General features: G+C 32.7%; 3 protein-coding genes and 2 pseudogenes across 3 annotated transcripts; 1 reads left to right on the forward strand and 4 right to left on the reverse strand.

The window, feature by feature from the left end:
* Positions 1–10,389: 10,389 nt before the first annotated feature.
* Positions 10,390–13,835, forward strand: LOC120115858 (annotated as a pseudogene).
* Positions 13,836–14,043: 208 nt separating this feature from the next.
* Positions 14,044–15,633, reverse strand: LOC120115804 (V-type proton ATPase subunit e1-like). The gene is made up of 4 exons (XM_039136406.1): positions 15,474–15,633; positions 15,253–15,377; positions 14,694–14,741; positions 14,044–14,308 (listed from the first exon to the last, which is right to left on the reverse strand). The coding sequence occupies exons 2-4, from the start codon at positions 15,348–15,350 to the stop codon at positions 14,242–14,244; spliced, it is 213 nt and encodes a 70-aa protein (XP_038992337.1). The 5' UTR covers positions 15,351–15,377; positions 15,474–15,633; the 3' UTR covers positions 14,044–14,241.
* A 464-nt stretch (positions 15,634–16,097) lies between these two features.
* On the reverse strand, positions 16,098–38,862 carry LOC120115987 (protein HOMOLOG OF MAMMALIAN LYST-INTERACTING PROTEIN 5-like). Its single transcript, XM_039136580.1, has 8 exons — positions 38,851–38,862; positions 37,866–37,870; positions 19,160–19,268; positions 18,967–19,067; positions 17,705–17,814; positions 17,349–17,424; positions 17,112–17,252; positions 16,098–16,991 (listed from the first exon to the last, which is right to left on the reverse strand). Exons 3-8 carry the CDS (start codon positions 19,251–19,253, stop codon positions 16,206–16,208), a joined length of 1,308 nt encoding a protein of 435 aa, XP_038992511.1. The 5' UTR covers positions 19,254–19,268; positions 37,866–37,870; positions 38,851–38,862; the 3' UTR covers positions 16,098–16,205.
* LOC120115867 lies at positions 21,310–35,214 on the reverse strand (annotated as a pseudogene).
* A 4,995-nt stretch (positions 38,863–43,857) lies between the features above and the next one.
* Positions 43,858–46,022, reverse strand: LOC120115998. Its single transcript, XM_039136586.1, has 4 exons — positions 45,588–46,022; positions 44,798–45,247; positions 44,389–44,704; positions 43,858–44,055 (listed from the first exon to the last, which is right to left on the reverse strand). Exons 1-4 carry the CDS (start codon positions 45,984–45,986, stop codon positions 43,919–43,921), a joined length of 1,302 nt encoding a protein of 433 aa, XP_038992517.1. The 5' UTR covers positions 45,987–46,022; the 3' UTR covers positions 43,858–43,918.
* Positions 46,023–72,089: the final 26,067 nt, after the last annotated feature.

The following is a 72,089-nucleotide window of genomic DNA, read 5'->3' on the forward strand; positions in this document are numbered from 1 at the left end:
AATAGGAAACCTTAAATAACACCTTATCCCCAACTACGAACTCAATGTCCTTACGCTTCAAATCCGCATAAGACATCTGCCTGTCTGAAGCTTCCTTTAGTCAGTTCTAAATAAACTGAACTTTCTCCTATATCTCTAATCAAGTCTGGGCCTACTAACTTACCCTCACTGAGCTCTGTCCAACATAGATGAGTCCTACATGTGTGCCCATACAAGGCCTCATACAGAGCCATCTGAATGCTCAACTAAAAACTATTGTTGTAGGAAAACTCCACTAACGGCAAGTGGCCATCCCAACTACCCTCTAGATCGATAATGGTACACCTGAGCATGTCCTCAATTATCTAGATAACTAACTCTGATTGGCCATCTGTCTGAGGATGGAAAATTATGTTAAAGTGTAGTTTGGTGTTTAGGGACTCATAAAGGGATTTCTAAAAGTGGGAAATAAATCGAGGGTCTCTGTATGATATGATGGAAGTCGGTACACCATGAAACCTCACTATCTCACGGATGTACAAATGAGCTAATCTCTCTAAGGTATATTCCATCTTAATTGGGAGGAAGGAAGTTGATTTGGTCAGGCGGTCTACTATGACTCAAACTGCGTCATGTCTCTGTCTGTCATTATTAACCCGGTCACAAAGTCCATGGTTACCCTCTCCTATTTTCACTGATGAAATTGAATGGGCTGAAGCAAATATGAGGGAACTTGGTGTTCTGCTTTAACCTGCTCACACACTAAATATCTTAGCAACAAACTCTGACACTTCCATTTTCATGCCCGACGAATAGAACAATCAGTGAAGCTCTTGATACATCTTATTACTGCCTGGATGTACTGTCAGGGGGGCTACAATGTTCCTTATGGAGAATCTTTTTGCGCAACTGAGCATCTGCATGTACGTATAAATGACCCCTGAAATACAATACATCTATATCTCGTAGCTCAAAGCTTATGACCTTGCCCTGACGAACCTGCTCAACCCGAGTCCTCAATCGGTCATCTGAACTCTGCAACCTCTTAGTTTCACTTACCAATTATGTCTCAACTCATAACTCAACTAACAACCCACCATCATTAGATAAACTCAACTGTTCTAGAAGGGCTCACAACTCTGCTATTGACTTTCTACTCAAGGCATTTACTACAACATTGGTCTTTCCTGGATGGTATTCCATCACACAATCGTAGTTCTTAAACAACTTGACCCATCTTCATTATTTGAGGTTCAACTCCTTTTGAGTGGGGAGGTACTTGAGGCTCTTGTGATCAGTGAAGATGTGACACTTCTCTCCAAAGAGGTAATGTACCAAATCTTCAAGGCGAACACAACTGTTGCTAACTCCAAGTCATGGGTGGGATAATTACGCTCATGAGGTTTAAGTTGTTGAGTGCGTAGGCAACAACTTCCCTCCTGCATCAGAATGCATCCAAATCTATTCAACGAAGTATCAATGAAAACTATAAATTACTTACCCAACTCCGGTTGGGTCAACACTGAGTCTTGGGTCAAGATAACCTTCAGTTGTTTGAAGATCTCATGTCGCTTCTCATTCTATATAAAAGGGACTCATTTCTTAAGCAATTTGGTTAGCGGGAGGCTATCATCAATAAGCCCTAGATGAATCGACGGTAGTAACTGGCTAAGCTAAGAAAGCTACGCACCTCTTGTAATACCCCATACCTGGTTCAGGAGACTAACTCGGGTACCTGAGCGTATATTCGATACCAATCATGTTGGATAAAACAAAATCCTAAATCATGCGAACTATAAGGAAACTTACAAATTATAATCAAATCAGTATGTGACACGTGGCAACGAAACATGTTCCATAATATGAAATCGTGTATCAAAAGAAACGAAGCACAAATATCGCAACGGATAACTAGGGGTAAAACGGTTATTTTAACACATAAGGAATTCAAGATCAAATTATCAAATTGAGTTTACCATTCCTTAATATTAATCCTTAATTGATAGCATGCAAAGTTTCGCATTGCTCGGACGTCAATCAAGTACTTAATTAAACATGCAAGTTCAAGGACTAAATTGTAAACAATAAAACTTACATATGAACAGTAAACATGCAATTAATAATTTTGTTATGAAATTAAATATATTTTAAGAATGATAAAAAAAGTCACATTCAAATTTGGGTTATCATCTATGATTGATTAACAGTTCAATTCCATAATCATTTTGAACTCACACAAACATTCAGGAACATTCTAAGACTAAAGAATAGTTCAGGCCTTTAAAGAATACAATAATACCTCTTTTTATCGGGCTCAGCAGTGAAGGGATCGATCCTTTTTTAAAAGGGGTCGGTCTTTTTTAGAGGGATCGATCCTTTTTCATGGGGATAGATCTTATGCTAAACAGTAAGTTTGGGATCAATCCTTCAAGCCAATGGATCGATCCTTCAAGCCAATGGATCGATCATTTTCCCCTAACAGATCGATTCTTTTGCTGGAAATATGCATAATCCTCAAGAACATGCATTTCAAAGTTTTCATACATCCACATAAAAGTTATTGTAAGCTAGGATCATACTTAAATACTATCAAACCACTTCATATATGTCTAAATACATGTGTAGCATGCTTCACAACATGAATCAATACAACATACAAATATTTGGCACCAAATGTCAAATATTGCTTAAGTGTTCATCTTTAGCACAAACCACCTACTGAAATTTTGCATATTGGGTCATTTCATGACACCTAGAAGTCTAACAAGTTTGGTTTACTTAATTACACTTGTTTAAACACTCTGAACACTTACTTAAGGTTCAATTCAACATTTGAGCATTCACGTGCATCATTTAACCAAGATCATGCATACAATCTCCAAAACAACGAATCAAATCATCGGCAAGTCTCCAAACACAAAATCAATCATCGCAACATAAGTGCAATTATTACAAATCAACATAACAGCAATGTCTAAGTCCTAAAACATATCCACCATTTATTTTCAAAACCACAAATGCTTCACTTGATCCTTTGCCTTCTTTGATCACTTTCAGTGCTAGCCTCTCGCCTCCGACTCGATTTTAATCCTCAAAAAAATGTTAAACAAAGAGTGTGTGCTAAAAAGCCCAGTGAATAACAATCATTTTAAGACAATACACATAGCCAAGATGAACCAAAATCATATATTCATACCTCAATTGTTTTTACCTCAACGTATATAGAATCTTAATATGTTGGATTATCATCTATAAGATATTGAATGCACACAATTTCCATAATATTCAAATGACATTTATTAACATAATTCAATAGAAACCACATACACTCATGCACGATTTCCTTCTTCGGCAAGGCACACACAATACACACATATTGTTTTCATTAAAAATAAAAGGCCTTTGTTTGAAATACAACTCACTCATTGGATAAAAGGACTCCATACAACTCCCATTTTATTTACGGACTCACATAGGTCCAAAACCACAAAATCATAGAGCAAAACTCAACGCCCAACCTTACCTCGTATCTTCTCAGAGTATAGCTCAACACAACCAAACCCCATATAACCCGATCATACACACATATAAAACACATAGAGTACTCTTTCCTAGGCATGCCTTTCATATCCAAAGGTCCCATTAAGAACAAATAGTCGATTAATCCAAGTTCAACAAGAGTGGTTGTCAATGTGCATAGTTTTTCACATATATTGATTCAAACTCGTTTTAAAACACAATCACAATTGGTTGTCATGATCAACCCACATTATGGATAGTGACAATGCTCGTTTCATCCAATCACACATTCACAATATATATAGATTTTCAGAAAATGTTTTCAAAATCCTATGCATCATTTACAACACATCACATTCATATTTTTTATACATATTATATCACACACAATATAGCTCAATCCTCATTGTCAATAGCATAATTAAATGAATCATACAATCAGAATTTAAGATCAAGTAATGAATCTAACCACACTTTCCTCAACCTTGAACACATTTATTCTTAAAGAATGAAAGTCACTTATCTTGTTGTTCGGTAGCCAAAAACACTTTCAAACGCTAACCAAGCGCTCACCTAAATAAAAAACACAAACTCTCCTCAATATCTAACACATCAAACACTCTGAAAAGAAAAATTACATATCAAAACTAATACTAAAACAGAGCATAATTGTTTTGTTTATAAAACAGAGAAAACGTCGAATTAGCAAAATCCTTACTGAAACGACTCTCCAAAACCTCCGATCCGATTTGCATCGCTTCTTCTAAAAAAACTTATCAACAACAACTAAAATAAACATTTAATCCAAATAAAATCGCACAATTTAACCTCTACAATACTTAATTCCCATATTCCTAGAAAATACTGAAATCAAACTTGTTTTCAAGAAATCGATATCCAAATCAAAAGCGATTGAAAATTTTTTTAATGTGATAATAATCATCTCAAAAACATCTCAATTTCATCAAGAAAACCTCATAAACACCTCAAGAAAATTATCTCAATAATTAACTCCGAAAATCATTTTTAACTCACAAAATCAATTTTAATATATTGATTAATCAAAATAATCATTAAAAACAAATCACTTGCCCTTAATGAAAAGAAAATCAAGGAAAGGAACATTACCTTATTGTTAAAGATTGAAAAGAGAAGAAAGATATCAACAATGGCACTCCATCATGATCATGAGTAGATATCGGCAAAGAGGAGAAAAGATAATTAAAATCAAGCTTTTAGAGAAAATATTTAGAAATCAAAGAGAAGAAAATAGGAAGAAAATGCTCAGCAAAAATAAAGAGAATGAAAGAATTTGAGAGAAGTTACAAAATAGAGAAAATAGAAATCACGTGAAATGAAAATCAAGTGATGAAAATGGTTTTTATATTAATGAATGAATCGATATGGAATTTAGTAAAAAGGGACGGTTGAAATACGGTTAATTTAGGTGGGAAAAACTCTTAACACAAGCCTTGGTAAAATAAGCTTCATAGACTTTGGATTTTTGATAATTTCCAAATTAGTCACTAAATTCATAATTTCTAATTAACTCAATTTAGTCAATAAATCAAAACTCTATTTAAACTCCAAAATTAAATTTAATAACCAAAGATCATTCAAAACCTTTTAAAAATACTTTCCAAATCTAAATCTAATTTTTTTAATATTATTTTTATTTATCAAAAATCTGAAAACAACCCGAATACTAACTCGGACTTTGGGACGTTGCACCTCTAACACATTTTTAGGTGGCTTCCACTCAACTATAGCCTGAATTTTTTGGGGATCAACCCTAATGCCATCTACTGATAAAACATGTCCCAAAAACGATACCTCTTATAGCCAAAACTTACATTTTCCTGAATTTGGCATACAACTGTATGTCTCTGATGGTCTGAAGAACAATACGGAGATGCTAGTCATGCTCCTCCTATGATCGGGAGGACACCAGAATGTTGTCAATAAACACCACTACAAACTGATCCAAGTATGGTTGGAAGACTCGGTTCATTAGGTCCATGAATGTCACTGGATTGTTTGTGAATCCAAACGGCATCACCAAGAACTCATAATGACCATATCTCATCCTGAAAGATATCTTTGCCACATCTGCATCATTGATTTTCAACAGATAGTAGCCTAATTGTATATCGATCTTTGAGAAAATAAACAGCCCTCTAAACTGGTTAAAGATGTCATTTATCTTGGGGAATGGGAAATGATTCTTAATGGTTAACTTATTCAACTGCCTGTAATCGATGCACAACCTCATCGACCCATCTTTCTTCTTAACAAATAAGAATGGCGCTCCCTAAGGAGATGGCTCGTTGACTCGGGAGCTCTCCTGGTCTACCTTGCAATCTTATTGGATTGTCTAGCCTAGCCTATCTAAAACCCTATCAACTATCTTCATCTAATGGGTTAGCTGAGCGAAGATCCTAGGAGGATTGGCGGCAAGGTGTGTCAAAATATTGCAACGAAGGCCCTCTTTGAACCTGCGTCAGTGATGCTCCTCTGTCGGGATCAAATCTGTAAAATACTTGTTAAGCCTAAGAAACTCTTGATCATACTTTATCACTGAGCAATCACATTGAATAAAGTGCAAGAATTGCTCCATCATGACATAGGTGTGAGTCTGCCCGATGTACTTCTGTTTGGACTCTGTAGGGAACTGCTCCCATGTCGGCCTCTCTGGCTACATAGCCATCTCAATAGTATCTCACCAATCTATCATATCACCCTTAAGCAGGGTGGTGACACACTCAAGGTTACCCGTTGGGTAAGATGCAATTGTCTGAGGGTGCAGAGTGTCTCTCTGAGCCACTGGTTTACTGCTATGGAATTGTCATCCTTTGAATCAAAGAACTCAGTGGTCTTATATCTGTGGAGTTGCTCTACTGGGGACTCATGGGTAATGGCCATTAGCTGAGCAGTGGGTACTGGTAGGAAAGGTGGTGCAATTAAGGAACTAGTTAATGACTTAGGGATCTGCCTAAGTACGAATATGAGGTCCTAAAAAATATTGCCTCCCCAACCGCCACATCTATTGGATCCTCCTGCTAAGAAGTATCCAGGATGAACTTGTCACTGGAATTTGAGTTAACGAGGCATGATTCTCGTGTCTTCCATCCTGACTATACGTTGGGTCTTCTGCCATGGGCTCTATTTGAAATTAGAAAGGAAATGGGGGTCATTATCATTATTCAAGTTATTATATTACTCTTGACTCCCTATAGGCATGTACATATACAGACGATGAGTGATTCTAACCCGCAGGTCCTAGGAATGACTAAATCTGGAAGATCTGATACCACTAATTGTAACATCCTAAGTGCCTCGCTAATAAATGTACTATAATACATGCATCTATTAAATGAACTGGCTAATGGCACATGTCTGAAACATGCAAATACTAATCTACTAAAATATGGCTAGCATCATGGTGTAACCAAGGGTTCTGCATCTCGGAGCTCACACACCAATCTAGCCTGACAGAATAACCTTAGGTATTTGGGTGAGATCCGAAACTGTATCGAAAACGTACACCTGGTCCCTTAGGTATATGGGGTGAGATCTGGGGCTGCATCAGAAACGTACACTCCGTCAACTTACTCCGTCCAATCTTGGGGCATCTGCGTCCAGTCAGCAGCTAAAGTGCCTTGGCACTGACTTGGATATCCATTGACTGACATATTCTACTAAATGGGAACTTGGGTGTCCTAACTATTTCCCAAGCGTCAAACAAGGTTATTTTTATGTAAACCTAGTTGTTATTGTTTCTACTGTTATGATGTTAATTAATATTCTCGCTTGAAGTCTTATTTACTGTTATTCTAAGTATATGGGGTACCTCGAGTCTGATCCCTTAAAATTTAGATTATTTATCCAAAACTATTCGTAGGGTCAGTATTGGTACTAACCCTTTGGTATCAGTACCACTTGTTGGTATCTATACCCCCTGACTGATATAGGTTGTTTGGATAAGGTAGTATCGATACTTTATGTTGAGTATCGATACTTTGGTGTTGTGGTATCGGTACTTTCCTGAGTATCGATTATAAATTTATGATTGATGTTTTGCAAAAAAAAACAGTATCGATAATCTTTCCCTAGTATCGATACTCTATGAATGAATATCGATACTTCCCCTTTAAAATTGCCTAATTTTTGTCTGAATGAATAATAGTATCGATATTGTTCTTACTTACAGGGTGCCCTGTTTTGGCACAAAAATTCCTATCTTTATACCCCAAAAGTCCCATTGAGGTCCCCAACTGATGTTTAAATGTTTTATTTGATAATTTCGGTCATAAAGAGTCTGTAAACATGTTGTAAACACCCAAATAATTAAATCTACCATGACATGCTTCAAACTTATGCAACCTACTAAACTCACCTAAATGAGCCACATGTGGTATAGTTGAGTTAGAAGCAAGTTACCTGATGATTCTAAGCTGCTACTGCTAAGGGTGTCCAAAGATCAACCCAAAGTGAGCTTCTCATTCCCCTTGGTTTAGAGTTTTCTCTAACCTCTTTCACTACATAAGAACCAAAGAACAATTTACTAACTGAATGTAGAGGCTAAGAAAGGTTTAAAAACACTTCTTAAGGCTAGAAATCACTGGAAATGGGCAAGATTCTCTTAATTTCTTAAACCCTCTTAAAACTCATTTTTGACATTCATCACCAAACCTTGCAAGAGTGGGCTTGAAATAAAGCTTGGGAAGAGGAGAATGTGGTCTTTATCTTGGTTTGATGGAATAAACTGGAAAAAACTAAAGCTTCCACCTCTGCTCAATCTCCTAAGAAGAAAGATGATAACTTTGGAAGAAGAAGATGACAAATGAGAGTTGGGGAAAATGAGGGGGGGAATACACGTGAGATCATCCATTTTTAATGGAAATCGGTTTTAATTTTGAACCATGGTCTAATTACACTCTTGGTCCTCCTGATTTTAGTTGTAAACTAAAAATGCCCTTTTTCTCCATTATTGGGCTCAATCCAAGCCCAAATTTACTTTTTTTGTGATCAAGGCTTCATACAAGCCAAGGTACTTGTCCAAAACCTATCTCAGGTTAGCACAAAACTCTTAACTCGGGATCCATGGCGTTACAGTCACGCATCATGCAGACAGAAAAAATAGTTTTTACCAACCAACTTATTCGAGTTCAATGAAACATAATTAATTTCAAAGATTTTTACATCATACATATATTCAAATGCAATACAAATACAAATGTTCTATAAATCAATCATGCAACAAAATGTTATTAAAAGTAATTGTTTGAAATATTTTTTTAAATATGTTTATTATGTGTACTTAGTAGATGATTACCATTCATAACGAGTTTATTTTATCTTTATTCTTATCTCGCCTATATTTATCCACACATGACTAAATGTGAGTGGAATGAATCTGAGGAAAATCCTTTTTTTTTTTTTGTATCTCAATTAGAGATGAGTATCTCACCTGAATTTAACATGTTCTAATATAATTTGACTCGTTGGGTTAGTTTTTTGTTTTAAAATTCGGGTTTCAAGGTCAGATCATATCATTTTTTAAGGATGTAGTAAGATCAGGTTTAAGGTGAAAAATCAAATTCAATCCTATCTAATATTATAATGATCCCTTATATACTTAGGGATAAAACTCTTATTTTATTTTTTTCAACTATGATCTTATTTAACCGAATAAAAATATTATATATTATATATATATATATGTCAGGTCGAGTGTGGTCAAATTCGAATTTTGAACTAAAAAATTAAATTTAAGATCATATAGGATTCTCTTAAATGTTGAATCAAACCAGATATGAATTTAAAGATTTAATTTTCTCAATCAATTATTGATAAAAAAAAATCTAAATTAAATTTGAATGAGTGAAAAATCTGATCTGACTTGAACCATCGTAACTCATACTAGAGGTGAGCAAAACTCGACTCGAAAAATTGAATTTTTCGAATCGTCTTGAATTGACTTCGAATTGTAATTTCATAAACTCGACTCGACTCAAAAAAAATCAAGTTCAAATCAAGTTGTAAAACGCAACTCAAATCACCCGAATAACTCGAAATTCTTAGTAATTAGTAGATTAATATTCAAATTTGAGTCGAAGTTTGAATCGAGCTCCTCGATTTTATATGTATGAAGAAAATACAAAAATATATAAATGTATTTATATGATTATAAAATACTATTTAAATTGGAATCAAATAATGTCATAATATTATGAATATTTACAATTAAATTTAACTAGAAACTCGAAAATTTGACTCGACTCGATCGACTATACTCGAATTTTTTAAACTCGCCTTGAAAAAATTTCAAGTCAACTACGAGTTACAAAATATAACTCTTCAACTCGAATAACTCTAATTTTTTTACTCGACTCAATCGAACACTCACCCTCATGCAACTATATCTTAACATCAGAGTTGTATATTCTTAGTAATTAGTAGATTAATATTCAAATTTGAGTCGAAGTTTGAATCGAGCTCCTCGATTTTATATGTATGAAGAAAATACAAAAATATATAAATGTATTTATATGATTATAAAATACTATTTAAATTGGAATCAAATAATGTCATAATATTATGAATATTTACAATTAAATTTAACTAGAAACTCGAAAATTTGACTCCTCGATCGACTATACTCGAATTTTTTAAACTCGCCTTGAAAAAATTTCAAGTCAACTACGAGTTACAAAATATAACTCTTCAACTCGAATAACTCTAATTTTTTTACTCGACTCAATCGAACACTCACCCTCATGCAACTATATCTTAACATCAAGAGTTGTATATAGGCAATTGGCTTAAAAACAGAGAGCTACACTGGGCTGAAGTAAAGCCCAACAATGAAGCACCATTATTGTAAATCCAGTTCGTCAATTTCCTTGTACTATTAGCCCTAAAAATCCCAATTCAACCCCCAAAATTTTCCCCCAAATTTGAAGTTAGAAACACAATTAATTTTGAAGTTAGGAAAAAAGGAAGAATGAGTAACGTTCCAAAAGAAGCCATTGAAGTGATAGCGCAGAGTATTGGCATTACGAATTTGTCCCCAGATGTCGCCATTGCTTTGGCTCCTGATGTTGAATATCGTGTTCGAGAAATCATGCAGGTAAATTTATTCCCCCTTTTTTTGTAGATTCAAATTCGAGTGTTTACTTTAAGAAAATTTAATATTTGTTCGTATAACCTTTTATTTTTTGGATTTTTTTTCTAATTCAAGTCATAATGCTGCAATTAAATCCATGCGCCACTCACGGCGGACGGTTTTGACAGCTGATGGCGTTGACAGTGCTCCTAATCTGCGAAACTTGGAGGTATATTTTAAGTTCTAATAATTTTTGTTCTGCTTATTGTAAATTTCTTACATATATATTTTCTTTTGTTAGTTGAGAATAGTACTAATTAATGTTACTACTTAGTATAATTTTGTAGGAATTTATGAATTTTTGAAGTGATGTCATAATTTCTAGGTCATGTGTACTAAACCAATAAAATTGAATATTTGTTCGTATAACCTTTTATTTTTTGGATTTTTTTTCTAATTCAAGTCATAATGCTGCAATTAAATCCATGTGCCACTCACGGCGGACGGTTTTGACAGCTGATGGCGTTGACAGTGCTCCTAATCTGCGAAACTTGGAGGTATATTTTAAGTTCTAATAATTTTTGTTCTGCTTATTGTAAATTTCTTACATATATATTTTCTTTTGTTAGTTGAGAATAGTACTAATTAATGTTACTTCTTAGTATAATTTTGTAGGAATTTATGAATTTTTGAAGTGATGTCATAATTTCTAGGTCATGTGTACTAAACCCATAAAATTGACCAAAAGTGGAATTTTATAAACTAAATTTTGAAAGTTCGAATCTTTAGTTCAAGTCACGCTTTAAATATTTTTGGGGCTAATTGGCTTGTGTTATTGCTTCTCTCTTGCATCAGCCAATATATGGCTTTACTTCTCGTGATGCACTACGATTCAAAAGAGCTGCTGGGCATAAGGATTTGTTCCACATTGATGACAAGGATGTGGAATTTAAAGAAGTAAGAAATAATCATTGATCTTAAAAGTTCCATCGATACTGCTTTCTATTGAAGACTTTAACTTATATTCGTGTATGTTTTGTAGGTTATTGAATCGCCTTTGTCAAAAGCACCAATTGATACATCTGTCACATCTCACTGGCTTGCAATTGAAGGCATTCAACCGGAAATTCCGGAGAATGCTTCAGTAGAAGGTACTTCTTAGTTAACATGGGCGGGATAAAAGATCCTGAATATTGAACTTCCATAACCTTTTTATCTATTTCCACAAAACCTTCGTATTAGAAATTTAGATTTGGGATTTGATATGTTCTCTGCAGAGGTATTCATGTTGAAGACTGTCATAGTATGTGTTCTTTTTCTGTTTTATTGCTTTAATCTATTACGAACTTTTCTTAATTTCTATGCAAAATTGTCATTTTCTTTCCCTGCAGCACCTTCTGATGGCAAAAAGGCTGAATTCAAAGAGGATGGAACTTCTGTTGATGTTAAATTACCTGTTAAGCATGTATTATCGAGAGAACTTCAAGTATGTTTTACATCTTCAGCAACATTTTTATGTTAAAACACTTTTTTGCTGGGAATGACATTAAGAGACTGATTTGGTTGCTATGCAGCTTTACTTTGACGAGATCGTGGAGAGTACTATGAATAGATCTCTCTCAATTCTCTTTAAACAAGCATTACTAAGCTTGGCAACTGACTCAGGATTACATCCCTTAGTTCCCTATTTCACATATTTCATTGCTGATGAAGTTGTTTTAAAGGTCTTTCATACCTTGTTAATATGTGTGTGGCAAAAGAACCTCTGGTTGGTTATCTCAAGGTTTTGTTTTCCCATGGATATCTCAGGTTGCACGGAATTTAAATAATTTCCTTCTGTTCGCTTTGATGCGTGTCACTCGGAGCCTTCTCCAGAACTAACACATACACATAGAACCTTACGTGAGTTTATTATTTCAATTCCGAACTAAAACATGTATGCTAGTGGTTTATTTTCTGCCTATCTGATTTTTCTTTAAATGTTCTTCAGTTAATCCAATTGATGCCATCTATTATCGCCTGCCTCATTGCGAAAAGATTAGGGAATAAATTCACTGACAATCACTGGGAACGTAGAAACTTCGCAGCAAAACTAGTGGCATCAATATGCAAAAGGTGAAGAATTCATTTTTGGACTTAATACATTGTATATTCATTTTTATGAACTTCAGGAGTCTGTTTAGTTTTGAACTTGGATCTCTGGTGCAATCATTTGTTTATTCATTTTTAGACTGTTTTGTATGTGCAACGAATATGGTACAAGCATGCTTGTCTTGTGAATCGCTTGTCATACCTATTTTGATGATCGTGGATACGATACTCTTTTTACTATGATCTAACTAAGACACGCTTTGCTTTTTGGTACAGGCATGCTTGTCTTGTGAATCGCTTGTCATACCTATACTGGTAAGTTTATTATCCAATTTGATATACCAGATTACGAGCATCCCAGCATGTATTTCCAGGTGATGTTATTATGCAGTAAAACTAACAATGATGTTTAAATTTTCTGCTACCAGCGTGCAGCTGGGCTGTGCATGTGTGATGGGCATAAAATGTTCCCCAGTCTGCTAGCCCCTCCAACTCGTCCCGTCTGGAAAACTAGTGGCAAAGCTGCAACGACAAGTATGGTTTCTTGAAACCATCGTTTTTACATTTAATACACAAGTCTCGTGTGGTCCTTATGTTATGTCTTATTCTGATCAATCTAGATAAACGAAAAGCAAGCACGGACAACTTAATGCAGCAACCACCTGTCAAGAAAATAGCAACCGAGAGTGCAATGGGAATGATGCCAATAAATTCCATGCAAGCTGATTTACAAGGGGCAGCTAGCAGCTTTTCTAACTCTGTAGGAGGTTCGAATATTGGCATATCATCAAGTCCCGGCCATTATCAAATGATAACATGCTAGGAAGGGAGGCTGTCGGTCGAGTTTCAAAGACATCGACTGTTCTAGCTCAGGCTTGGAAGGAAGATACAGATGCAGGGAACTTGTTGGCATTATATTTGAACATTTTGGTGAAAGCATGTTATCATTTACCCCCAAACCTGAGCTTCCATTCTTCCTTTGATTAAATTTTACCTCCGAAGGCAATGTTTTCCACAGTAATTTGTGTAAATCATCTCCATAGTTTCAGTCATTATGTTTACTTTTATAAACCTTTTTCTTTTCATATATGTATTATATGTAGTTATCACAGAATATATTCTACTTGGATTTTATTTATATTGAGAAATTTGTCTGTTTTCTTATGGATTTGGATTTAATTTATTATAAAATAAAGAAAATTATCATATTAATGAATATTTTTAACAAATATATTTATTTGAAAGGGCATAAACAATTGAATTTCAAATTCATGAATATCAATAAATATGTTAAATTAGTCGTAAAATTAACATTCAACAAAATTACTTTAAAATTATTATTTTTGATCAAAATTACATATAATGTCTGAAAGAACAACATTTAACTTGTATGAAAATTGGATACATGAGAGCAACATATATAACAAATGAGAAATTGACAACATCAAATTGCCAACACAATTCCAATTCAAAGAGCATACAAAACCAACATGAGAATACATCGAATCATCCATGTAATGAACAATGAATTCAGAAGAAATAATTCACTCTCCTTCACTTAAAATGGGCACAATGAGCGGCTTCATTTGTGCTAGATATACAATTGCCCACCTATACAAAGCAAATGAAATTTAACATCACAAACTAGAAAGAAAATGAAACGAGACATGTTTTGAAAAGGATTTAGCTTCCTCATCGAACTCGGTGAAGATGTCTGTATATATCACGGGCACAAATACTTCATGAGAAAAGAAGCGGAAACACATAGAAGATGCATGCTTATGTGGTGAATGCAGGAAATGGGTTATTCATATGAATGGTACATAGGTGTATGTTTAAGCAGTGTATTATATGAATATATATTGATAAAGACAATATTCTCAATCGATATGAAAGAGATATCGGATCAATTCAAAACTCTAAACGCATGCCAATATATACATATATAGTCGAGCAACTAGAGAAGAAAGACAAATGAGGAAGAACATAAACTTACATCATCCAACAACAAACAGTTGCTGTAATGACCAATGTTAGGTGCAACCTGCATAATAAAACAAGCAAAATACAGTTTTCCAGTGACAGCAAAGAAAAATAGAGGGAATCACAGCAGGAGATGAAAATCAAAGGGAAAAAAAAACTTCTAGTCTGTAAATGACAAACCGGGCTATACTTAATCAATACGAAAATCCAACAATATCGGGTTTACGAGATCACCAACAATCTCTTATCGGATCGACTAGAGGCAACAAGATTCATTCAAGTTCATAGTAAGCAACCATAGCACAATGAAATCAATAGTTAGTTCACATTGCTAACTTGCTATTCGATCGAAAAGACCCACTTACAGTGTACCATCTAAAAGCTTATCTCATTCATTTATATCAAACGAAATACACACTTTAAACTTCAATGGAACTAATATCAACCCAGACTGAAAAAGGCTACAGATTTTAGCATATGAATATCAAATCCACGAAAACTTAATAATAAAAGAGAATTTAAATGTAAAAATAAAATAAAAAACGGAGAGAGATTGTTAAAAGGGTACTTACAGATTAGCAGATGGGCCTCTGTTACAACAGATTCTGGTGCAAATTGATGCAATTATACCAACCACGGAAAAAATTAGGGTTGTTACCAAGAAACCCATATTCCGATCTCGATTTTAAACAATTTCCTGCGTAGAAAGAAAATTAAAGTTCGTTTAAAAAAAAATCGATTTCGTTCTCAGCAAAGCAAAAAGGAAATTCGGATCAGATATAATTACACTTACTTTCTGCTTTGTTTTTGTGATAAAATGCAAGAAAATAGGCGTTGGGATCTTACAACTTACCTTAATAATTGAAAGTAAAAAGAAATTTAACATTCCCCGGAAAAATCGTGATATCCTTAATAAAAGCTGTTTATTTTGTAAGTTACTTGAATCCGGTTCGGCAAAATTTTGGTTCGATTATTGTGGCGTCGAGTATGAGAACATTATAATCGAACGTCAAATTACTGATAAATACGTCTAATCTACGTTAAACACATTATTTTTTTATATTTTGCTCGTTCAATTATTTTTTATTATATTTTAATTTTATTTTAATTATTCATCATTAAAAAATTAATGTTGATATATATCAACATAAGGTTATCATTGAAAAAATTATAAAAAAATTACATCTACTGTTTTATTAATTTTTAACAACATATTACTAAAATGAAACTAAAATATTGTTAAAGATAACCCAAAATAATAATAATAATAATCGAGTGATCAAAAGAGAACAAAAGTGTTAGTTGAATACTGACCGTATAATTTAGCCAAAGTCTTATAACTTTCCCACTAGAAAGAATTTTGGACGAAAAATTAAAATCCGAAAAAAATCAATAAAAAACATGAAATTCGATCTGATTCTCAAATGAAAATTACAAGTCAAATAACAGTTCATAATTTCCAAACTCAATAAAAAAACTTTACAATCAAAGCCATAGGATTCAAAAGGAAGCCATTGTAACAAACTTACTGACTGGCTGATGGATTAGTCAGCAATTCAAGTGATTTTTTTAAGTGCTCTACTGCAGTCGACACGTCATCGAATGCCAAGGCGCCAACAGCGAACCGAGCCGCCTTGTGTGCCTCAGCAATTTTCTCTGGTGGTGGTTGATAATTGCTGTCATATTGGTATTTTTGAGAAGTAGTTGGTAAAGGTTCTGAGATTTTCCCGTTTCTGCCACTCGAAGAGTATTGAGCTTTTGACGGATAGTTTGTTGCCAGAGGAGCTGCGGGGGGACTATAAGGAGTCTCGGAGCCTTGATAGAAAGAAGGATAGTGAGACGGGACAGCAGGTAAACTACTTTCAGAGAAACTTGGATATGACTGAAAATTAGGGTATGAATACGAGGGAGCTTCGTGGGATTGGTAACCAACTGGAAAATGTGGTGGTTGATCTTGTTGATAGGTTTGATAGTTGTATGATTGAGGGTATGTGGGATTTTCAGATATGTTTCCAGGAAACGAGGGATGGAAGTCTCGTTGGAGTTCTTGCGGGAAGGATTGGTCGTGAGAAGGGTAATTGGCAGAAGGAAATGAATGAGGTGCTGATGAAATATTTGAATGCTGGCAGTCAATCTTATCATGGAACTGAGGTGATGGTGGAATATTACTAGAATGCTGGTTATTTGCTTCATGGAAATGAGGTGGTGGTGGAATATCACTAGAATGCAGGTTATTTGCTTCATGGAACCGAGGAAATGGATCGGAACTTTGATGAGGAATGGTAGCAGCAGGATCATGTGGCCCAAAATCCTACAGGAACAGACATAGATCAAGATTATCGAGAATTTTAGTTATCTGTCAGTTAATCTGTTTATACGATCATAGCCATGTGGCCCGACATATTAGCATTGTTCTTTCTGAGAAACATACATGTGCACCATGAGGTGTACCAGATGGAATCGACAAATCTTCATCACCATTAGGAGGGCCAGCGACGGGCTTCCTACCTTCTTTTATAGCTTTCCTAATATCTGCTGCTTTCCAAACTGCATACTTCTGTTTCTGCTCAAGCTGTAGAGGAAAACAGGAAAGTCATAACCAAAATTGCATCAAAATTAGAAGCACAAACTCTTAATCCAAGTATAACAACTACAATTAGAAACTCACATCAGGCTGAAGAGGGCCAAATTGGTTTATAATATCAAAGAAAATGCTCGCTGCGTAAAATGTCTTTGCCGCATTCCTGCACCAGCAGAAAAAAGTTACTCTAAAATCACTTGTAGCCATATCAAAACAATAAACAACAGAAAAAGGATTGAATGTTGCAACTGAAAGTACTTACTATAATTTAGAAGGTGGTGCAATATACAATTAACCAAAACAGAAAACAAACCATTTAGCTCATCGAAAAAGCTGATTTTCACATGTTATTATCCCTCCAAAATGGAAAGCCTAAGAGGCAAGTTGAAAAAAATACAATTTAATACAACAGCCACATATATAATAAAAGAATATCTACATACAAGTCTGCTCGTCCGGCCCGATCTTGTTTGTCTGCCTTTGAAAAAACATTCAAGGCAAATCCCTCTAGATGCAAATTATCTTCAGGTCCCAACTTCACTGTTTTCTTATCCTGCAATGCATCAGTAGTCAGGAGAGAGTTTTAGTTTCTATACAAAATTTATATATCATACAACTAAATGTTAGAATAATAGACAATCCTACGGTGATGATAAATACAAAGCTCTACGACTATGATTCTAATTAAACAGCATTCAATTCAAACGTACAAAAAAATACATATATTTCTTTCTTCTGAAAGATATATTAGTTACAAATGAAGAAAGAACCTTTAAACAACGTAAGGGGATTACCGACAGCATAAACATTGTATAAAGTCAATATAGCAAAGCAGATCCCAACAATCGATTTTGCACATTAAGATTAAGCCACCAGACAAATCTAAAATAGCACCTGGAGCTTCAGTACCAGTGCAAAACAGCATGATACAATCCCGCTACTGGATCAAATGTCTGACACAATTATGCTTGAGGATGTAAAAGAGGTTAGTGATTATGATAAAACTTGCATATCCTGATGGATTCATGTACAAAAGCAAAAGCTAGGATAATTTCATAAGAAAGGCAAGCCTTGCAGTTACAGATTCTTGGACGAGTCAAAGTGTCAAGTCCACAAGTTAAGACCGTGGAACCGAGGCGGTCAACCTCTTGAAAATTGATACTGATGAGAATAAGAGTACCATGTTGCAAGACAAAATTCAGATTTTCACTCCAGCCAATTCGGGAAGATTTGTGTGAGGCTTGCATCATTACCATCTTGCAAGAGGTTGATCATCAAGGTTCCATGGCCCAACTCATCCAACCTGAAACCCTCTCCAAGGATCCTCAATATCAAGCCTTGCGTTATTTGTTAAAGCACCCTAAACTAAACTCGCTCAGGTCTAAATCATTAACACAAAGCCCAGTTATATCAAACATTCGATCCACTGCTCATATCGTATCACGACAACTCTCAAAAAGCCAAAATTAGACCTGATCGATGAAAAAAAAGTTCTACGAGAAACACCAACGTTTTAAAATTGAATGTCTTCATGCAAAACCACATGAATCGATCATAAACAAGATCTGATTCAACATTATGAATTAAGTTTTCTATAAAAAAAACCTATACTAGACCCAGATTATTAAACAGTTCAAATCAAAATACCCATAAATCAAATTTCAAATTCAGCTAATCATTAAAAAATAAGAAGGAAAAGACGGACCTTTTCAAGCTGGTTCATGAGAGAAACAAGAAGAGCATTGGTGGTTTTGGTTCTCTCGTTATTGGGTATCTTCAATCCTTTTTCCATTGCATATAACCGACCTTTTTAAAAAAAAATCAAAGCATAAAAAAAAGGATCTAATCAACTTCAATAAAATGATTGAAACAAAGGGGTTAAAGATTTTGATTTTTACAGTAATAAGCAACAAGAGGCTCGTGCTTTTGAAGTTCATCGGCTCGTTGAAGGTACGGTAAGAGTAGCTTTGCAGGCTCGTTATCGCTTGCCATGCCCTATTTTCTTCTGTTTTTTTTTTCTTTTCTTTAGGGAGAGTTGCGTTGGGAGGAGTTTTTCAATATGTGAAAGAAACATGAAACTCCGTCGTTTTAAAACATTAGACTCTCCAAAGTTAGGTTTTGAAATGGTAAACTATACAATTAGTCATCAAGCTATTATCGCTTTTTTACTTTGGTCATTAAACGGTTTGATGAAATTATCATCAATCATACGTTTCTTTATTTTAATCATCAAAAACTTTAATTATTAGAATGCTTTAATACTAAATTTCTCAATTATAACATTAATATGAGAAAAGTAACAATTTGTTACTAAGGGTAAACTACACATTTAATGTCTAATTATCATTTTTGTTCCGTTTTGGTCGTCCAATTATTTTTCTTTCAAAATTATATTTAATATTCAATTTTAGTCACTCTTCATCACAAAAATTAATGATGATACTAACATGTCTTCATATTGTAATTTCGCATTATCATTGAAAAATCAAAAATATCATGTTAATAGTTTTGATAATGTTTTAATGGGGGTGACTTAGATAAAACTAAAATTTAACGTTATATATGATTTTTAAAAAATAATTAAATAATTAAAAAGGAAAAAATAATAATTAGGTACTAAATGTGTAGTTTACTCTATTATTAACTGTTATTATATAAGAAAAGTAATAGAAAAATAATATATTAATTTTTTAGAGAAGAAAAAATAAAGATTAAATTGATAAATTTTAAAGAGGAAAGATTTAATTTATTAAATTATTTAGTTTAAAGTAAAAATAAGTACCTAAACTATGCTCTTTTATTGCTTTAGGTACCTAAACTATTTTTAGTCAAATTAGGTACTTAAACTATTATTTTTAATTATTTTAAGTCATAATATTTTTAGTTAGAAAATTATTTTTCAACCAATAAGATGTTAAAACATCACATAAAATTAGGTACTTATTTTGACCAAAAAAAATATTTAAGATGCCTAAAAAAAGGATATAGTTTAAGGAATTATTTTGACTAAAAAATAGCTTATGTACTTAAGCCAAAAAAAAGATATAGTTTAAGTTTTTTTTTTATTTTAAGCCAATTATTTTTAATTAGGACTAGTTTATAGATTATATAAATTTTAGAATTTAAAATTGATATTATATCATGTTATTATTATTTTTATTAATCTAAAGTAATAACAAGTTATAATATATGTTCTAAAGAGTTTAACCATTTAACAATAAGCACTCAAATACCTTGTAATCGTTGGTCAAACTTGAGATCTCGAAAAATATCAATTATTCTTTTAAGTAATGAGGTAGCTTAGTTCATGATCATGCCATGTCATTATTTCATTTAACATTTAATGGTCAATGACCCTGATTATAGGATAAATTACATAAATAGTCCCTGATTATATAACGATATTTTATTGAGTCTATCGACTATTAAAAGTTACAAGATGAACCCCCAACTATATGACACTACTTTATTGAGTCCCTCGACTATAAAGTTACAAAATGGTCACTTGACAATTCATATGTTCCAAACTTATGCATTTTCGTTAAAAAAAAGTTGACAGTCGTCTGAGCTGGACATTAACCTACTAATTAGGATATGATAAAAATCATATGTTAATGATGCCCACTAGCACCATCATTACTTTCAAATATTGGCTCGACGACATAATATTTCAAACACCGACTCAACGACATAATTTAGACAAAGAATCGATCCATGAAATATAACTCAAATAGTGTTGGGATCAAATTTAATCATATCACATTCAATAGGTTAACATTAAATTCATATGGCTGCCATTTTTTTAACAAAAAAACGAGTTTTGAACATATGTATAGTCAGATGATCATTTGATAATTTTTAATAGTCAAAGAATTCAATTAAACATCATCCTATAATCGGAGGATCATTTTGTAACTCATAAGACTCAACAAAAACATCACCCTTTAATTGGGGACCATTTGTGTATTTTACCCTCATTTATATTTAACCCAAAATAAATTTCAATATTTTCTTCACCGAGATATACCACGAATCTTTTGGAACCTGAACTCAGTATTTGTGCAGAACTTTGAGGTTGCAAAAAATGTTTGTTCTCTTGCAAAGTTAATCAAATGCTTAAACAACCTTCCAATAGTTTCATACCTACCAAAACGTTTAACAGTCGATAATGGCTCAACAAACTGCAAATTCTGTTACGAACAATAACCCGATTCAGATTCCATCCAGTCAGGTTTGAGTATTCGTCGTCTTAATAAGTTATGTACTGGATTTCTGCATGTTCTTTGAGCCACTCGAGCACTTTCGCTCCCTCGAGCACTTCTTGTACCTAAACAGTTTCAAAACGACATCAGTTCATTGCTGCACCACGCAAAGTCGAGAAAAGCAAATGACGGAGCATGTATGGGCCAATAACTACATTTGAATGCACCCGAGGTATCCGAAATCTCTCTTGTTATTGAACAGTTAAGGGAATGTAGAGATGTTAAAAGAAGAACCGAGCCCTGACCTTTTCCTTCACATGTTCCTCGTCGTAGTTTTACTTTTAACGTTCAAATTCAGCAATTGATTTCTGTACCTCTTTCACAAGTTCATAGGATGAAAACTGCAGCGTAAACACAAACCAGAACACGTTTCAAAAAGAAATTTTGACAATATCCATTATGTCTGAAGTTTGAACATGAATTACCTGCAAATTTTCTCGTTTGAAAATATCACCTACAGCCAGATTCTGCTTTATCAACTTCGTTATGTTCTCTCTCTGGTTCTCCAAAATCTCGTTCACCGCCTTCGGACTTGACAGCGAATCCAATTGCTGTTCACTTAGCTTCATCTTTGTCTACAATGGTTAAACAACAGATCATATAGCTGGCATGACCATGCATACATGTAAAACACATGCAAAAACAAACACGAGCAGGCGGAAGACAAACATAAAACGATGCTTTATTTATAAGTACATTGTCATCAGAAACAGGCACCAGTTACCTGAATCTCTAGAAGTTTGGCTCCATAAAGCTGCATACCTTGTTCCTCGAACAAGGATTGGGGAATATCGATTTCCACCATCTGATCGAGCATCATTGTCACACCCATCAAAAAAAGTATTCTCAATTAAAATAAACTGATCTTAATGTTACTATTGATAACCTTCCAAAGCTTTGCATTATCCGTTGCTTGGTCTCTCGCAGTTTGCTCCACTTCTCGGCACCTTTGCTGTAACGACTCCTTGACCTGTAGATTCATGCAGCAGAAAGTTTCATCTAAATGCAAATGTCGGGAACTTGGGATTAGAATCAGATCAAACAAAAAATGAAAATTAACAGTTCATAATCGTAACCTGCATCAAGTCAGTGCACCCAGGAAGAAGCTTATCAGCAATAGTCATTTAGCTCTGGTGAATCCCGGTAGAATAGTTCTTTGCATTCAACCTACAAGGAAAATTTCCACAGCGTGTGTCACCCTTCATGTAACCGAAATCGGAATTTTATGGAGACTTTCTTATAAGTTTACAATAATGTTGAAACCACAAAACAAATGGAGCTCACAGTAAATTGTGCGTGCACGCCACGGAGTTTTTCTTGTTGCCATGATTCAGGAAATACAAGCGGAAAGGACTTCGTTTCACCTCGTTGAATACCAATTATGGCATCAAGGAAACCAGGAAGTACACTCAACATCATCGGTATCGAAATGAAATCCTGAAAAGGACGAGGTAAGAGCTTCAAGCTAGTAACATCAAGAATCCAACCAACTGCATGACTCAATTATTTACCTAGAGCTACTCATGATTTAGTTCGAACCGAAATATTGATAAGAAATCTTCCTTTTTGAACCAGAACCAACATTGTGATATATCCATTCTAATGTCATTTTTGACCATCACTTCCGGTAGTCATTCTCATATACTTGAAGTTCAGAACAGAATGGATACAGAACGAATACATTAAAATTCAAAATATAGGCAGTTTGGATCAATATGGTCGACCTTTACATTCTGCAGATGGAATCTTTTGAACATTAGACTCATCTTGGTCAATAGTCGTTGCAGATATATCAAGGACCACAAGATCACCAACCTGGAAATATTTAACCCCGCCATAAGCTATAAATTCCTTAACGATGATAATAGAAGACAAAAACCGACCATCTCAGTTTCATATATAAAATTCAAAAATGCGCGAAAGCAGTTGGAGCTAAAGATTAGAGAAGGAAAGTTTAATCGAAAAAGGCGATAACCATCTAGAAATGGAGAGTTTCTTAAGCTGAATAACCTGTAGTCCTCTGTCAATTACAACTTTCAGCGAACCTATGGACTTGTGGCCGCGCTTTATTTCCAGCTCGCAGGCTCATTCAGGTTTGATCTCATTGTCGATTTCAGCAACAATCTTCAGATTTTTTTATGCATTCTCGGTTACCCATTTGACTTCAGGTACCACATCTACAATGACATCGTAACTAGAAAAAAAAAATCAATGAGCATTTGTATCATTGCCGATGAAGCTTAAGTGCTCTTATTATGTTAAGCTTTCCTCTGGATCAATGTCGATAGGGGCTTACACACGTTTACAAAATTTCTCCATATCAGAAAATTTGGTTATTATGCGAACCGAATCTCTCAAGCCCATCCTAAGGATTATAAAATTTTTGGCAAACATAATTGAACATACAGTAGACATAGCACGAGGGAGTGTCCTTTTCAAAATCGATTCAACCGTGGCCATCTGTACACTTTCCTCCCCAACATAATTCAGAAGAATACTCTCTGGGATCTTTCCTGGTCGAAATCCAGGTATCTGATACATGTTTAAAAACAATAACTTTCAGCATTCAAAGTGAATCTAACAAAGGAAGGAACTAGCACAACAGCATCTCTAGCTATTGAAGCCCTACATTTAGCTATTCAACCAACTATAGAGTTAGTTCTCTGAGCGGCGATCTAATCTAAGGCAAATTTATAACGAGTTTTATGCTAAAATGTTATCCTGTTTAAACTAAAAAATTATACAATTAATAATAATTTTAACTACAACCAAGAATGTTACATTACGGCAGGTTCTAACCTAAAATGTTAATTCTCTATTCTAAAAAGTTACACAATTGGTAATAATTTCAGTTACAATCCAGAATATCTTGACCGTAGTTTTTCAAGTTGCAACCAGAATAGTTGCGCAATTTACATTATTTGTCATAATATTTTTGTTACACAAAATCAAATAACAAAGAAGACTTATTCATGAACCAAATTACCTTTACTTGCTTCATAAATTCCTTAAAAACCCTTCTGTAACAATCCTCGCCTACGGCAGCATGGAACTTCTACATTAAATCTCACCTATAAAAGTGTTCGATAAGATAAAGAAAGCAAGTCTAAAACGAGTGAGTGAAAATTAAGTAAAATAAATGACATGAAGAAACAGTGAAAACACCAAGAACTCTAAAATTATGAATTAACCACCAAAATCTTGCTCTTGAATTAGGCTCTTGAGATTCAGTGACCTTTACATCAGCCGGGAGCTTATCTTTTTTGGATTTGGAAGTCAGAAGGAGCTGACATGAAGAAACAGTGAAAACACCAAGAACTCTAAAATTATGAATTAACCACCAAAATCTTGCTCTTGAATTAGGCTCTTGAGATTCAGTGACCTTTACATCAGCCGGGAGCTTATCTTTTTTGGATTTGGAAGTCAGAAGGAGCTGATGAAGCCTTAATAAGAGATGAGACTGGCCGTTGACGCGAGTGAATTTGGCGGTAAAAAGAAATTAAGGGTTCCCTTTGGACTTGGGTATTGAATTGGAGAATTGGGTTTTTGAAGGAATGAGAAATGGTGTTTTTTGGCAGGAAAAGATGGGTTTTTTTTGTTTAAATTTTGGAGTTTTATGGATTTAACAGATAACGCCATTGTTGCTGCTTCGTGGAACCTTCGATGCTTTAGCTGTTGAAGATTAAAAATAAAAAATAAAAAAGAGTGATTTTCTGATATTTTTGAATGAGGCAAACGGTGCGTTTCATAAGCCATTTGAATTTTCCCCTTCATCATTTTTTTAAATGTCACCGTAAGAATTACGACAAAAAAATAAATACAAAAATTTGAATGCTTAGCTTATAGAAAAAGAGTTATAACCAAAATATTGATATTATTTTTCTATTTTTATCAAAAATTTTATTTAATTAAATTCTTAAAAAAATTTAATTCACTATTTTTAATAAAATTATAACAATTCTAATCAATTTAGTCCAAGTATTTTCTTATTAACTTTTGTTTTAAAAAAAAACTCAATTTGAACAGTTATTTAAATAAAATTATAAACTTATGAAATTTTAACAACAAAAAATTCATAAATTTTTATTTTCAGAATGTACCTTTTGAACTTTAATATAATATGGTTTTTACGAAAAATATATAATGTTTTAAAAAATCACGTTTTCATCTCAATGTAGAATTTATTTAATAAAAAATAATTAATTTTAAAATGAAATATAAACGAGTAAGGTGAGGGGGAAACTAGAGATGTAAAAAATTGACCCGACCTGTAAAACTGATTAAAACTGATTTATGTCAAAACTGTTTATAACTCGAGATGGTGGTGATCCAAAAGCGATTCGAGTCCGGATTGGTGTTGACTTAAACCCGAGTTAGACCTGTAAATTTACAACCTACACCTGACTGAAACCAGATTAAACATGATAATGTGATAACCGAACCCAACTTGTATCCTACCTTATATGAACCCGAACTTGATATTAACCCGATAAATAACTGATATTACCCGATACGTTATCAATTTGACATGTTATAAACTTGTAAATTATCCAACTTATTATTAAACTAAACTGATATTTACCTGACTTGTACTTGTAAGTTACCATTGATGAAGTTAAGAAATTATGGATTTTTAATATTATAATGTAACATAATACATCTTCGTGCATGATTAAATATGATAATTAAATTAATGTATTTACTTTTTATGTTCATAAATTATAGCATATAAATATATTCAAAATATTTATTAAATTAATGATTTGGAATTGATAAAGTGAATAATAAATATAAAATAAATTAGTAATTATTATCATTATATTACTAAATTTACTTTAGATTACTAAATTTACTTTCTATATTTGTTACGTTTGTAATATTAAAAAATAATTATAACTATTAAATTAATTTTATTAAATGACTCATGAATCATTTTTATGTTATAATTAATAACTTAAATATAATTCAACTTAAATATGAGATTAAAATTGTAACACCCCAACCCATATTCGACCCGAATACGAGTATGAGATGTCACATTGACTTTTAAAACCTTTATTCTTGTAAAATAACAGAACATTTGAACTTTTTTTAAGAAAATATGATAATATATTGTTGAACCATATTTGTTATAACCAATTAAAGAAAATATACGTTTTATGAACAGTAAAATACGGTATGAACAGTGAACATACCATATGAACAATGCTCAAATGTTAAAATTTTTCAGAATGTCAAAGGGGATCCGATTCCCCTGCTACAGAGAACTGATACCCTGCTACATACTACTACAGTACTTCCGTAAAATACGTATAAATTCATAAAAATCCAAGGTTTCATCATTATACATTTACCATTTACATATATACATTTAAAACATTTCCAAAACTCGATCAGAGCGTATATAATACAAATCCTTTTTATTACATGCCAACTAAATTCTTTCTAACAAAATACATGTAATTTGATCTACATTTATGATCTGATCTTCGGTAAAGAGAATTGACTTGTCTCGTTCCTCTTTACTTCTCTTTTCGCTTTCCAAACCTACATGTGAAACAATCACACGCTAAGTCGATGACTTAGTGAGGCATATAAACATATAATGGAAACCACAAAACATTTCATAAATACATACACTTAATATGATATAGTTCATATCAAATGCATGAACATTTATTACGATCATATCATATTAAAACATATATGATTTCTGTAACATATACCCACATGCACATATATCCTTATCAACATGTTTAACATTTCATATTCATTATCATTAATCCTTATAATTTAACAATCTTATACATAACATATCATGCATTAACCAAGCAATACACCATCACATAAATCCTGTGATCTATTCCATATAACAAATCACATACACATATCATATTCAGTATACTTATTAAATCTCTTTATTAGCCCATGTACACCAGTGAGAACTTAAGGTATGTGAGTACATTGAGGTTGTGCACCACTATGCTGTCACCACATCTCGTATAAATGTCCCGAAGGACCAGTCCATAGATTCTGAAGAACCTAGGTAATCAGTCTATATATCTCGAAGAACATAGGTAAACAGTCCATATGTCCCGAAGAACATAGGTAAACCCTCGACCCTTGGTATACCAACTATACCCCTAGCTTTCATATCACATAACATGGGTATTATCATTTATAACAGTTCACATTACTTAATCATATAATTTCTCTTATAAACACATATCTTTTTTTTTCAGTCACATATCACATGTACGTGTAATCATTGATCTTATAATCACATGTTTCTTCTCTTCTGTCACATACCACATGTATGTGTAAACATATATCTAATATCATATAACACGTATCACAAATGCATGTATTCACATAGATCATTTCATATGGCTTTTGTCATTTCTCATTTGTTCATGTAACCTTGCATGTCATATCAAGTAACATATAATAACATACATCCATTTCTATGTACTAATGCACGCATAGTAATCATATAACATTTTATAAGTTACTTCTTACCATAGTAACTCTATCATTGGCTCATCGCAAGCCAATGCTTGATCAATCACATAAGTACAATTTAAATTGCACTCACCTTAGCCTTGTTTTGATTCAATCCTAATCCTTTGATTATTCTGGAACTTGTTTAGGCTCAATATCTACATAAATATAACATTTCAAAACAATTATCAGAAGCCTAAACCTTAAACTTGATGTTAATAACTTAAGCCCAAAATTGCATATTTTTTTCTTTAGGGGGAATCGATACCCCCAGAGGGGAATCTGTACCCCCTACGTAATCTGGAATTTTCGTTCAAGCCCAGAAAATCACTGTTCATGCACGAAAATTCACTATATCAACTTAAATTCTTCATGTTTCATTCCCTTTTCTATTCTTAACTCAAATATACATACTTAAACTAATTTATATCCATTTATTTCATCTTAAAACTCAAAATTTCGTATTTCATATGGAATCAATAATAATACCCAAATTTTCAGTATGTTCTAATTTCAATTCTATCACTTCACATCTCTTAATTAAGCTAATGACAAGTCGAATTTAACTTCAAATTCAACTTATCAACTCTTTTATAGAAATTCTCTTAAAAACTCATTTTCTTTAATCTTTCATAACTTCTTCATCTTTTGATTATAAGATAAATTAAGCTTTCCTTAAGCTTAATTATCATCTAAGGATCAAAACCCAATCTTTAATTGAACAAATAATCAACAAAATAGAAAACTCACCTTTGTTTAGCTTCCACGCTTGGAGAAGAAGAAAGGAAAAAGAAGATGAAATGTTTTCATCTTACTCTCCCCACATTTTATCTCCTATTAAAGGAGAAAAATATATTTCCTTGTCAATTGACCATTTTGCCCTTTAATTCTTTGAATAATTAATAACAACTTTCAGGAAATATCCTCAAATAAACCATTGAATTATTTAACTATTATGCTTTAATCACTTGATCTGAAATTTTACAATTTAATCACTAACCCGTAATTTGGGATGTTACAAAAATTTTAAGCACTTTATAAATATTGAAACTAACAAAATGTATAAATGTACAAATTAAATTTATTACAACTTGATACACAACAATTACAATTAAATGAAGTAAATAAATTTATGTTAAAATTTAAGCTCTCAGCTCTTAAAGCAAAAGTTTTACAAGGCTGAAAGCCCAACTTTACTACCATAAGTTTTCTCATTTATTTTTGTTTATCTGAAAAGATCTAAATGATGCCAACATGATTAAATTATGGGCAACTTATAAGCTTTAAAAGCCGAAATACCACCAATATAATTTAACCATGGGTTACTAAGTATATAAGAATTTACAATAGTTTAGTTCACTGAAACCAACAATAACAATTTACAAGGCAACAGTCAACCAACAACAAGCATCAATGAATCATTTAGAGCAGGTTCAATTTGTAACGCCTCAAATCGAGGGTTAGTAGTTCAGGTTAACACGAGACCCATATTTTGAGCCCAAAGGACCCATTAAAATAGTTTGGACTTAGTTATTTTAGAAGTGGGCTTAAGTTGATCCCATTGATAGAATTTTGGTTGAGTTTATTAAAAGATAAAAATGAAGAGGACCAAAAGTGCAATTTTCCCTTTGTTAATTTGAAAGCAGAAAACCTCTTCCCTATTTTATGTTTTCATTTACCCATTCCTCATTAACACTCACCAAACACTCTTCCTCTTCATCTCATCTTTCTTCTCTTCTTCTTCCTCCTCTTTCTCTTCCATGTGAAAGCTTTAAGGATATCAAGCCTAGTTGGGTTTAGATAAGGTAAGAATGTTAATCTTCAATCAAAGAGCTTCAATTAAGCCTCATTTCTCAAGTTTTAGACTTAGTTTCCAAAAGGGGTTTTACAGAAGTTTAAGAGAATATATGGATTCTAGCTCGTTTTGAGTGCATTCAAGTTATAAAAGTGTTTTTAACTTCAATCCAAGAACTTAGTTGAGTTAGTAATTCCTTTTTTACCTTTGATTAGTGAAAGAAGTGGGAGAGATCTCAAGGGCAAAGGGAAAAGAGAAAATTTCTCTTGGGTGATTGGAGAACTTTTCTAGTAGCCAAGAAATCAGGTAACACATTCACAACTCCTTAATGCCATTTATGGGTCATTAAAAGTGTATTATAGCTTAAAAAATGAGATTAAAACATGTTGAGCATTTTCATAATAGATTCTATGTTTTAGAGTTTTAACATGTCTTAAAGCCTTATTTATGATCCCTTTTATCACATAAGACTTAATTAATAATTGGGAACCTCAATAGGATAATTTGAGTGAGTTTGAGTATCCATTTCATGCTTAAATAGGGCATTCTCGAGTGGGAGTATCGATACTAGAAGAACAATACCGATATTGTTCTTATGAGAGGGAAAAAATCAAGGAGTTTATGAGGGCAATATCGATACCCCTTGAAGGAGTATCAATAATGAAGTCCCAGTTTCGAGACCCAAGGGCTTGGTATCGAAATCATTTTTCCAGTGTACATTTTTTGTATTGGTACTCTATGGGGTATCAATACCAAGGGTAGAGTATCGATACTCCCCATATGAGTATCAATACTTCTCATTCTCTTTCAATAGAAATTGACACTAGGGTATCAATACCTTGAGAGCGGTATCGATACTTAAGAAAGTTGGTATCGATACCAAGGTATTTTGTTGGGTTTTAATATTCAAGAGATCTTAAGAGGAAAAGGAGGTTTCCCAAAATCTCTAATTTCTCTCAAATAAGAATTCAAGTGATAACAATAATATTGTGTAAGCACATTAGAAACGAGATAAATTAGGGTGACATGAAACTAGCCTTGTTTGAATACTAAGGGAAAAGATCATAACACTCGGGTCACTTTAGTAAAGGATACTAGTATCGAGCAATAGAATCAGTCTGGAATCCTTAGGTAGTGCGCAAGGCACGTTAAACTGACTAAGTAGGGTCAAGGCCCGACACTCGCGAGGGGTGGGTTAGTCGAGGGTGTTGTGTCCAATGTAGAGATTACAGGCCTAATCCTCGGTAAACTGGAGGGGTGAGTGAGCCCTCGCACCATGATGTCTACCTTAGAGTAGAGAGTGCAATATACGAGTATAATTACTATTGCATTGTACTAGATAGCTTGAGCATTTAATGAACACCTTTAGTATGTTTTATTTTTAGTGTGACACTGGGCTAATGAGCTCAGCATTTGGTATTTGTTTCTTATACATGTTAGTAGGAGGAGCATTCAATGAGCCTTTTTAAGCAGCCAATATCTAGACCGAGAGTGAGCAGAGTACATCTCGAAAATCTTCTATAGAAAGCATGTATTATTTGTAGACCATTTTTTGTATATTCGAATCGTAACTTTAATTGAAAAGTTGGTTTGTATATTTTGATATATTTACTTTGGGAGCTCCCGATGTAAAATTTATTTATACTTATGGATGGATTTCTTATATGAAATGGTTCTTAAATGGTCCTTTTGATAAATAAATTGAGAAAATGTTGGGAGCTCCCCGATGTAAAATTTTGCAACACATTAGCAAATAATTACTCCAAATAGAAATCAAAATGTTATTGATTCACCAACACTACCAGTATGGAAATTTTTTTTTGAGTTCTCCCTTTCCGTCTTGTCCTGGCCATAACATTCTCCATTTCTACAAGAATTCGAACAACTTTATCCTTCATTTGTTCAATTTCCTTTTAGTTGGTGTAGACACTCGTTTTTGTCTGGGTTTTACTTATGCTTATTATTATTATTATTATATTTATTTATCTATATTTTGTGTAGGCCCCAACCTGAAGCCCAACCCAGTTATAAAATCAGAACCCAGATACAAGACCAAGCCCACCCAGAAGCTAACCCAACTGGAGCCCAGACCTGAGGCCCAATATCCGACCCGGTCCAGGCCCAGCACTCAAACCTGGCTAGGGTTTTCACCTAATAGCCCCAACTGCCCCAATTTTCAACCGTTGGATCTAATGGAGATCCAACGGTCCTTAGTTATCCATATTAGGGTTTGAAACCTAAATATCATCTAGCCACTACGGAACAGGGAATCTGGATCGTCCATCACCGGCGCGTGTGATACACACACCCAACCTTTCAACTTCCAGACATAGGAGCATGCAACCATCACCATCGGAGATACACACCGCCACCACTGTCATGTTGTTTTCAAACTACAGTGACCGAAAATCAATCAACAATCCATCAACATACATAATAATTTTTTTTAAGAACAAATCATAATAAAATCCCAAGAAAATAGGGGTTGTCAATCAAGCTGTGAATATAGGGTACTCATGCCCTATTATCTTGAAAAAGAAAGAAGTCATCACCATAAAAGAAAGAGAAAAGCATCACACAAAAAAGGAACGGGATTCGGAGAGGAGAAAGATTGGAACAGAGAGAAAACCCCAGAGAAAAACAAACTGAACCAAAGGGAAAAGTGTGTTTCAACGAAAAAACAGAGGGGAAGAGAGCAAAAAAAACACACGAAGAAAAAAGAGAGAAACATACCTCGGTTTGAAGTGTTGGAATCTCTACGGTCGCCGGATCTCTTTTTTCGGAGAGGTAAATCCTAGATCTAGGATTTTTGGGTGACTTTTGGACTAAATAAGGGTTGTATATGGGTTAAGGGCGAGGAGGGGGATCTTTTGAGGTATTTTATCTTTTTCAACCAATGTGAACAGCCATGATCCACCGCGAAACGCCACCAGCGAACGACGTCATTTCTTTCCCTGATGAGGGAGTTGAGAGAATTTGAGAATAATCTCTCCTCCCTCTGCTGTTAAACCAAACAAAATGAAAGGGAATATGAAGAAAACTCTCAGTTTTGGGCTTATATTACCTGATCGAAACGACGTAGTTTAATCACCCACTCCCATGTTTTTCAATTGCTAAGGGGTAAATAACTGTTTAGGTCCTTGCTCCTTTGTAATCTCATGATTTGGTCATCGAATGAAAATATAATATTCTATTTCAAGCATTTGTTTTTCAATATTTACATTTAAGTCATCAATTTGTATATTGTGATATATTTATTTATTTTCGAATCTGATCCTAAAGTTTATTTTTTTTGTTCTGGTCACTATTTAATATGAATGTATTGAGGTATAATTATTATTTGCCCTTTCATTTTTTGTTTAATTAGTCCTTAATGTTGTTTATATATTATTTTCATTTGTAGTACCTTATTTGTTTAATATATGCGATTGTGACTTTGGTTTGTTTTTAATTTTATTTGGATCCTTCAAGTTTCAATTACTACCATTTTGATTCCTTAAATTGTCAAATATGTTTATGTGGTTATGTATACTTTTATTTGTAATGATTTCTTGTTTTGTTTTAATCCTTTATGTATATACATATTTCATATATTATGTATTTATTAAATAAATTTCATTAATCCCATTTGTAATAAATATTATGTTCTATATGTATATTATATGAATATATTCCAGTTCATGTTTATTTTTCATGAGACTCCTTTGATGATTTATTCGAATATTTTCAAGAACACTTATTCATAGAATGATCGTGGAAAATATCACTTGGTCGAAGTGGTGCGATCCGATGCGACATTTTAACGAAATGGAAACTTGAAATAAATCTAGTTTATTTTACTAATTAAATCTTTTTTATTTAAATTATTCAATGCGTTTTTATATAGTAATTTATTCTATGCAAAGGTCGATAGTCAATTTATATTTGATTCACGTTTTTATATCGATGAGAGAATATTCTTTTGGTTAAGAAATAAGAAGAGATATCATTCCCGTCGGAGGATGAGTAAATCTCGATATTTCTTTTCGGATTAAAAGATTTTTCTTAATAATTAATTCGAAGCAAATTATTTAATTTTAATAAATGGATCATATTCTAACTTTATATTCTATTTATACTTTCCACCATTTACGACAACGCATAAGAGATTAAGTACCAATTTTGGTCGCTGTGAGGGTGTTAATCATTCCCAACGCGTAATCAATTCCTGGACCCGTTAAATCAATTTTTGGTAAACGCATACCAATTTTTGTCTTGAAAAAATGTTTTTCCTAAAATTATTTTAAAAGACGTTTTAGGTATTCGATCTACCTAATCTAAAAGTCGATGGCGACTCCTATTCAATTTAATTCAAATTAACTCAAAATCTCCAATTTTTTAAATAAAATCATAATTGTTTTTTAAACTTAATTGTTAAAAAATGGTTATGCAACTTGTAATTCAGTTATTCTTCTTTTTCCACCACAAATTTCACCATATCAGCCATTGATAGGTCACCATCGCCCTCAGAATCGGACTCAGAAAAGGCAGTTTGTTTAGAGGCTCTCGTCCTTTTATGAGATTGAGGCATTGAAGTTAGGGATTCTGATTTCCGAGTTAAAACCTGATTCTTTTGTAACTTCAGCCTCTTCAGGATTCGCATCCCCACTTGGCTTAGCATGATCTTCACCATTATTCTCTACAGTACTCCCGTGTTCCTTTCCGGAAGGCTCGGGAGAAGCCGATGAAGAGATCCCGAATCGTCGAAATGCGGAGAAATTCAGGTTTGAATACTGCAGCTTAACTACATCATTTGTGATCACCTGCACAGACAAAGTGCATGCGATTTTTATGAACTTGGTTATGTTTTCTAGAATCAAAATATGAGTTTAAGATCGAAATTTCAGCATAACCATTCAGTACCCACTAAAAAATGAACCTTAAAGCCAAACAAGACCCTGATCAAATGAATCTGTAAATTGAAATCGCAGCTTATAAATCATTAATGTAATGACTACATCAAGGCAATTAATAAAAAGTTAAAAAAATGATCAAACGAATATGAAACAGGTAGATCAAATCTAAAGACTACAAAAAAAGAACCCACTTCACATAAATTTAAGCACTTCGGACCAAAGAACTTAGAGAACTTCAACATGGTGAAACAAAGATAAAGAATGAAAAAACGAGCAAATGAAAGAAGTCATCAAAATTGAGCCAATTTAAACATAATCCTTAAACCCTATCAAAGTCGTCTTAAATTAATTTAAAAAAACAAAAAACAAAGGTTTTATTGTTTTACCCTATCAAACTGAGGGGGAAAGGTTGGCGTTTGAACGCTCTTGGGAGCAGACAGAAGTAAGGAGCGTGCGCCGATGCTCCTTGAGACGCGTGACAAATCCCTCGATATCAACATATTTTAGGGGACGTTTGGTTCAGAGTATCCATTCTCCCGTTTGGTTGACAAATATTCCTAGTCCGGTAATAAATTATTACAAACAGCGGTATTTTGGGGTATATTACCGTGAATGTGATTATTCATTATCTTAGGTATTGTTACATTCCCGGCGTTTTGACTAAAATGCTCTTAATTTTTTTTTCAAAAACATCTATCTTCTGCCGTTGAATAAAAAAAATTTACGAAGGTTAAATTGTAAATTTATCCTTAAACTATTTTAGATTTACAAAAAAAAGTTCATAATTAAAATTTTATATGAAGTTCAGGGATTAAAATAAAATTTTCCCTTTCATTAAACCTATTTATCTTTTCAATTTTGTAAAAAAAATTATATAAATTTTATGAATTTAAATTTTTTAAAGAAAATATATAAATTAATTATAGTAATATTATAGTAGAATTCAACTTGTTAAAAAAATAAATATATAATAAGGACAATTTGGTAAAATATACATTCTAATAATATTTTATTTTTTTAACCAAACTCTGTAATCTTACATTCCTACTAAACGAACCAAACACAAAATACAACAACAACAACAACAAAACCCAATTCCCATATGCAATGGGGTAAGGGGGAGGTAGGGTAGTAGGCTGCCCCAACGCCAGGTTGAGAGTAGCTTCCGTGGAAGACCTCCGGCAGTCAGAAAATTAAAAATATAGATAAAATGTAATGCATGTATAAATAAATACATAAATACATAGTTGAACAGTATTCATATGCAGACATTAATATCATTAATATCATATGCGCGTTTGTACTTGGGCAGTAATCCCTGCAAATAAATCCATACGAAAAAATCTCTGCATATAGACAGAAACGTAAGACCCGACTAAATTTAAAAGTGAAGAGAATGTTACACAGAAGTCAACGAAAGCAAGCCCAGTTCTAAGCCTTCATAAATACCAATAACATAAACGTATAAAAAGTAGAAGTTACCCACACTACTCGACTACCCTAGTTTTGAGTCTCCATACTTTCCTATCAGAGGTCATGTCCTCGGTAAGGGCTAAATCCATCAAATCAGATCTCAAGCAGTCTTCCCACTTCCGCCTTGGTCGTCCTCGCCTTCTGGCACCGTCGACTGTAATCGACTCTACCCTCCTGACCGCATCCGACGGTAGTCGCCTAAGGACATGCCCAAACCACCGTAGTCTTCCCTCCTTCAATTTTTCAGAAACAGGCACCACCCCCAAGGACATCCTAATAGCAGAGTTTGTTGTCATATCCCACAGAGTCCTACCGCATGTCCATCGAAGCATTCTCATTTCTACGGCCTCTATCCTCCTTACATGATCCTTCTTGGTTGCCCAACATTATGATCTATACAGCAGTGCTGGTCTTATTGCCATTCTATAAAATTTTCCCTTAAGTTTTAGAGGCACCTTCTTGTCACACAAAACTCCAGTAGCGGCCCTCCACTTTAGTCATCCCGCCTTTATACGGTGTGTAACATCATCTTCTACACCCCCATCTTTATGTATCATAGACCCTAGGTACTTGAAACAATCCTTTGAGGGGAGAACGTGTCCTTCTATGCATACTTCTACATCTTCATCGTTTTGGTCCCTACTGAAGTTTGAACATAAATACTCTGTCTTTTCAATATTGATCCTTAGACCTTTTTTCTTCCAAAGCAGTCTTCCAGGTAGCCAGTCTACTATTCAACTCAGATTTTGTTTCAGCAACTAGGACAATTTCGTCAGCGAAAAGCATACACCATGGTACACCGTCAGGTGTCACACAATAGATGTCGTCCATAATCAAGGCGAAGATGTAAGGGCTAAGAGCTGACCCCTGGCGGAGTCCGATTTCCATTGGGAATGCCTCGGTGTCGCCAACTGTAGTCCTGACGTGTGTAGTAGATCTACAATACATATCACGAATCGCCCGGATATAAGCAGTTGGGATCCGTCTCATTTCCAAAGTCTTCCAGATCGTATCTCAGGGAACGCTATCATAAGCCTTCGCAAGGTCAATGAATGCTATGTGAAGATCTCTAGACTTTTCCCTATATTTCTCCATAAGTCGTCGAAGTAGATGAATCGCCTCCGTAGTAGACCTGCCTGGCATAAATCCAAATTGGTTTTCTGAAACCCTAGTAACTTGTCTCAACCTAACCTCTATCACCCTTTCCCATAGCTTTATGGTATGACTGAGTAGTTTAATACCTCTGTAGTTACCACAACGTTGGGGATCTCCTTTATTCTTATAGATTGGTATCACCGTGGACTCTCTCCACTCCTCTGGCATCTTGGCAGTCTCTAAAATAATATTAAAGATGTTGGTCAACCACTTAACTCCCTCTTCTCCTAGGGCCAACCACACAGTGATAGGAATTTGATCAGGACCGACAGCTTTGTCCCTTCCCATCTTTCTAGGAGCTATTTTGACTTCCTCAAACCCAATCCTACTTGTAGGGCAGTCATTGGCCGTAGTATGATGGTCGGCTGACCCATCAACGGTACTATCTCTACAGGGAGAGGCACCGTCATTAATAAGCCAAAGAAGTAACTACCCCAAACCATCTTAATATCATGATCTTTCGCTAAAAGGACACCATTGTTGTCCTTAATAAACCTAATGCTACCTAGATCCTTTTTCTTATTCTCCCTAGATTTTGCAAGCCTAAATATGTCGTTTTGTCCATCTTTGGTGTCTAATCTCTTGTACATTTCCTCGTATGCCTTATCCTTTGCTTTAGCCACCGTTTTCTTGGCTTCCCGCTTTGCCTCCTTGTATCTTTGTTTAGCTCTCGACATTTCTTCATCGTCATTGCATTGTAGAAACTCCTTGAAGCAAGTTTGCTTTGTCTTCACCTTAGTTTGGACTTCGTCGTTCCACCACCACGATTCTTTATGTTCCTTGGCCTTCCCTGTCGACAACCCCAGGGTGTTTTTGCCCATTTCTCTGATGGAATTTGCCATATTTTTCCATAACAAATCTGCATTATTTGAGTTTGTAGTTCCAAAACCTGTATTAGACAAAACCTTACTCCTAAAGTCATCAGTTGTCGCTCCATGTAACTTCTTCCAAAGGATCCTAGGTTTACCCAGTTTAGCCCTCCTATGAGTGCTCCGCCCATGTGGTACGCGAAACACCAAAACCAACAATTTGTGTTACGATGTGCATGCCTCTTCAGGGGACACCTTACAGTCAATGCAAGCCCATCGATCCCGATTTCGAACCAGGATGTAGTTGATTTGGGTACAATGTCCCCCGCTATGAAACGTAATCAAGTTCGCATCTCTCTTATTAAATAAGGAGTTAGTGACCACCAAATCGTGTGCAGTAGCGAATTCAAGCAACGTACGTCCCTCATCGTTCCTGCTACCATAACCGAAACCCCCATGAACACCGTCAAACCCGTCAGTTGCACTACCTATATGGCCATTGAAGTCTCCCCCTATGAAAACTCTTTGGTCCTCCGGAATGCTCCTAAGTACATCATCTAACTGATCCCAGAAGCAACGTTTCTCCCCCTCCCCTAGGCCAACGTGTGGGGCGTACACTGAAAGGACATTCACCACTTCCTCTTCTATAATAACCTTAATCATCATGATCCTATCCCGGTATCTACAAACTTCAACTACATTTTCCTTGAGCCTAGAGGATACCAAGATACCCACCCCATTTCTAGCTTTATCTACGCCTGAATACCACAACTTGTACCCATTACACTATCTGGCGCGAGCCCCTTTCCACCTAGTCTCTTAAAAACATGCAAAATCTATTTTCCTATTATTAAGTACGTCGGTCAGCTCTAGCATCCTAGCATTTAATGTGCCTACATTCAACGAGCAAACTCTAAGTCTAGTCTCCTTGTCACCACTATATCGAGCCCTCCCCCTATACGCCCCATGGGCTCTAAAAGACGGGCATGACCTCAAGTAATCATCTATAGTCGAAGCTATGAGAAACTATGAAAAATGAAACCAAAGAAGACAGAAGATGCACCAGAAAAACGCTAGAGAATTGAGGGGTACTAAAAAGCCTAGTTGGTTACTAAGTACGATTTTAATTTATTGCTAGTAAGTTTATTAACAATTATAAGATAAATTGTGTAATTAGGTTAATAATAATAATAAGTAAGTTTATTAACAATTATAAGGTTCAAACAAAGATCAACTGGAATAAAATATACGGGGGAAACAATATTAAAAGTACCTGATTCGTGGGTGATTTGAGCTTAAAAGAGAGAGCAAGCGAGAGAGAGAGAGAGGTCTAAGAGTTTACTTTTCAACTCTGGGTAATATCTTAAAAATCCAGAGACAGTTCTCAAGAGTAATGAACGAATCAAAAACAACTGGATCACCTAATTAACACATAAATATCACTGATCCATTCAAAATAGACCAAAATAAAAAGTCTTAAATCTCTACAAAACAAATTTAAACTATGAAGGCAAGCCGATCTAAAAGATTCACATACAACGGACAGATTTAGTAAGAGAAAGCGAGGAAAGAATATACTCAGACAAAAATAAAATAAAAGTAAAGAATAAACCCCCAAAAAGAGAGATCTTTTAGCTGGAAGCTGAAGAACACAAGTAGATCAACCACTTGTTTAGCAGTGACTGGAATATGGGTGTTAAAGGGATCGATGGTTCTCGGTCGAGCACAGGGGAGATGGGGAGAGATCAGAAAAACTGTAAAATTGCACAATAACCCAACAAACAAGTCGAGATTATAAACAAAGAAAACGCCCAAACACAAAATACAACATTCCTAGTAATCTTATTCTCGCCGGTAATCGTATTTTCGCTGGTAATCTTATATTCCGTGAACCAAACACACCATTAAGGAGTGGGAGGAAGGAAGAAGAAGGTTTAGGGTTTTAGAGGGTCAAAAGGGAGAAAATTGAAGATATATATTATTGGGTTTTTTCTAGAAAAAAATATTAAGGAGGTAAGAAATTTTTAGAGCGAAAGAATGGGCATTATTATATAAAAAACCACAAAAATTATTATTTTTTAAATATCTCCTAAACCAGATTTATTAGAAAAATACTAACGACCACGTAGAATTAACTCGTGTATTATAAAACACGTTTAATGTGAGACATATCAATTTTTTCAAATAAAATCATTTAATTTTATATAAAAAATAATAAATGCATGAAACTCATTTTTATAAAATATGATATTAGATCTAATTTTTTTACAAAACCTGAGATCATCCCACGAGGATAATTTGAGGTATTTTTCTAAACAATCTGATTTGGAAGATATTTCTCAAAAAAATTTGGGTTTTTTATATATATAATAACGCCTAAAGAAGGTGCGTTCATGTTTTTATTTATTGGTTGATGGGATAATCCTTTGAGACGACACCGTTTCACTAATTGGATTAGTGAATTTGAATATTCCTTGAGGGTATTATTGTCTGGTCGTAGTATTACGTGCTCTCATAAGCATGGTTTTCAGAATCAGATCGGTTAGCGAACCGATCATGCTACCGGTTCACTGGTTCAACCGGTCGGAAGAATCGGACGACGTCATAATTATTTAAAAAATTAAATAAAAATACCAAAAGTATTTAAAAAAAATAATTTTTTATATCACAAGTCATATTCAAAGCAAGTCATAATATATATAAGTTAAAAACCATAAAATCAAGTGAAACAAAATGATTCAAATTAACTATAACATAATTTTTAAGGTAAAACATATTAAATAATAAATATAATTATATAACTATAATTAAAAAATAAATTTAGGGCTAAAAAAATCATAACAAAATGATATTGTTTGGTTTAATTTTTTTAAAAACAATCACACATGGCTAAGAAACATAGAAGAGCATCCCAAAAGTCTAAAGAGTAAAAATATGAAAACAAAACAATCATATATGACTAAGAAACATAGAAGAACATCCCAACTAACTTCTATAAATAATAGAGGTAATTTGACATTCAAAATCATGGAGCCTTTTGGTGAGCATTTAGTGAACTATTATTTCACTTCAATCAAGCTTGAATTTTAGGCTTCAATCGAGCTTCTAAATTTTTTTTGAGTTCAAGCCTTTTCGAGTTCAAGTTTCAATATTATATTTCGAGTTCGAGTTGAACTTGATAATTTTTAGCTCGTGAGTTTGAGTCGAGTGGAGCTTACTTTTAAAGTTTTCAAGTTCGAGTCGAGATCAGCAATACTCGAGTTCGACTTGGCTCGTTTAACAAACGACGTCGTTTGGTTTAATTTAAAAAAAAACAAAATTAGCGGTTTTTTCTGGTTTTTTTTTAATTTTCAGCCGGTCCGGTTCAAACAGTTAAGCGGTTCCGGCCGGTTCACTATAGCGGTTCAACCGGTGTAGATTGAACCGGACTAAGTAACAATTCCCGGTTGAACCAGTCGATCCGGTCCGGTTTTCAAAACACTGCTGATAAGGATATATTATGAGTTATAAAGATATAATTTTTTACGACTGATAAATATGATGTACTATTAATGGATCAAAATAAATCTGTTATCTATCAAGAGATTAAGAGAGATTTAAAATCTAAAAAATGAATAAAAGTCATGAAATCTAAAATATAATTAATGTTTGATAATAACGTATGGACCTTGATTGCGCCATCCGAAGGTACAAAGACCATTAGGTGCAAATATATTTTTCATGAAGAAAATTATATCGACATAGAGGATAATATACATATTTTATCGAGGAATACTAGTTGCACAAGATTTCTGTTTTTTTTTGGGATAAATTTAGGGAAAATACAAAATAATATTTGTTAAAATATTTTCAATCAATTGACAATGGACGCTCATACACTAATCGATGTTCGACCCGAGACCACTAGAAAAAATGACAATTTTTTAACTACTGAGTCATGTCGCACACAATTTTAAACAAATTAATAAGAGGGATTATGATAAAAAAATTACTTGTAGTTGTATTTATTATTGTCATTTTTGTACAATATGACTATAAATTTAATGAATGGATGTAAAAATTGAATTTCTTAATGAAAATTTATTTAAAAATATGAACATGCCACAGTCCGAAAGTTTTAACAACCAGACAATTCTGGTGAAGTATGCAGTCTTCAAAAATTCAGTTATGGTTTGAGGTAGATTTCTCATTGTTGGAATATTTATTTTGATATATCTACCAAAGAGTTCAAATTTATATATAAAAAAATAAGATCTTATGTTATGTCGTGTATTAGATTAGATGTCTCTTATACTTTAAGCATAATGAGTAAGTAGGTATCGATGTGTTACTAAATAACTGTGAAATATATTTTCAAAATACAAGGTGATCTAATTATAAATTATTACATAGAGAAAAATCAGAGAATTTTTTATCTCGATTTTGTTTAAATGATAGTGCTATCATCTGATAAAGTTTAAAGGAAACCATTACTACGGATTCTACTAATGAACATTTTGGGTAGAAATATTCATTATTGATCTTTGAGCGGTTCCTAGCATTACAAACCTTGTTGATGTTTATTGTAATAAGAATGGTGCTGTTGTACACGTAGATCACATTAGTGGTTCAAATACATTTTAAAGTATTATCTCATTTGATAAGAAAGGTGATACTAAGATATGCAAATTTCCAACAAACGATCGTGTTTTTAATTGGCTAAGTCTATATCACAAACAAAAGGATAATAGTCATGCTAAGTTAATAGAAATTAGTAACATTGACGTGCGTACCTAATACAAGTGAGAGATTATTAATAATACTATTATCGTATTATACTCCTTCTGTCCCATTAAATATTTTAGGTCATACTTTTATAATTTTGACTTTATTATTATTTAAAATATGTTATTTGATAAAAATACAAAAATATATTTTAAAAATCTTCAATCAAGTGGTTTTCAAATACATATTTTATAAAATTTAATTATTTAAAATAGTCATAGTTAAAGTTTAAAAATTGACTTTTAAAAAGTCAGTAAGGGACAGTTATTTTGGGATGAAAGTAATAATATTTTTATTATTATGAAAATTAATTTTTTTATTAATCTATGGTAATTATGACTACGAGTGGTATTATATTTTTTAAAAATTCTAAATTATTTGATAATGAATGCTCAAATATCATCTACAGTCGTTGGTACTTAAACTATTGACTTCAACAAATAACAACCAACTCTTTAGTCATTGAGGTCATTTGATTCATGCTATGAAAATCAAACTTATTAGAATCATAATTAGCGTGTTTTTATATGATAATACCGTTGAATAATGTTGTATATTATTCTAAATGTTCCTAATCAATCATTGTTGAGAAAATAACAATGAAGTAAGATTAACATGAACTTTAGTTGGTATTCATGAGATAAATATGTTTATAGGATACAAATCGAATATTTGTTGAGAATAAATATTAGATCATCTTATTTTGAGATTAATACATTGATCAAAATCATAAATTAATCTCTAACAACTATACCATTAAACCCTTAAACCTAAAATCATTATAGTTCTCAACATAAATAACATTGTGTACATAATAAACATTATCTTATGAACATTATATTTGAGTCCCAAAAATAAATGCTCTGAAAATAATGAACAAACAATCTGATGAAAATTTAAACAGAGGAAGAAAGATGAATGAAGAAAAAAGCCAGTGGTACCATACAACACTCTCTATCCCATAAAAAATCTATATCCGAATACCCTTTTTTCTTTGTCTAAATCAAGAGAAGACAACGGTCTTCCCCAATAACCATAGAACAAGAGATAATTCAATGCCAAAAATTGTGTGAAGAGTGCCCCTATCTAACATGAATCCATACACCGTAACCCCTGCTCGATTGTTCTCAAAATATGTCACTGCAATCATCGGACAGCAAAAGAAAAAAAAAACATTAATGTCATCAAATATATGAACAAACATTAATGCCATTTGGTTGTGTTATTTCAGATTTTATCATTTAGGTTTGACACTAGCGTTCGAACCATTTTATGTTCGGTCATTTGTGTTTGCTAGATTGGTTTTCTATGTCAAGTTTTTTTGGATTTAAGTCCTTTTAGGTTCGGATCATTTTGAGTTTCTAGAGTCGAATCAAGTTGAGTCGAGCTAACAACTAGATTAGCCAAGTCGTGATTTTGAATTCAGATCAAAATTGATAGATTTAAGTAAAAAAATAAAGGCAATGCTTTTACCTAGAGCTTGTCTTTTTTGGTAGGAAATGGTACTGTAAGCATAAGCCGGGATCAACTTATTGTTATCCAAGTCATCTTCTTCATCGCCAACATCTTCACTCTCCGATTCACCGTCTGTTCCAACACGAGGAAAGACTTGGTGGGCGTGAATGGCAGGCGTCCTCGGCGTCTCACCATCATTCACGTTGAAAGAATCTAGCGTTGCACAAATATGCCATTTTGATGCAAGGCATGTAACCGCCTGAGCTTTATGCGTTATTTTCGTCGCGCTTCGTAATAGTATACAGAGTCCGGTGAGAAGAGTTAAAGAGCACATCTACAAACAACAAATTAATAAGAAGATTGGTTAGTGCTGGATCAAAGCTAAAGAGTAAAGATTGGAACATAATTTTGATGAATTAACACTTACAACAAGTTCTCCAGCTTTGTAAATGTTCAATCCCGATGTGGCCTTTAAAGTGATCAGCAATGACGTGAATTGGCTGCCAGTGATCAAGATCAAGCACCATAATATGAACGTGCGAAACCGATGGCTGATGATCCGCAAATGCCTTCGGATCCGTAGGTGTTCGATCAAGACCAAACCCACATCCGAGTCGACTTGGAAAAACTGGGCAAAGTCCTGGAGCCTGAGAACTTGGAGGTTACAGACTAGGTGGAAAAGGACACAGACGAGGAAGAAAACCGTCGTCCGGTAGAGCCACGACCATAACTCCATGAAACAGGCAACACTGTCACTCAACCAGACGATGCCTAAGAAAGGAATTTGTGAGGCACCTGAGGCATACCACCATACTTTGTATGCAGTCTCAGCTAGGAAACATGGAAGAACGAAAATGGATACGATCTTCAATGATCTCTGCAAAATAAATCACATTAAAACAAAGAATTTGAACTTGTTCAAATGCTTATAGTCCCACATTTTCAAACCTATAAGCCAAAACGAAGAGTCCAAAAGTTAGCTGAGACAAATTTACAAACACTTGGCGGGTAACATATTTCATTAGTGGTTGATCAAGTCAAAATCAGCAATGATCGTAACTGTAACTTCAGTAAATTATGGATCTTTAACTAAACATTAAAAAAACGATAATTTTCAAAGGAATTGAACCCTATACCCAGAAATGAAATCAAAATCCCATATCAAATCTCCTCAGAAACTGAAGAATTAAATGAAAAAAAAGAAAGAAAAATCTTACATTGAGCTGAGCAGTGTAGCCTTTCCTAACAGTCTCGCTCTCATTATAAAGCTTATCAAAGAACATGAACCTCTTCAACCCATACTTCTTGATGAACCTCGTCAAACAAACGAAAGATGTGGCGGAGACACTGCTCAGAGACAATTGAATGACCCAATCGTAAGGCCTGGCATGCTTGGCGTCGCAAGTGGAACAAGCCAAGAGGAAATGAGACAGAGAAGGAACCACGAGACCTAAAACAATGAACAAGAACCAAGACAAACAAGTTGTCCAGATGTTGGATTGGTCCATACACATCCAACGTAAGTATGTTCGGAAGGTTTGGAACTCATCTTGTGGGTGGGAAACGCTTCTTTGGAACCCTGATCGATCCACCAATGGTACCCTATTGTCTCCCATGAATGGCTTTGTTAGGGTTCTCAAATGAAAGAAGAGAAGAAAAAAAGTGAGCGAGAAGCCGAGATTTCGGGCTTTAACGATGTCTTGATCCTAAAGAAGACGGGGATTACGTGTGTTTAAAGTTGGTCTGGTTCCGTTCTTGTTTTCACTGTACAATCATTTATAAATTTGACATTTTATTTTGGAAAAATTCGTGACATGATTGGCTGGTTGCTATTTTATATGGTTCAAAATGGGAGACTAGTGAATACTGACAAATGTTCTTATACAGACATTTTAATCGAGTAAACTACGTATGAGTCATGCAAGTATCAATTTAATTTCGTTTCGATCACTTAATTATTTTTTTAAATTATATATAACGTACATTTCGATTTCGTCTTGATCACCTGTCATTAAAAAATAAACAGAACTACAAACATAACAATTTTTTTTATTTTCAAAATGATGATGTATTATTTTACTGTGACATGTTAGTATCCTCGTTAATTTTTAATGACGGATGATCAAAATAGAATCAAAATATAATTTTAGCTACAATCTTAAAAAATAATAGTTGGTTAACTAAAACAGTATTAAAGTGATAGTAAGGTGACTAAATACATAGTTTACCAATTTTAGCTTAGGAATAATGATAAAATTATTCCAACATTTGCACAAATTGTCATTTTGACCCTTATTCTTTTCCTATAACATTTTAACGTTACCAATTCGTTTTTTTGGGTCAAAATACCCCTGTTTAAAGAAAATCGCTAGTTGGCTAATCGTCAGCACATATTGTTGACATAGAATTTTAACATGTGCAAATTAATGTTTTAACATATGTCACATCATCCAAAATGATGTTGCGGTATATATCACGTCACTCAACGTGATGGTGTGGCACATGACCCGTCATCCAAAATGATCTTATAACATGTGTCATATCAACAATTAACACATTAACATGTGTTGATCATAGACTATTAACGATTTTATTCTAATATATTATATTTAATCAAAAATTGAAACGTTGAGGACTAAAACATTATTAAAATATGGACTAAATATAGCTTTGTCATTATGCGTTAATTTATGGGTAAAGTATAGTAATAGTCATTAAACTTTTTTAAAGCTTTCATTTAGGTCCTTCAACTTTTAAAACTGGCAATACAGTCCTCCAACATTTAGTACATTTGCAATATGGTCCCCACCATAACCAGCCGTTAGTACGTTTGCAATATGGTCACTGAATTTTTCAAGCGCTTACATTTAGGTCTCCCAACTTTTAAAACTTGCAACACAGTCCTCAATTTCCAAAACATGTAAAAAAATTCAATTTATTCACGATATATCAGTCCAATAATCAACATGATCTTATTAAAAAGAATACGAGCTCACAGAACACCGAAAACCATAACGATCAATACAATTCCCAATAAACTAGTACCAACAGTCTCTCGGATTAAGCCTGGTGATTTCACTATGTTGATACTCACAACCAATTCCCTGATTTAAAGAAAAACCAAACAAGAAGATCAAAAAAATTTAGCCTAGGGCCCTTTTTCACTTCTATTCTGATGGACTGAATATCTTTCATAAGGAGTACTAAAAGTTTTGATTAAGAAGAAAGAAAGAAAATTAGATGGTTTTGGTTCAAAAATAACACTGAATATCTATATCATTGACATGTAGTTCCAGAAACATAAAAATTTCAACAAAAAACACACAATGCAAGTTGAAAATGGGAAAGTGTGAAAGAGGAAAAGCTTACTTCCGGATAACGCAAAAGAGAAAATAAATACATTCTTGCAAGTGAAGGGAGAGGCTAAGAAATAAACGCAATCGGTGTTGCGTTCCAACAATTTTTCCTCCATTTTTTCTTTGTAAATAAAAATCTAAAAGACAGAGCACTGCTTGGATTTACAATTTTACATGGCAGAAAATAGAAGAACAAAAACCAAAAGAGAGTGCATGTGAGCTAAAGAGACTAAGAGGTGAATGCGATGTTTGAGATTTCATTATATTTGATCATCTGTTGGAAAATCTTTAACCGCAAGGATTAAACGAAGAAATTATTATATGCCATTTATACAAAATAATTTCAGCTTTGTTGGTAACTTTTAACAATGATATTTAGTTCATCTTAGTAGTATTTGTCAACTTTGCATTTTTAACCCCATTTTTTTCACAAGCATTTCATCGAACATCTATGCTTCACCTGAGATGACATGTATCTAACATTACACCTTGAATCGTTTATGGTCTCGATAGTCCCTTGGTCGGGTCTTCTCTCAATGGACCCTTATTCAAGTCAACACCTCCACATGACTCAAAGTTAGATTAGAATTTCTCATACATCCCCGGCTGAAAAGTTACATTGGAAATGAAAAGAGAGAAGTGAAAAAGAAAATTTGAGATCTAAAAGGAATTTGGGTTTACAATGAAATTGAGGATTATGCTTTAAGTTTTAAAAGTCGGGGGACCTAAATGCAAGTGTCTGAAAAGTTTAGTGACCATATTGCAAATGAACTAAATGTTGAAGGATTGTATTGCAAGTTTTAAAAGTTGGGGACCTAAATGAAAACTTTAAAAAATTTAGTGACCATTACTGTACTTTACCCTTAATTTATTCATTAATGTTTTGAACCAGTTCATCTAACTGTAGTTGGAATTCGATATGAAAAAAAAAAAATCCACAATTTCAGGAACATGTGAAGCAAGAGAAAAAAAAAGATTGTTGATAGAGTGGAATACAGCTGGTTGAGGGACCAGGCATGCATCATCAGCTTCAACGTGTAATGTCAACCGCCGTTTACGCACAATTCACATCGCCGAATATCTTCTCTTTACGTTTTTTTATCATATGATTAATCTCATGTATTAAATACTCGAGTTTGAGTTATATCTGTCCATTTTTCATTGTGGAATGTGATCAGTAGGTAAATCTCTTGATTACTTTAACTGAAGAGTATAATCTCGTAAAGAAACTATTAAGTTGTTTCGTTATATGAACATGACATGTATGCTTAAAATAATATAATGGGGCTAAACAATATCATTAGCATTGATTATTGTAAATCATAATAATTAAAATAAAAAATGATATGTTATTGCGTTATATAAAAATAATTTTTTAAAAAATATTTTATCTAAATTTGTGTAATCTCGAAAATAAATTTTAAGGAACAACTATTCACTCCAACTGCTTAGACATATATTATCCCTATTTGGAGTATGAAATTATGTGCATTCGTTTAAATTATAAAGTTGCTAAAGAGTGATGTTCACTTTTGAAATTGCACAAATTCAAATAAAATTACGGAAGTGGAGTTAAGGAGCAATTACTCACTCCAACCATTTTGATAAAGAAAGTTTTTCGAGAAGGAAATAATGCGGCCATCAAATTATCGTATGTCAATTACTCACCTCAAACACTTCCTAAATATGTATAATTCACTGTCCAAAATTAGTCCCCATTGTTTGCATTACTCACAATTTCCCATAAATACAAAAAAGTAAAGAATTTTGAAAGTGAGAAAAGAGGAACAATGAAATTAGTCGTTTAAATATTAGTGAATATATCCTAAATTAATACATAGTGGAATGGACAATTATTTTCTTAAATGGACAATTATTGTCTTAAGAAGTGAGCATAATTGAAACTTATTAAAATATGAGTAAACACATAACACACGATTAACTTCTTCACCAGGTGAATTCTACGATAGATCAACAGATTTATTCAATATACCTTGAGATGTTGGTTTGTGCTTTAAATAAATTATCCGAAATTTATAAAAAATGGTTAATTTTTAATATTTACTTAACAAATCTATCTCGATATAGATAATTGATTAGAAATTAGTGTTGATGTGCTAATTTTTTTATTAGGGTTGTGATCTCAAATTATACATTAGTTAACTTTTGTGATATGTTATTTTTATAATAAGAAGAATTATTTCTTTAATCATACTTATGTGCTAATACGTAATATCAAAAACACGAGATTCAAGATTTTAAAGTTAATATTATAATTTTAAATTTTATTGACAAATTTAAATATATTCTTATATTATAATTATAATTGTTAATAATTTAACATGATACAGCTTGAAATATTTGTATGATTTGAACACAACTTGTGTCAACTCATGCCTATACAAGTCTCAAAAAAGAAAAAAATAAAAGGATAAAAGAATCTAACGGATAAGCTAAGGGTATTATTGTTCCCATGTGCCAACATCTGTAGCACTTTCTTCAACATTTCTTAATTTTTCTATATATATACTTAAAATAACGTATTCATTAACAATTTAAATACATGAGAACAACCCAAAGCATACGGGTTTTGCTAACGCTCAGTAAGACCAACATGAAAAGTGGGCATTGGACCCATTGTGGCCCAAGAAAATACAAAAAGGAAAGAGGACAAAAATGAAAATTATTTAGAGCAAATCAAAAAATAAATTTAAAATATGATTTGGACCTCAATTATATTTATAAATGTGATCAAAGAATCTTTAACGATAAAAAAAATATTATTCTCATTAGAAAATTTAAGTTCGAATAGTTGTGTTTTTATGATGTATATATATTATCAATGACTAAAAAAAGATTCTGAATATATATTATCTTATAATTATCCCAAACTATTCTAAAAAATAAGTGTCATTGAATTATATCACAACTCAGATATTTTTGTTTCCTTTTCTTTACTTAAATTTATTTTCAATTCATTATAATTTATTGTTTATTTAATATGTTAAAGAACGTTTCTAATCAATATTTATATAATTCTATAATTAAATTTAAATAAATAATTTTAAATTGATAAAAAATAATTCAGGCTTAGACATTATACAAATATTTTTTTATTCAAATCCGATTAAAGAAGCTATATAATTCTTCTTTTTGAAGGAAATTAAATATGATTATAATTATGAGATAAATAAAAGAAAATATTTGTTCAAAGACTCTCGATCATTTTACAATGAATGCTCATACCTTGTATATACAATACTTGAATTTAAGACATCAAGAAATCATAATAACTCCTTAACCATTAAGGCCGCATGATTCATACAAATACTATTATAATTGAAGTATATAATCAACAATACATCTTATTACTATAAAGAGACTCTAACCTTATAATGTATAGTTAAATTATTATATTTACACAAAATATAACGGAAACTCGTACATAATTTATACAAAGTGAAATTCAAATTTAGTAACTTAAGCATTAAAGCATTGTGAGACTATAATCCAAACATATCTAGCCTTGAATGAAGAGTATAATCTTTAACTATGGATCGATAATTTTTATATGAATCACAATCTCTAATAGATATCATCATCATCATCGAACTCATATCATAAAATTAAACCGAAAGATATATTTATTTTAGAACCTATACTAATACAACTGCAAAATAAAGGAAATTCGTATGATACATAATTTGTTTATTATAATGGCATGTATTTTATTTAAGATTTAAAATTTAGGACTTATAAATAAAATACATTATGTATTATGATATATAATTTTTTCTATATTTTTGTGATCGACGGAGGTATCAACCTTCGTGTTAATCTCTGATCGCCTATATTCATTGTTTTTATTTTACTTTATTATAGTGTATTTTTTTTAATAATTTTGTATTTATAACAAGTCTTCTTATGCCTCTACGATGCGTTTTTCATTGTCTCTGTGACATGTTTTCGGTCATTTGGCCGTTATTTTCATTTTATTTTTAGGGTTAGATTTGACATTGCCACGATTGATCAAGATGACGTTTTATTTGTCATCATGTTGATATTCCCTGCTTTGCACCATCACATTAGATTTGGGTACACGATTTGCATTCGTGGATAGTATTTAAGTGTCCCTCAATTCTTATTCGCACTTTGTCAGTGAACTTTCAATAGCTTCATCTCCTTTTGTGGTTCGGTTGTCTATAGGTCAAATATGTTCGTATCTACCTTTTATCCGAGTTTATTTGATTTATTTTTTTAATATTTTCCTTGTATGGTCCTTATGATTTTAACTGGTTAGTTTTCTCATGTTTAGAAAAATATATTTATTATGTGTTTAGTTTACGATTGTGGTTGTAAACCTTCATTTTGATTTGGATATTTTCGATTTTTAATAAAATTAATGGTTCCTATATAAAAAACAAATAGTTAAAATTCTCAATCCAACACATAAAATGAAAGAAGACCTTTTTACCCAAGTATATCATTAAATTTTATTTATTTTTATTTTAACCACTCAACTTTTGAATTGCTTTTGCTTTGATCACAATATCATTAAATAATTAATGGCGTTAACACGCAAACAACACCAAAACAATATCATTTTGGAAAAATGAAATTGATACTAAAACAATATCGCTTTGGATCTTTATAAAAAAATTATTTTCTTTTCTCTTTTCTTCTATCATTTTCTCTCAAGTTGCTCAAATTTCGATCACCATTTATCGTAACCAAACATTATGTCTACTACCGTCTTTAACCCTTATGAACACAAATTTAGTGTCTGTTTAATGGAAAAATACTTTAAATTGCACAAATTTAGTGTCAAACTGTCATAACTGTCCCTAAAGCTCGACATGAGTCTCGACTTATTTGTGAAAATTTTGAATTTTGTAAAAGAAATGTTTTAGAGTCGCCATCGACCTTTTGGGTTAGGTAGGTTGAATACCTAAAACTTGTTTTTTTAAAAGAGTTTTTAAGAAAATATCATTTTAAAAGATAAACAAGTCTACGTGTAGCCAGAAATTTATTTTTGAATAAAATAAAAAAAGGTTCGGGGTAGATTATGCTTGGGGAAGGATAAGCACCCCCACAACGCCCAAAATTGGTACCCCGTCGATTATAAATTGTCTCTAATAGTGGAAATATAATATATCAAATATAAATTTAAGTTACGATCCTCTTATTCCAAATTCAATCATGCGGCTTCATTTAATGAGAAATTATAAGGAGAAATAGAAAATATTCTAATATTTTCAATCGAAGAGAAAATAATCCCCAAAATGTTTTAGGACGAATATTTCTCTTTCCAACTGAAATAAAAAGAATATAATAATTTCTCTCAATAACTCGATATTAAAATAATTTGATTCGGCCAATAAAGAAAATTTAAGCCAATTAATCCAAATTACATATTTAATTAGCAAAGATAAGGGGTGTTCAACTATTTAAAAAGATCAAGACCAAATCCCTAATAAAATTAGACGAATTGTCTCGACATGTTTAAATAAAAAAACATTTCATTTCCCTTTAATCTTGATTAATTTTAAGCATACTTGATTTTTTTAGGTTCTTCTAGTAGGATATTATTTATTTTAAAATATTAGAATAAGACATCTAGTTATTTTAAGACGATATTTTTTTTAATATTTTAAAATAAATAAATACTACCTTTAATCCAATTATGAAATCGATTTAATTATGCTTATGAGGCTTTCATATATATTCGAAATGTCTAGATCTATATATACAAACAAATTTACATAGAAAAAGAGGAAAATTAAGTATTAGAAAATTAAATGTAATATTACAATCTATCTACTATGAATATAACTAAAGTAGGCATGGATAACATATTAGACAAAGTGAACAAATATTTTGACAAATTTAGTTAATCATGCCAGATGATAAAAGTTTGGACTTTAATGGAAAAATATATACAATAAAAAGCAAGCAAAAAATATATACAATAAAAAGCAAAGACCAAAACAAAGTGTTGGGATTTTGCGGAAGCTCGAATCAACAACCGAAGGGGTTCGCCAAGAGGGGTCGGATCGATTTTTGTGTTTAGGGAGTAAGGAGATTGAAAGATAGAAAATTGCACAGCGATTTATACTAGTTCGACTTCTCAACCAAGTCTACATCCACTACCTTAGCTCCTCACCAAGGATTTTCCAACAAATCACTAATTTGTTCTTTCTTTTTACAGGACAAAGAGATAACCTTTACAAACTCCCTAGTTTTTCACTGGCTAACTAGAAGCTTTCCCTAGCTTTTAGCAGGCTCAGCTAGAACCAAAACCCCATTACAATGAAATGAAACATAAACAAGAAAACCTCTCTAAGGTAGGTGTTTACAAGAATTAAGCTCACAAGAACAAATATTTACAAGAGAATAGAAAAATAAGATTGAAAAACTCTTCTCTTGTGTTTGAATGCTTGGATAGGTGTTCTCTATATTCTTCAAGTGTCCTCAGCTTGTTTTTATAGCTTGAAATGAGTTTGAAGTCATATCTAGCCGTTGGGGATGTTTTGGAGCCGTTAGTGATTAATTGTTTGCAAAATAAAACTGTCCAGAATAGGAAGTATCGATACTCCTCTATAGGGTATCGGTACTACCTTTGTTAATTTCAAATTTAACTAGTCGTTGCTAGATGTTGGAGCCTTGTAGTATTGATTCTTCCTAAGTGTTATCAACACTACTTTGCACTATAGTATCGATACCCTTGCATGGTATCAATACCCATTTTGCATTCGATGTTTTGAGCCTTTATGGTAGTATCGGTACTACCTTGATGGTATCGGTACTACCTTGATGGTATCGGTACTACTTTTGCCTAAGGTATCAATACTATATGTAGGGTATCGATACCCATTCATGTGATATTGGTATTGCAAAGAACAATATCATCACTACTTGTAATTTTTGCTCAATAAATCTTTTAAATTGACTTTGAATTATTTTTGAAATCTTTTAAAACTTTGATTAAATTCAATTCAAGTCCAAAAACATTTTGCCTTAAATTGTTATATCAAAATATAGTTAAACAATCTCCCCTTTTTGATATAACAAAACATTTGAAAAATTGTTAAAAATTGTTTTTAACAAAACTCCCCCTTAATAAAATATTTAATGAAAAAGATACCAATTGTTACCAATTGCTGGAATATATATGAAAATGTTCAGCTCCCCCTTTTTCATTAGGAAATTAAATTTTTCAAACCATACTTCTCCCTCTTTTTGTTATATAAAAAATAATTCATCTTTAAAAGTTCAAAATAACTTTGGAGAGTAAGTTATAAATTTAACAATTAAAAAATCATTTGAAAAATCAAAACCCCCCTCGATAAGTGTATTTCCAAACAAAATTTAGCTTTAAAAACTTGACACTTGAACAAAATTAAATTTCAACAAAGAATAACAAACATGTTATTAGCACATGAAATTCAATATATCCAAGTCTAAAATACTTTATGCAATATCAATTGTTGAAATTAAGTGCATATGCATAAAGTTTTTCAAAAAATGTTTTGTATTTGAAAACGTTTGATATCAATTGTTAGAGAGATATCATTTTCATTTAAACTACATGCATAAACATTCAAATTTAGGTCAAAAATTTAAAATTTGTAAAATCAAAGTATTTAAAAAGTTGATATCAATTATTAGCGAGATATCATTTGCATTTAAAACCAATTTTGACCAAAATTTATTATGATGAACTAAAAATTATGAAAAATCATTAAAATTTTAAAATGTTCATGATAAAGTGTTTTCAACATACATGAGATTTAAAAACAATGAATAATCATTTAAAAAATCTAAACTCATGCATGAATAAACTAAATGAGCAACCAAATAACCAAAATTAAAAGCTTTTAAGCTTAGAGGTTACCCATTCCTTTTTGAGTGTGGCTAGAGCATCTTGATTTCTTCATTTTCATCACCATTGCTCCCACACACCTACAAGATACATTTAAGTAGATTTTGGTATCCAAATTGCTTTGGATCCTTGAAGGTTAGTTTTAATGCCCCTTGTTTCCTTAGGGACCCATACTTGTATAATTGTAAAACGTTTTCCTTTCTTCAAAGGACAAGTATGTTCCTTATGACCATGATAATGAGAGTGTGAGCATTTTGCCATTTTTAAACATAATAAGTTGTTTTTATAAATTAATTCTTTTTCTTTTGTTAAGCTTTCAAGCTTAACTTTTAAACCAAAATTTTCTTTTTCTAAATCATTTATTTTGATTTTTGAAAGCTCTAAATCAATTTTCAAAATTTCATTTTGATTTTCAAAATCAACTTTTGCTCTCAAAATTGATTTATTTAATTTTGAGTTTTGAAATTAATTTTCGTATATTTGAAATTCATGGCCTCAAATCCAAAATACAACTTAGTATAAGCATCTTGTAACTCATCAAAAGAATATGAATTAAATTCATTTGAGTTAGAAGATACATCGGGCTCTTCACGAGCCATTAAAGACACCACCTTTGTTGGTTCTTCTTTCTTGTTTCCATGGATTTCCTCGAGCTTATTCCAAAGCTCCTTGTCACTTGAACACGAAGAAACCCCTTCATAGATTTCAGGACCAAATGCACAAAACACCATGTGCATGGCCTTGGTATTTTGGTGAGCTTTCTTCCGTTCTTGGTCACTCTACTTCTTCTTTTTCTTCTTTGGAGAAGAGTATCAGCTCTCGATCATCTCCCATGCATCAAGATCATTAGCTTGGATAAAAAACTTCATTAATTTCTTCCAATGATGGTAGTTGGCTCCATTGAAGTATGGAGGCTTGTCGGTTGGTAGGGAGTCTTCCATGTTGAACGAGCTGGAGGTAGAAGCCATCATCTCAGTTTTTTTAGAAATTAGTAGATCTTCTTCGAGGATCGTCTCAAGGTGGTTAAACCTTCTAATGAGTTAAACTCTGATACCAATTGTTAGGATTTTGGAAGCTCGAATTGACAACCGAAGGGGTTCGTCAAGAGGAGTCAGGTCAGTTTTTATGTTTAGGGAGTAAGGAGATTGAAAGATAGAAAATTGCACAACGATTTATAGTGGTTCGACTTCTCAACCAAGTCTACATCCACTACCTTAGCTCCTCACCAAGGATTTTCCAACAAATCACTAATTTGTTCTTTCTTTTTACAGACAAAGAGATAACCTTTACAAACTCCCTAGTTTTTCAGTGGCTAACTAGAAGCTTTCCCTAGCTTTTAGCAGGCTCAACTAGAACCAAAACCCCTTTACAATGAAAGGAAACATAAACAAGAAATCCTCTCTAATGTAGGTGTTTACAAGAATTAAGCTAATAAGAACAAATATTTATAAGAGAATAGAAAAATAAGATTGAAAAACTCTTCTCTTGTGTTTGAATGTTTGGATAGGTGTTCTATATATTTTTCAAGTGTCCTAATATTGTTTGTATATCTTGAAATGAGTTTGAAGTCATATCTAGCCGTTGGGGATGTTTTGGAGGATTAATTTTTGCAAAATAAAGCTGTCCATAATAGGAAGTATTAGAACTCCTCTATAGGGTATATGTAATACCTTTGTTAATTTCAAATTTAACTAGCCTTTACTAGCTGTTGGAGCCTTGTAGTATCAATACTTCTAAGGGGTATCGATACTACTTTGCACTATAGTATCGATACCCTTGCATGGTATCGATACCCATTTTGTATTTGATGTTTTGAGCCTTCATGGTAGTATCGGTACTAACTTGATGGTATCAGTACTACTTTTACCTAAGGCATCGATACTACATGTAGGGTATCGATACCATTCAAGTGGTATCGATACTGCAAAGAACAGTATCGGTACTACTTGTAATTTTTGCTCAATTCATCTTTTAAATGGACTTTGAATTATTTTTGAAATCTTTTAAAACTTTGAATAAATTCAATTCAAGTCCAAAAACATGTTGCCATAAATTGTTATATCAAAATATAGTTAAACAATCTCCCTCTTTTTGATATAACAAAACATTTGAAAAATTGTTGAAAAATTGTTTTTGGCAAAACTCCCCCTTAATAAAATATTTAATGAAAAAGATACCAATTATTACCAATTGTTGGAAAATATATGAAAATGTTCAGCTCCACTTTTTTCATTAAGAAATTGAATTTTTCAAACCATACTTCTCCCCTTTTATTACATCAAAAATAATTCATCTTTAAAAGTTCAAAATAACTTTATAGAGTAAGTGATAAATTTAACATTTAAAAAATCATTTGAAAAATCAAAGCTCCCCTCAATAAGTGCATTTCCAAACAAAATTTAGCTTTAAAAACTTGACACTTAAATAAAATTAAATTTCAACAAAGAATAACAAACATGTTAGTAGCACATGAAATTCATTATATCCAAGTCTAAAATATTTTATACAATATCAATTGTTGAAATTAAGTGCACATGCATAAATTTTTTCTAAAAATGTTATGCATTTGAAAATTTTGATATAAATTGTTAGTGAGATATCATTTCATTTAAACCACATGCATAAACATTCAAATTTAGGTAAAAAAATTAAAATTTGTAAAATCAAAGTATTTAAAAAGTTGATATCAATTGTTAGCGAGATATTATTTGCATTTAAAACCAATTTTGACCAAAATTTATTATGATGAAATAAAAATTATTAAAAATCATTAAAATTTTAAAATGTTCATCATAAAGTGTTTTCAACATACATGAGATTTAAAAACAACGAATAATCATTTAAAAAATCAAAACTCATGCATGCATAAACTAAATGAGCAACCAAATAACCAAAATAAAAAGCTTTTAAGCTTAGAGGTTACCCATTCCTTTTTGAGTGTGGCTAGAGCATCTTATTTTCTTCATTTTCATCACCATTGCTCCCACACACCTATAAGAGACATTTAAGTAGATTTTGGTATCCAAATTGCTTTGATCCTTGAAGGTTAGTTTCAATGCCCTTTGTTTCCTTAGAGACCCATAGTTGTATAATTTTAAAATGTTTTCCTTTCTTCAAAGGACAAGTATGTTCCTTATGACCATGATAATGGTAGTGTGAGCATTTTGCCATTTTTAAACATAACAAGTTGTTTTTTTTGTTAAGCTTTCAAGCTTAACTTTTAAACCAAAATTTTATTTTTCTAAATCTTTTATTTTGATTTTTGAAAACTCTAAATCATTTTTCAAAATTTCATTTTGATTTTCAAAATCAACTTTTGCTTTCAAAATTGATTTATTTTCAATTTTAAGTTTTGAAATTAATTTTGTATATTTGAAATTCATGGTCTCAAATCCCAAATACAACATATTATAAGAAACTTGTAACTCATCAAAAGAATATGAATTAAATTCATTTGAGTTAGAAGATACCTCGGGCTCTTCACGAGCCATTAAAGACACCACCTTTGTTGGTTCTTCTTTCTTGTTTCCATGGATTTACTCGAGCTTATTCCAAATATCCTTGGCACTTGAAAACGAAGAAACTCCTTCATAGATTTCAGGACCAAATGAACAAAACACCATGTGCATGACATTGGCATTTTGTTGAGCTTTCTTCCGTTCTTGGTCACTCCACTTCTTCTCCTTCTTCTTTTGAGAAAAATATCCGCTCTCGATCATCTCCCATGCATCAAGATCATTAGCTTGGATAAAAAACTTCATTAATTTCTTCCAATGATGGTAGTTGGCTCTATTGAAGTATGGAGGCTTGCTGGTTGGTAGGGAGTCTTCCATGTTGAACGAGCCGGAGGTGAAAGCCATCTTCTCGGTTCTTTCAGAAATTGGTAGATCTTCTTCGAGGATCGTCTCAAGGTGTTTAAACCGTCTAATAATTTAAGATCTGATACCAATTGTTAGGATTTTATGAAAGCTCAAATCGATAACTGAAGAGGTTCGCTAAAAGGGGTCGGGTCAGTTTTTGCATTTCGGAAGTAAGGAGATTGAAAAATAGAAAATTGCACAGCGATTTATAGTGGTTCGACTTCTCAACCAAGTCTACATCCACTACCTTAGCTCATCACCAAGGATTTTCCAACAAATTCACTAATTTATTCTTTCTTTTTTAAGGACAAAGAGTTAACCTTTACAAACTCCCTAGTTTTTCACGGGTCCCTAGCTTTTAGCGGGCTGAGTAGAACCAAAACCCCTTTACAATAAAAGAAAACATAAACAAGAAAACCTCTCTAAGGTAGGTGTTTACAAGAATTAAGCTCACAAGAACAAATATTTACAAGAGAATAGAAAAATAAGATTGAAAAACACTTCTCTTGTGTTTGAATGCTTAGATAAGTGTTCTCTATATTCTTCAAGTGCCCCCAGCTTGTTTTTATAGCTTGAAATGAGTTTGAAGTCGTATTTAGCCGTTGGGGATGTTTTGGAGTCGTTGGGGATTAATTTTATGCAAAATAAGGCTGTCCAGAATAGGAAATATCGATACTCCTTATAGGGTATCGGTACTACCATTGTTAATTTCAAATTTAACTAGCCGTTGCTAGCTGTTGGAGCCTTGTAGTATCGATACTACCATTGTTAATTTCAAATTTAACTAGCCGTTGCTAGCTGTTGGAGCCTTGTAGTATCGATACTTCCTAAGGGTTATTAGTACTACTTTGCACTATGGTATCGATACCCTTGCATGATATCCATACCTATTTTGCATTCGATGTTTTGAGCCTTCATGGTAGTATCGGTACTACCTTGATGGTATCGGTACTACTTTTGCCTAAGGTATCGATACTACTTGTAGGGTATCGATACCATTCATGTGGTATCGAAACTGCAAAGAACAATGTCGGTACTACTTGTAATTTTTGCTCAATTCATCTTTTAAAAGGACTTTGAATTATTTTTGAAATCTTTTAAAACTTTGAATAAATTCAATTCAAGTCTAAAAACATTTTCCATAAATTGTTATATCAAAATATAGTTCAACAATCTCCCCCTTTTTGATATAACAAAACATTTGAAAAATTGTTGAAAAATTATTTTTGACAAAACTCCACCTTAATAAAATATTTAATGAAAAAGATACCAATTGTTACTAATTTTTGGAAAATATATGAAAATGTTCAGCTCCCCTTTCTCATTAAGAAATTGAATTTTCAAACCATACTTCTCCCCCTTTTTGTTATATAAAAAATAATTCATCTTTAAAAGTTCAAAATAACTTTAGAGAGTAAGTGATAAGTTTAACATTTAAAAAATCATTTGAAAAATCAAAGCTCCCCCTCAATAAATGTATTTCCAAACAAAATTTAGTTTTAAAAACTTATCACTTAAATAAAATTGAATTTCAACAAAGAATAAAAAACATGTGATTAGCACATGAAATTCAATATATCCAAGTCTAAAATTCTTTATGCAATATCAATTGTTGAAATTAAGTGCATATGCATAAAGTTTTTCTAAAAATGTTTTGCATTTGAAAAATTTTGATATCAATTGTTAGAGAGATATCATTTTCATTTAAACCACATGCATAAACATTCAAATTTAGGTCAAAAATTTAAAATTTGTAAAATCAAAGTATTTAAAATTTTGATATCAATTGGTAGCGAGATATCATTTGCATTTAAAACCAATTTTGACCAAAATTTATTATGATGAACTAAAAATTAAGAAAATTCATTAAAATCTTAAAATGTTCATCATAAAGTGTTTTCAACATACATGAGATTTAAAAACAATGAATAATCATTTAAAAAATCAAAACTCATGCATGAATAAACTAAATGAGCAACCAAATAACCAAAATTAAAAGCTTTTAAGCTTAGAGGTTACCCATTCCTTTTTGAGTGTGGCTAGAGCATCTTGATTTCTTCATTTTCATCACCATTACTCCCACACACCTACAAGAGACATTTAAGTAGATTTTGGTATCCAAATTGCTTTGGATCCTTGAATGTTAGTTTCAATGCCCCTTGTTTCCTTAGGGACCCATACTTGTATAATTTTAAAACGTTTTCATTTCTTCAAAGGACAAGTATGTTCCTTATGACCATGATAATGGCAGTGTGAGCATTTTTTCATTTTTAAACATAATTAGTTATTTTTAGAAATTAATTCTTCTTCTTTTGTTAAGATTTTTAGCCTAACTTTTAAACCAAAATTTTCTTTTTCTAAACCATTTATTTTGATTTTTGAAAGATCTAAATCATTTTTCAAAATTTCATTTTGATTTTCAAAATAAACTTTTTCTTTCAAAATCGATTTATTTTCAATTTTGAGTTTTGAAATTAATTTCGTATATTTGAAAATCATGGTCTAAATTTTTTTAAATACATCTTATTATAAGCATCTTGTAACTTATCAAAAGAATATGAATTAAATTCATTTGAGTTAGAAGATACCTCAGGCTCTTCACGAGCCATTAAAGACACCACCTTTGTCGGTTCTTCTTTCTTGTTTCCATGTATTTCCTCGAGCTTATTTCAAAGCTTCTTGGCACTTGAACATGAAGAAACTCATTCATAGATTTCAGGACAAAATGAACAAAACACCATGTGCATGGCCTTGGCATTTTGTTGATCTTTCTTCCGTTCTTGGTCACTCCACTTCTTCTCTTCTTGGTCACTCAACTTCTTCTCTTTCTTCTTTGGAGAAGAGTATCCGCTCTCGATCATCTCCCATGCATCAAGATCAATAGCTTGGATAAATAACTTCATTAATTTTTTTCAATGGTGGTTGGCTCCATTGAAGTATGGAGGCTTGTCGGTTGGTAGGGAGTCTTCCATGTTGAACGAGCCAGAGGTAAAAGCCATCCTCTCGGTTGTTTCAGAAATTGGTAGATCTTCTTTAAGGATTGTTTCAAGTTGGTTAAGCCTTCTAACGAGTTAAGCTCTGATAACAATTTTTGGGATTTTACAGAAGCTCGAATCGACAACCGAAGGGGTTCGGCAAGAGATGTCAAGTCGGTTTTTTTGTTTAGGGAGTAAGGATATTGAAATATAGAAAATTGCACAACGATTTATAGTGGTTAGACTTCTCAACCAAGTCTATATCCACTACCTTAGCTTCTCACCAAGGATTTTCGAAAAAATTCACTAATTTGTTCTTTCTTTTACAAGAAAAAGAGTTAACCTTTACAAACTCCCTAGTTTTTCACGAGCTAAACTAGAACCTTTCCCTAAATTTTAGCAGACTCAGCTAGAACCAAAACCCCTTTACAATGAAAGGAAACATAAACAAGAAAACCTCTCTAGGGTAGGTGTTTACAAGAATTAACCTCACGAGAACAAATATTTATAAGAGAATAGAAAAATAAGATTGAAAAACTCTTCTCTTGTGTTTGAATGCTTGGATAGGTGTTCTCTACATTCTTCAAGTGTCCTCAGTTTGTTTTTATAGCTTGAAATGAGTTTGAAGTATAGCCTTTGGGGATGTTTTGGAGCTGTTGGGATTAATTTTCTGCAAAATAAGGCTGTCCAGAATAGGAAGTATCGGTACTCCTCTATAGGGTATTGATACTAACTTTATTAATTTCAAATTTAACTAGCCATTATTAGCTATTGGATCCTTGTAGTATCGATACTTCCTAAGGGGTATCGGTACTACTTTGCACTATGGTATCAATACCCTTACATGGTATCAAAACCTATTTTGCATTTGATGTTTTGAGCCTTCATGGTAGTATCGGTACTACCTTGATGGTATCGATACTACTTTTTCCTAAGGTATCGATACTACATGTAGGGTATCGATACCCATTCATGAGGTATCGATACTGCAAAGAACAATATATGTACTACTTGTAATTTTTGCTCAATTCATCTTTTAAATGGACTTTGAATTATTTTTGAAATGTTTTAAAACTTTGAATAAATTCAATTCAAGTCCAAAAATATTTTTCCATAAATTGTTATATCAAAATATAGTTCAACACTAAATATCACAAATATATGTGCTTAAATAAAATCATAAATAAACATAAGGATTAAAATGTAAGATAACAAAATAAGACATTAAATGTGATAAAAATATGAAAAATTCATATATATTTATGAGACTAAAATAAAATAAATAGAAAATAAAGTGGAATAATCAAACAACTAAAATTAAAGTTCTGCAAAATAAAGGACAAAAATGAAAAATAGAAAAATAAAGTAATGAAGTTAGAGGGATGAAATTAAATAAATAAAAACTAAATTGTAGAAAATTAGATGTGCATAAAATTAAATAAGAAAAATAAAAGAGCAATAAAAATAAAATATTAGTGTTAATTTTTAATATTTATCCCGGACCGTAAATAATGCGAGTCGTACCTTGGGGCGGGTCATCGCAACATCGTACTATGGTTTGAATATAAAATAAATAAATAAATAAATAACAAGTTAGCGGTTATTGGTTCACAATTAGATGTTAGTAGAGTCTGGACCATAGTAATGTGGATCGTACCCTAGATCGGGTCACCACAAGGTCGAATCAAATAATAACAATAAATAAATACATATAACAATGGTTAAAATGCAAGAAAATAAAAATCAGGGGTTAATTCAAAATAAATAAATCATAATTAAATGATTAAATTAAAACAAAACAGAGGGTCAAAATCATAACAAATAAAATAAAAATATACATAGTGACTAGTATTTAAAAACTAGCATAACTTAGGGGGATTATTCCATGATTTTCCCTTAAATTAAATGACTAGACTGCAAAGAGAATCTAAACAATTGAGGACCTAAAAGTAATCTAACTTTGGAATAGTTACTAAAATGCAAATAGGCACCTAAAGTATGGGGATCTAAATGTAATTAACCCTTAATTTTGATGATAAAAGCATAAAGTATAATAAAAATGGAGGACCTAGCATATGATTTACCCAAAAGTTTTATACTAAAACCCCTATTACTCTTCCAGAAACACGTGAGACCAAAAAAAACATTCATTCCCCTTTATTCTTTCATTCTTTCTTTCCAAGAACCAAACTTCTTTCCCCCATCTTCCCAACTCTACTTTTGGCCGAAATGACCTATGCCTCACCACCGCCGCGAGGGGCAATCACTCTAACTGAAAAACACCCGTGGTGGCTACTAAATCCCTAAAACCCCCATAATCAAACCAAACGACTGAACAAAACCATGGATTGTAACAAAACCAAGCACAACCCCGAATGACTAAAGAGACCACCGACCGACTCACCCTCTGACGTAGCTAACCCTTTACCGGTGAAGGTCACCCGACCAAGGTAACCGCTTGTTTATACTCTCATTCTACTTTTTCTTTACATGTTCATGCATATGAAAACAAAAAACGTGAAAAATGGAGACCCAAAAATTACCTATATCTTTTCCTTTTGGTTTTGAATCTGCTTTGACTTTGTTAGAATTTTTTTGTTTTTTTGTTGATTACTAAATAAGAAGAAACATTTTTTGGGGTTATATACCCATATTACATATTAGGATAAAAAATGAAAAACAAATCCATTGAGTGTTCTTCTTGCTCTCTTTTCTGCAGGGAAAGTATGCAGGTTCGGTGGGCAATAAATGCCCCAAATATTTGGTGATTCTTGTCCCGGCTCGGTGTGACTTGATGTTGGCTTAATATATATATATAATATTTTTTGTATTTTGTTTAATAATAATATAATAAAAATATAATAATAATAATAAATAAAATAAATTATTGATATTAATTAATAATGATATAATTAATAGTAATATAATTATATGATAACAATAATTACAAATTACAATACCTAACACTAATAATAGTACGTAAATGATACTAATATAAATATAATAATACTTAACATAAATAATGGCATAGTAATAATATTTAACATAGCTTTAATAATAATATATTATAATATAATAATAGTTGTAAGATTAAATAATAATATTATTTAAACAAGGTCGGGTAAAAATGGTGATTACAACTGCCCTTCTTTGCCTGTTGTTGTGAAACAGGAATAGAGCAAAGACATGAAGTACCTAGTTTTATCTGACCGGATCACCATCAGGTTCCGAGCTCCAAATTCTTCTCATTATGAATTATTCTCTCTTATTTGGACGAGTTCTTCTCATAATGAACTCTGGCTGACAATGCTGTACATCCTTCTGTGATGAATCTGAAAGGAAACAACAAAGTTCTTCTCATTATGAACTTTTCTTGGGACGAGTTCTGCTCATTATGAAATCTTCTGGCAATGTCGATCCACCTCCTTCTGCAATGGATTTGAAAGGAACAAGTTCTTCTCATTATGAACTTTCTTCTTTAGGGCGAGTTCTTCTCATTATGAACTCTTTTGGAAATATTAATCCACCTCCTTTTGCGATGGATTTGAAAGGAACAAGTTCTTCTCATTATGAACTTTCTCCTTTAGGGTGAGTTCTTCTCATTATAAACTCTTCTAGAAATGTTGATCCATATCCTTCTGTGATGGATCATAGTCGTTATTGACTCTCTCTGAATTTCTATCAAAATATTCCAAGAATTTTAATGAATATGAATGGGTGAGCATGCTCTTATTTATAGATGGCTACTGATGCATGCATGACATCATTTTAATAATGTAGCTCTGCTGTCCTGCAAATATCCATTTCAAATGTTTCGTTTGATATTTTGTTTGCGCTCCACATTTTGGTTGGGATAATTTATTCGAGTTCCCATTTCTCTTGTTCCCAAACGAATCCTTTTATGCTTCCTTTTGTACTGCTCATCTTTGTTAGGTAGATAATTTCCTGACAAGATTCTATCTTGGCATACACCGAGATATCAATATTTTACTGTGTTTTTGTGGTTTTAGCTCACATGCATTTTCTTTGGTCATGTTTTACCATACACTCTTCGACTATAGACACGAGTGTTAGGGTTTTGACTTACTTTAGACTCACTGCACTGGAAATATGAGTTCAGAGTAATACCAAGAAATATTTTGTTTTATTTAATGCCATGTCAATCTACTTATAAGATGTTTATATGTATGTAAAGAACGAATAGAATTGGGACTTGAAATAACAAACTTGGAATTCACTGACAAGGAATTGAATTTACAAAGTTATGTCAATCATAGAAATAGTGGAAATTTAGAAACATAAGTTAATTGTCCCTATGGATCACTAGCATGGGTGTTCCTGAACCAATCCGCTTGATAGAACTTAGAGCATTAAGTTGAGCTTCTGTCTGAAGAACTTCAAGGGTTGCTAGAATGTCTGTAGATGTGAAGCTTCTCTCAAAATATCAGACTCTGAAGAGGGCTTAATTGCCTGATGCCTAATATCAAAATGCCTTTGAGCCGCCTTTTTAGATTTTTAACTCAAAGCCTTCCTTTGGTTTCAAGATGTCATTTGTGGATTTTCATCTCGAACCCTCTTTTAATTTTTCCTTCTTTCCTCTTTCCTCTTTCCTCTTTCTCTTTTTTTTTTCTTTTTCATCTTTTTTTTTCATTCTTCATTTTTTCAAGCATATTACTTCTTGACATAGTCTGAGTTTATCAGATTTCTCAGTTATTCTCCATCCATCTCTGCCAAAATCAATGCTCCTCCAGAGAAGGCCTTTTTGATAACATATAGCTATTCCCAATTAGGCATCAATTTCTCTCGAAAATCTTTATGAATTGGCAGGATCTTTTTTAGCACCAGATCACCCTCTCAAAATTATTCCGGATGAACATTCTTACCATGAGCTTGCATCATTCGTTTCTGATACATCTGACCATGGCAAATATCTTTTAATATTTTCTCTTCAATGAGATTCAATTGATCAAACTGATCCTAAACCCATTCAGCCTCATCCAACTTCACATCCTTCAAAATTAGAAGTGACGGGATTTCAACTTCTACCGACAAGACTACCTTAATCCCGTAGACTAAAGAAAAAGGTGTTACACCTGTCAAAGTTTGTAATGTAGTTTGATATGCATACAAAGCAAAGGGTAATTTGTCGTGCCAATCCCTGTAAGTATCAGTGGTATTTGTGATGATCCTTTTAATGTTTTTATCATCTGCTTCCACTGCCCCATTCATCATTGGACAGTATGTCATTGAATTAGAATGTTTTATCTTGAATTGAGAATAAAGTTCTGCCATCATTTTGTTGTTCAAATTGGTTGAATTATCTGTGATGATTATTTCTAGAAGGTGATAACTCCGTAAAAGATAGTGTTCTGTGTCTTTTTACTTAGGTTATTATTTTTCTAAAAGCCATTTGTCATAACATTTAGTTGCATGTGGTAGATAAGTTTTACTGAGGCAAACTTTATTTGGTTTAACTAATGTTGCTTGAGAGCAAGGTTGTTTGCTGGTTGTGTTGATGTAGAAAATGATAAAGGAGTAATTTATTTGTCGAGACAAATCAATTTTCTAGGGCAAGCGGAGCAGAAAAAAGGCGATAGTGACGAACATATTTTCTTACCTTAGCGAGAGATATCATGCAAGTCTGACGCAGCTGGACGATACTGCTGACGTCACTTGCCCAGCTTCAACCTCACGTGTAGTCATGCCCTTAGTAAGTTAATGGGGACCACTGCCAATACTTTATAATTCATAAAATAGGTATGTTAATGAGGTTATTTAGGGAATTTCCAAGGGTAATAAAACCTAAACATTCCCACTATAAATACCCCATTAAAACTTTTCAAAAAGACAGCGCAATTAAGGAGAGAATATACCCTAAGCTTGGAGTAAGCGGCTGCAGAACCCTACCTTTCCACCAATCCCCACTTGACCATCCTTGGTACCCTTCATAGCCGTTCTTCATCAGAGCAGTGGTCAGGCCCTCGAGAGAGGTTGGCCGCTGGAGCAGGCATGGTTGTGGTTAGAATGTCACGACAGAGCTCTTACTTTGGGAGTTTTTTCCTTTGTTCTTCATCTTCATATCATGTTAAGGGTTGTACTTAAAGAATGATTTTTGGGTGAAATTCACCGCGCCATGAACTGTATTACTTGGTGTTGGTTATTGCCATGTTGAAACATTATTTGCTTATTAATGAATGATGCATTTTGTTTATGCTAAGTGTTGTTTTGTTCATTGTTTAAATATTTTTCCTTGACACTGTAAGAGCTTTTGAGAGATTGCCTGGTGCCACGGAAAAACATTCCTAGACTTTGTAAGATCTTTCGAGAGATTGTCATTTTTCTAGGAATATATTCCTAATATCGAGAGAGTTAGGGTAGATCTACGTGAATAATGGAACTAATCCAGGATGGTTAGGTTCTAATCTGTATTAGAGATAAGAAAAGGGTTTTATTCGACTAAAAGGGGTAAATACTTGAGTAAGATAGGCAAAGACTACAGTGTACGTTGAGGGGTATTACCACAATAACAGTTTGACAAACCAAGGGTTGTAGCTCACGCCGAGTAGTGTTACAGTAGCAACCATCCTTGAATACTCTAGTAATCCTGTCAGGAAACCTAAGAATAACACACCAAATCATTATTAGCATAAAATAACTTCATTCCATAGCAAAACCAACCTAAGTGCTCCGTAAGAAGTCTGATTGTGTGAGGTTTTTCCAAATATATCGCACTCAACATTTTTATTTGCTTAGAAAACTTTTATTTGTTTACCTTTGCATATTTTTATTGCTGGACCAAACTTTTTTGCGCACCACACTTTATAATATTTCTTGCGTCGACAATAATTTTCCATCTTTTTTGTACCATTTGATCCCATTTTCTTTCCTTTTTGAAAAAATCGTAAGACTAGCTTGTGACACCTAGTTCTAGCTATAGAAAAATATCAAAAATTCCCACCAATCCCTGTGGAGACGATACTCAACTTAGTACTATATTACTTGCATCGATTATGTACACTTCCCTATATTTGCATTCCTTAGCTTTTACATTTACTAGCGATCAAGTTTTTGGTGTCGTTGTCGGGGATTGGCAACTGAAGGAATTTTGATAAATTTTTCCATATCAATTTTTATTTTCTTGTCACATTTGTTTTATTTTTTTGCTTGTTTGTTTTCTTATTTTCTTTTATAGGATTTTGTCGTTGCATGACCAGGAGATCTGTTGATGAACCATTAAAACCATTCGAGCCTGAGATCGAGCAGTCATTTAGACAAAGGAAACGTGCTCAGTGTGCCAGAGACTATATGAATCGACTGCAGTATCAAGCTGATAACACTGTGGAAGACCAGGCAGATCCCGACGTCGCAATAAATAATATTCCCCAAAATACTGCAAGACCACGAGCTATATGAGATCACTTAAATCCCATTCTCCATGATCTCAACCTTGGAATCGTGACACCAGAAATAATAAATCTCACTTCGAACTCAAGCCGGTGATGTTCAACATGCTCAATTCTATCGGTCAGTTTAGTGGCTTGCCTAATGAAGATGCTAGACAACATGTGCGTGCTTTCCTTGAGGTGGGTGACTCGTTTAGACAACAAGGTCTATGAGGACATGTGAAACTAAAATTATTTCCATACTCTTTGCGTGACCGAGCAAGAACGTGGTTGAGTGGAGTCTCATCCAGCTCAATGGAATCTTGGGCTGACTTGCAAAAATTCCCTTCTTAGATATAACCTGCCCAATATGCACACCCATATTTGCAATGACATTGCAAGTTTTTACCAAAGTAATGATGAATCTGTGTCTGAGTACTGGGACATATACAAAAGTTTGCTTCGTAAGTGCACTAACCATGGATTCCACGAATGGACTCAAGTCGTCATGTTTTATAATGGTGTCAATGCACCTACTCGTATGATGTTGAATGTATCGGTGAATGACACTTTGCTTGACAAATCACCTGAGGAAGCCTTTGATATCCTCAATCAGATAGCCAATAATGACTATCAATTCCTGTATACAAGTCTTGGAATCGGTAGGAAAATATATGGGGTGTAATACCCCAAACATCAGGTCAGACTAAAATATAAGGATTTAAAATTTAGTGGTTAAATTATAATAAATTGAAAAGTTCAAGGATTGATTTGGAAACTTTTGTATACGACTTATTATCAAAGATTGAAGGATTGAAGGGCATAATGGTATTTTGACAAGAAATGAAGTTAAAATTCATTTTAAATGGTTATATAACATGTGGGGAATTAAAGGAAAAATAAAGAAAGTTTGGAATCTTGCTCTTCTCTTATTCCTCTCCACCGTGACTCTCCATGCTAAGGTAAGATATTTCTAAATTGATTGTTTCTTTCATTTTTGATTTGTTTTTGAGTTCTTGGGTAATATAGAAGCTTAAGAAAACTTAAAGATGAGTAGAAACTAAGGGATTAAGGATTAATGATGATTTAGTAAAGTGAATTTTTAAGAGAATTGGCGAAAATTGATTGGTAATTAGATTTTAAAGGTATATTTGACTTGTCAAAGGTATGAATAAGATGTTTAAAGTGTTAGAAAGGATCGAGAACATGCTTGAAGAATTGGTATGATTTTTATTTTCAAGAGTTTTATGGAGAATTTTTTATAAAAAGGGGTTTTAATGGATATAAGTTAGTTAGAATAAGTGTAAATGAGTTTAAGGGTTTGAATGGAATTAAGAGTATGAGATTTAGATGACTTTTGGGGAAATTTTGAAATAAAATAAGTGAAATCTTGGTAAGGGTATCAATACTGGAAGAACAGTACCGATACTATAAGGTTAAATGGAATGAAACTATATGAATCAAAAAAAGAATATCGATATTGAATGGTAGTAGTATCGATACTGGTAGAGGTATTGATACTAATAGTAAGATATCGATACTGTAATTGAAAATGAAAATCCATAATCCATATTAGGTATCGATACTGAAGTAGGTATCGGTACCATAGAAGGGAAGTATCGGTACTTGGTGTAGAGTATCGATACTATCCAATCTTAAATTGAGAATTAGGTGTTTTATTTAGTTATGTAAATGCTGATTGGTTAACAGTTAAGTAAGTTCCGATATTCGTCGTGGTCATGTTATCATGTAGATTCAATTGAAAGTCAATGCTGAATGAATTAACGTATAAAGACATAGTGTAAGTGAAAAGAAGTTGCTTAGGGCTTAAGTGAGGCAAAGAAGAGTGTTATTTACTTATTTTATATACGATTGGAGGACAACTTGCGAGGAGGCAACCTCAAATATTTTTAAACAAAATAATTTGTATTATTTTTGGTTTTAGCTAAATCATATTTTAATAGTAATGTTTTAATTTTATTGCAATAAGTATATATATATATATATATTCTATGTGAAATACTATAAGTATATGAATTATGTGAACATGTTCTATGGGAAGAAATAATAATTTGAATAATGGCATAAAATATGTTATGAGTATATGATCTATGTGCATAAATGATAAGTTGAGAAGGACTATGTGAAATGCAATGAGTATATGTTTGATGTGAACAAATGACAATTTGATTTATAAGATGTAAACTAATTAAATGGTTAAAGCCCAAAGTATATGTTATGAGAATTAGAGGTATAGTTGGTAT

This window comes from Hibiscus syriacus, unplaced genomic scaffold (assembly GCF_006381635.1).
Source record: "Hibiscus syriacus cultivar Baekdansim isolate YM2019G1 unplaced genomic scaffold, ASM638163v2 tig00000910_pilon, whole genome shotgun sequence".
NCBI classification, from domain to species: domain Eukaryota; kingdom Viridiplantae; phylum Streptophyta; class Magnoliopsida; order Malvales; family Malvaceae; genus Hibiscus; species Hibiscus syriacus.

Coding starts and splice junctions, on each gene's coding strand:
- LOC120115804 (XM_039136406.1), bottom strand. CDS start 15,350: ATGGGTTTCTTGGTAACAACCCTAATTTTTTCCGTGGTTGGTATAATT. Junction 14,742..15,252: donor AGAGGCCCATCTGCTAATCT/GTAAGTACCCTT, acceptor TTTATTATGCAG/GTTGCACCTAACATTGGTCA. Junction 14,309..14,693: donor ACTGTTTGTTGTTGGATGAT/GTAAGTTTATGT, acceptor TGCTTTGTATAG/GTGGGCAATTGTATATCTAG.
- LOC120115987 (XM_039136580.1), bottom strand. CDS start 19,253: ATGGCAAGCGATAACGAGCCTGCAAAGCTACTCTTACCGTACCTTCAA. Junction 17,425..17,704: donor CGGGCCGGACGAGCAGACTT/GTATGTAGATAT, acceptor CTGCTGGTGCAG/GAATGCGGCAAAGACATTTT. Junction 16,992..17,111: donor GTACACCTCATGGTGCACAT/GTATGTTTCTCA, acceptor CTGTTCCTGTAG/GATTTTGGGCCACATGATCC.
- LOC120115998 (XM_039136586.1), bottom strand. CDS start 45,986: ATGGGAGACAATAGGGTACCATTGGTGGATCGATCAGGGTTCCAAAGA. Junction 44,705..44,797: donor ACAAAGCTGGAGAACTTGTT/GTAAGTGTTAAT, acceptor TGTTGTTTGTAG/ATGTGCTCTTTAACTCTTCT. Junction 44,056..44,388: donor CCAAAAAAGACAAGCTCTAG/GTAAAAGCATTG, acceptor CGATGATTGCAG/TGACATATTTTGAGAACAAT.